Source organism: Macaca fascicularis, chromosome 4 (genome assembly GCF_037993035.2).
Source record: "Macaca fascicularis isolate 582-1 chromosome 4, T2T-MFA8v1.1".
NCBI lineage: Eukaryota > Metazoa > Chordata > Mammalia > Primates > Cercopithecidae > Macaca > Macaca fascicularis.
This window is the reverse complement of record NC_088378.1, coordinates 83,502,468-83,574,556: the sequence shown is the minus strand read 5'-3', so window position 1 is coordinate 83,574,556 and position 72,089 is coordinate 83,502,468. Positions and strand designations below refer to the sequence as shown.

Sequence of the window (72,089 nt, the reverse complement as noted above, 5' to 3'; positions counted from 1 at the left end):
CAGTCTCTAGAAATGAGAAACCAGTAAACAAAATAATAAAAGTCATTTTAATTATTAAATGACAGTGTTATAAATTATATGCTATTTATCAGTGCCAAAATGAAATACAGTAAATAGAAAAATATCCATATGGTCCATTCACTGTGATTTAATTTTGCATAATATATTATTTTAATGATTTGTAAAATGTGTCTAATTATCAAATTGATAATTTCCTTCAGCAACCAGTATCTATATTTTATTACAGATGCACCAATCTTTATTCACCAGTGTATTGTGTTGATTGAAGAACACTGAAAACACAGAAAAGTCTTCTTTACACAGTCCAAGTTATCAGTGCCTAATGGTGCTAAGTGATGAATTGCTCCCATTTTAATAGAACGATCAGGGCCTAGTGTTTCCATTATCCTTCTTTGTGCACTTCCCATCCACACTATTGTTGTGCTGATTAGCCAGCACTATTTGTAAAGACTTGGTAAATTGTAAGTCAGATATAACAGGTGATTCTTCCTTGTTATTTGAAAACCAAACATGTTTGATAATTTTTCAAGTTTGCAGAAATTATCGAAATGCCAATATCATTTTACTAGAAGCAATGAGCTGTTCTGCTCAGTGAAACTAAATACAAAAATGAACTCTTGTTTAGTATTTTCTAGAATTGGCAAAGTAAAAGTAATACCTGGAAATAGCTGTTTGTTGTTCAACCTGCTTATATTGAAAATTGTGTCTATTATCCATCTGTCTTATTAAGCTGTTGAAATAAGAGTTTATTAATATACACGTAACAACAGTGTACATTAATTTTCAGGAAGTAGGATGTTATTATTAGTGCAAAATGACCTATTAGTGTTTAATATTTGATATAATCTTGCTTTTTATGTCACACAGAAGACGGTCATTAATAACATAGCTCACATTTCTAAAGCTATAATATTTAACCAAAACACTCCTTAAAATAAATATGCCCTATTTTCCTTTTAATATTTTAGTAAATACATATTAAATCCCTACTACATGCCAGACTAAAGTCATTTCTACAAGAAGAAAATACTCAACTATTACCCACAGGTATATACCAAAGAAATCTTATTTTTCATTACAACTAGGTGATTCATTGTTCAAAGGAAAATAATTTTACTAAATATGTTCCAATACAATAGCATTTTATTAGACAATCTAGGAGATTAACTTAGTCCCTTATCACTGCAGTGTATTTTATAGGATGGACACTCAGTGAAAAGAAGATTGTCAAGTGGTAACTATGGCACACTCTTAAATCCCCCGAAAATATTACATTGCGTTGTCAACCTAAGACATCTATTTTTGGTGGGAATAATATTGCAGATCTGTTGCTTAGTGTTAACATTGTGACTGATAAGGAGATGGTTTTTTCCTTTTGTGTTTCTGTATCCTAAAAAGGCAGCTTATGATATTCCCCATCGTTTTGAAAACTCTCAAGGAAACAATGCTGAAAAAAACAGAATATAATTAACTACTGGCAAAATGTTGTTGGTAAAGGGATTAAAAAAAAAAACAGTGTTATTGTCCCATTATTTACAACATTCAAAGTATATTTTAGAGTTGTATCAATATATTTCTAATTAAAACAAAATGGAATTCACAAAATAAGGTCCATTTTGCTTTCCTTTTACACAAAGGAGGCGAAAACCTGTTATAGACTAGAGAAGCAATGCTTAAGATTATAGTTAGAGAAAAGAGATATATTTAAGTAAGAAAATATGGCAAGCAAAAGCCTTAATGTAGAAAGGGAAAGAAGAGGAAAGAAGATATGATTATTTCAGTTGTATATAAATTAAAACATATAACTTGAAAATCAAGACTTTAGAAAATGTGTACAAGTTAAGCACACTGGCCAGAAAAAAATGACAAAGACTACAAATGTTGACTTGCATTCGCTTATAATAAAGAATTTCATTTAGACTCTTTTACCTTTAGATTAAAATCTACTTTTCATTTAGATTATAATAAAGAATTTATTTATATTATTTTTGTATTTTATTTATATGTTATTTTATCTACATCATAGTTTAAATGACATTTATTTTTGCAATTCTGTCACTGAAATATGCACACAAATCATTTCAGATGATGGTAGAACTATTTTCTTTCTCTGTAACAATAACATTATCATTAGATTTTTCTTTTCCTGAGTAGTATGTAATGGAATTCATGAAAATTAGTTTTCAAATCATTATTCCAAGGATAACTTTAAATGTAGTATTGCCTAGTACTTTTTCTGTCTTTAGTTAATATCCAAACCATAAAACTTTAAAGTTATTTGCTGCATTTTGTATTTATCTAATTGTATGTAGTTGTATATGAGCACATGTCTATGGACATTTTTCTCAAGGTGGTGTTTTTTTTTTTTTTTCCTGATGAATAGCTTTCTTTTCCATAATTTCTTCTGCATTCTCCTTACAACATCTAGAATAATATTTATAGGCAGTGTGATATTTTAATTGCTTTAAGAACATATAACATTGGTGACAATAGAAAATGCTGAGTTAGTCCTTATTATATGATGCAATGTTCTACACACTATGTGTGAATTACCTAATAGTTAATTGCTGTAACTATACCCATTTTGCCAACACTGAAAGGTTGTATAACTTGCCTAGAGTCACATTACTGGTAACTAGGAAAGCAGATACTCTAATCCAGACAGTCCAGTTGTCTGAACTGTCTAAATTTAAAAATTCTTTTGTTTCCTTTTTTAAAAAAATACAATGAGATGAACATGTTTAAAAGGTACAATCTGATAAATTTTGACATATGTATACAACTGTGAGAATATTACCACCCTCAAGTTAATGCAGATATTCATCACTTCTAAAAGTTTCCTAGGGCCTGGTTGGAATCCCTTCCTTTCATTTCTCACCAATCCTTTCTCCCCTTTATGCTCAGGCAATCTCATTTGCTTTCCATAACAATAAATTTGTTGTCACCTTCTAGAATTTTAAATAAATGGAACTATACAGTATGTGCAATTTTGTCTTGCTTTTGTAACTTAGCATAATAATTTTGAGATTCATCCATGGTATGTTTATTAATAGCTATTTCTTTATATTGATAAGTAGTATTTCCTTGCACAAATTTTTCCACTATTTGTCCATTCACTTGATAATTGATATTTGGTATTTTCTAGATTTTCACTAATGCAAATAAATCTGCTACTGACATTTGCATAGAAGTATTTGTTATAGACCATGTTATTTCATTTTTCTTGAGCAAATAACTAGGAGTAAAGGGCTAAATGCTATTGCAGGTCTATATTGAACACTTTAAGAATCTCCCAAACTGTTTTCCAAAGTGGTTATATCATTTTACTTGAACACTTTAAGAATCTCCTAAACTGTTTCCCAAAGTGGTCGTATCATTTTACTTACCCACCAGCAGCATTGGTAAGTTGTAATTTCTTCACATTTTTGCCAACATTAAATGTGGTCAGTCTTTTTACTTTTAGCTATTCTAACATATTTAGTAATTTATAATTGTCTTTTTAACTTGCATTTCATATAGAAAAATGATGCTGAACTTTGTTTCACATGCTTTTCTGCCAATAGTATATCTTCTTTGGTGAAGCATCCAAATCGTTGCCCAATTTTTATTGATTTGTTTTCTTATTATTGTTTTAAGAGTTTATTATTCTTAGTAAAAATTCTTTATTAGATATATTATTTGCAAATATTTTCCCTCAATCTATAATGTTGATTTTCATTTTATTAACAGGATGTTTCAAAGAATAGACCTTTTTTCACTTTGATAAAACAAATTTATCAATTTATTCTTTTATGGGTTATACTTTCAGTGTTATATGTAAGAAATCTGGGCCTATCCCAAGGTCATAAGATTTTATTGTATGATTTTATTATAAAATTTTATAGTTTTAGGTTTTAAATTTTGTTCTAGTACACATTTGATTTTCTAGATTTTCTACATGACACATACGAATAGACATCTAATTCTTTTAGCACTGTGTTGAAAAATAATTCTTTAGCAGCTGAATTTCTTTTGTACCTCTGTCTGTATATATATTTCTGGATTATCATTTTCATTTATTTGTTTTTCTGTCTTTGCTTTGATGCCACACCATTTTGATTACTATACCTTTATATAAGTGTCTAAATCAAGTAGTGTTTATCTCTTTCAAAGTTGGTTTGTCTAGTCTAGGGCCTTTGCTTTTTTATATGAACTTTAGAATCAGTTTGGTACACACATGCAAAAAAAAATCCTCTTGTGAGTTTGACTGAGATTTCATTAAACCTGTAGATCACCCTAGGAAGAGCTAACATGTTGATAATATTGAGTCTTCTGAACCACAATCATAATACATCTGTCATTTTTTAGTTCCTTAGTTTATTTCTTTAGTATTTTGTTGTTTTCAGTGTGCAAGTTTTCTACATGTTAGATTTATCCCTAAGTATTTCATATTGTTTCAGATTATTGCTACGTTTTAAATTTTAGTTTTTGATATTTACTGTATTTAGAAATACAATTGATTTTTGTATGTTGATTATGTAACCTGAAACCTTCCTGAACTCGTAAATTAATTTTTGTAGATTTTTGTAGATATGTCACAATATCTACATGTACAAGTATGCCATCTACAAATAAAGACAGTTTTACTTCTTTCTGTCTAATCGACATGCTTTTTTTCTTTTTTCTTAACTTATTCCATTAGCTAGAACCTCCAGTACAATGTTAAACAGAAGTGTTGAGGGTAGTTATTATAATTTTGTTCTTGTTTCGATCTTATGGAAAAGTTATTCAGTCTTTCACTATTAAATATAATATTTGCTGCATATTTTCATAGAACCACTTGGTTGGATAAATTACCTTCTGTTCTTAGTTTTCTGAGAATTTTCCCTAGGAACAGGTTTTGGATTTTGTCTACACCATTTTCTCTATTAAGATGATCATATGGATTTTTAATAATTGTCTTCCAACGTGGCGAATTACTTTGATGAGTTTTCTAATGTTAAATCTTCATTCCTAGAATAAGCCCAGCTTGGTAATTATGTATTATATATTTTATTGTTGGCTTCAATTTGCTAAAATTTTGTAGAGAGCTTTTGCATCATATTTAGGAAAAGTATTGTTTTTTTCTTTCTGTTTTTCTTTTACTGTCAGAGTAATTCTGGGCTCTGATAGTGCCCTTCTTTTCATTTCTTCAGAAAAACTTGTGTAAAGTTGATATTACATATTCATTAAACATTTGGTGGAACTTAATAGTGAAGACACATGAGACTAGAATTTTCTCTCCCTCCCTTCCTTCCTTCCTTCCTTCTTTCTTCTTTTCTTTTCTCTTTTCTTTTCTTTTCTTTTCTTTTCTTTTCTTCTTTTCTTTTCTTTTCTTTTCTTTTCTTTTCTTTTCTTTTCTTTCTGTGATGGAGTCTCATTCTGTTGCCCAGTGCTGGAATGCAGTGCCATGATCTTGGCTCACTGTAACCTATGCCTCTCAGGTTCAAGGTATTCTCCTGCCTCAGCCTACCAAGTAGCTGGGACTATAGGCAAGTGCCACCATACCTAGATAATTTTTTTTGTATTTTTAGTTGGGCAGTATGGTCGAACTCCTGACCTCATGATTCGCCTGCCATGGCCTCCCAAAGTGCAGGGATTACAGACATGAGTCACCGAGCCCAGTCGAGCCTAGAATTTTCTTACTGGAAAGAATTTTAACTACAACCAGAAGTTTGTTAAAAATAGATACATGGCTATTCAAGTTTTATATTTCTTGTTGAATCAATATTGGTAGTTTGTATTTTTCAATCAATTGGTTGATTTCCTCTAAGTTGTCAAATTCACTGGCATAATGTTGTTCGCAGTATTCTTTATTATACTTTAAATATATGTAGAATCTGTAATGATATGACCTCTCTTATTCCTAATATTGGTGATTTGTGTCATCCCTCTCTTTTCCTTGGTAGTGTGGCATAAGATATATCAATTTTTTTTTCACATTATTAAAAACTATCTTATGATTTTATTGATTTCCTCTACTTACTGTTTTCTATTTTGATTTATATCAATCCTTATTTCCTTTCTTCTACTGTTTTAAGGTTCAATTTACTATTTTTCTCTAGTTTCTTAGGGTTGAAACTATAGTCATGAATTTGAGAACTGTTTTATTTTTCCTAATATGGATCTAGTGCTACAATTTACTTCTAAGTTCTGCTTTACTAGCATCCTATACATTTTGACATGTTGTGTTTTCACTTTCGCTCAGTTTAAAATACTTTCTAACATACTTTTTGATTTTTACCTTGACCTATAAGGTATTTAGAGTTGTATTGTTTCATTTCTCAATATTTGGGGATTTTCCAAACATTCTTCAGTGATTTATTTCCAATTTAAGTCCACCTTGGCCAGAGAATATTTTTTTCATGACTTGAATCCTTTTAAATTTTGGAGTTTGGAAGACTTATTTTATGGTCAAGAGTATGGCTTACTTTGGCAAAAGTTCCATGTATACTTAAAAAACTGTGAATTCTTCTGTTGCGTATAGTAGTTTATAAACATCAATTAGCTGGTTGATAGTATTTTTCAGGTCTTCTATATTGTAATCTACATTTTGTCTTTTTGTTGTACCAGGTAGAGTGTTGAAATCTTCAACTATAATTGTGGATCTATTTTCACCTTTCATTTCTACTATTTTTACTTTATATATTTTGATGCTCTATTTTTATTACATTCAATTTAAAATTTTTTATGTCATCTTAAAAAATTGATGACTTTTTAATCAAAGAATGACATTCTTTATTCCTGATAAAGCCTTTGCTTTGATATTCACTTTATCTGGTATTGATATAATCACTCCACCTATCTTTTGATTAGAGTTATCATGACTTTTTTTATTCTTTTACTTTTGATATAATCTGTCTTTATATTTAAACTGGGTTTCTTGTAGATAGTACATCATTGAGTCATTGTATCCATGTCATAAGTCAAAAATGTACACTGTAAGCCACAAAGCAGCATTAAAATCATAAAAACAAATAACCATAAAGTCCAAAAAGAAGATAAAAATGGAATCATAAACGATCCTCATTGGATTCAAAACAAGTCAAATAAAGAGAAAAAGGCTGCTGTTTAAAATGGTGTGTTTTGACTATTTTTATTTAATGTGATTGTTTAATTTAAATCTAACATTTTGTTTTCCATATCCATTTCCAGTTGTCCATTAACTTATATTGTTAAGTAATACATAATTTTGCATATCTTAGAATTGTAAAATACAATACTGCTGTCTTTCAATCTTTGTTTTCTTATTGTCACACACTTACTTTTACATATGTTAAAAACTGTAAACTATATTGATTTTAATTTTATTTAAATAGTTAACTAGTTTTAGGAGATGTAAATAACATTAAAATTTATCCATAGTTACAATTTCTATGATCTGCATTTCTTTGTGTAGATTCACATTTCATCTGGTATAATTGTTCCACGACCAGAAAGATTTATTTAAACATTTTATTTTCGTACTGTCTGTTGCTGATTCTTTGAGCTTTGGTGTGTCTGAAATGTCTTTTTTCTGCTGTCGTTTTTGAAAGATACGTGTGCTAGGAACAGAATTTTTGGCTGACAGTTGTTTTCTCTCAGTACTTTCAAAGATATTGCTCCACTATCTCCCCACTTCCATTCTTTTCAATGATAAATCTGCTGTTATCTCTCTCTCTCTTTTCTTCTTTATGGTATATGCCATGTGGTTTTCTTTTGTTGTTTTCACAATTTTTCTCTTATTTTTATCATTAATTTAGGGCAATTTGGTCTTATGTGCCCTGGTGTAGTTTCTTCTTTAACCTTTCTTTTTCTTTTATTTTCTTTCTTTTTCCTTTTTTGATAATTCGGATTTATTGATCCTTTGGATCTATAAGTTCACAGTCTACTTAAAATTTAGAAAAGATTCAGCCATTGTTTTTCACATATGTTTTGACACTACCATATCCTTTTCTCTGGTGACTGTAATTGCACACATATAAGGCTACTTATGATTGCCCGACAGCTCACTTATGCTTTGCTCATTATTTTTTGTGTGCTTTTTTCCTCTACATTTTATTATGAATAGTTACTCTTTTCATTATAGTTTTTGTTTCTAGTTGTTTAACTTGTTTTTATTTATACCCTTCATGTTTCTACTCATATTTTCGAATATATAGGAAAATGTAATTATATATATTTAATACCTGTGTGCCAATTCTAACCTCAATTCTGGGTGACTTTCATTGCTTTATTTTTATTCTCATTATGGGTCTAACTTTTCAGGTTTTTTTGCATGCATGCAATTTTTGATTGGATAGCAGATATTATATTATAATTTTTATCTTTCTGGTTACTGAATTTTTTTTATTTCTCTGTCTTCTTTAGTTTTTTTTTTTTTTTTTTTTTTTTTTTTTGAGACAGAGTCTCGCTCTGTCGCCCAGGCTGGAGTGCAGTGGCGCAATCTCGGCTCACTGCAAGCTCCGCCTCCCGGGTTCACGCCATTCTCCTGCCTCAGCCTCCCGAGTAGCTGGGACTACAGGCGCCCGCCCCTGCGCCCGGCTAATTTTTTCTGTTTTTAGTAGAGACGGGGTTTCACCATGGTCTCGATCTCCTGACCTTGTGATCCGCCCACCTCGGCCTCCCAAAGTGCTGGGATTACAGGCGTGAGCCACCACGCCCGGCCTTTTTTTTTTTTTTTCTAAGACACCATTAAGTCACTTGGAAACTGTCTGATCCCTAATTTGCTTTTAAGATTTGCTAGACTGGACCAGAATAATGCTCAGCAGACATCTGATTATTTCCCATTATTGAGATAAGGCCCTCCTGTGTACTCTATTCAATACCATGAACCATGAGGTTTTCTAATCTTTCTGACAGGATTAGGCACTATTGCAGACCTGTGTGAGTGCCAAACACTATTATCTTTGATCCTTTCAGGTGGCTCCTTTCCTGTCTTTTGGTAGTTTACTCACATGCATATACTGATTAGTTTTCTGTTCAATACTTGAGGGACACTCTCCGCAGATCTTTGGATTCCTTCTCCTGGGCAGCTCTTTTCTTTCTAGTGTGTTCACCTACATATTCTGGTCTCCTTAGCCTCCTTGAACTCTCAGCTCCGTCTCTTCAACTCAAGGGGTCCATCAGGTTCCCTTAGTCTCTCTTTCTTGTGAAGTGGTATTGAAACTCTCTCAAGGCAGTAAGCTGGGGGCAGTCATAATGCTTACCTGATTTGTTTCCTAACTCTCAGTGATAACTCATTTTCATTGCCTGATGTCTACTGATATTATCTTGTAATCCATTGTTTCATTTTGTTGCTGTTGTTACCTTGTCCTGTTACTCTGACTTAACTAGAAACAGAAATTGGCCATCATTCTACTCAAGATTCTCCAGAGAAACAGACTGTGTGTGTGTGTGTGTGTGTGGTGTGTGTGTGTGGTGTGTCTGTGTGTTTGTGTCTGTGTGTCTGTGTGTGTGAAGAAATGTATTATAAATAATTGGTTCATCTAATTACAGAGGCTAGCAAGTCCAAAATCTGTGGGTGGACTAACAGGCTGGAGATCCAGGAGAACTGAGAATGTAATTCCTGTCCAAAGACTAGTAGACTAGAGACCCAGGAGAGCCGATGTTCTGGTTCAAGCCCTAAAACATTTTACTGTAGAATCAGAAAGCTTAAATGTTGAAGGGGAAGTCCAAGGGAAGTCTCTGGATAAATTGCTGTTGCTCAAAAGCAATTATTTTATTGTATTAAGGCCTTCAACTGATGTGACCCACCCATGTAATAGAGGGCAATAAAGTTTACTCAAAGTCTACCAACTTAAATGTTATACTTCTACAAAAACAGCCTCAACGAAATACTCAGAACCCTGCCGTTCTGTTGTATTCTTTCCTCATGAAAACAAAATCCCTGCTATACAAACAACTAATTAAATAAGACAAATCTTGTACTCAAAGCCAGATGACGGGTTTTTAATTTTATTGTGCTACTTACCACCTCTGCGACGTTACTAGAACTCAACAGTAGACCATATTTAAGGCTTTTATGCTTACCCAGGTAATAGGATACTTGAAAATTATGTTTTCATTTAAGGAAAATCATGCTTTCAAAGTACATTTTATGTAATACCACTAAATAGGATCTCTTTTTCCTAACATAACATGACTCTATTATAGGTGAGCAAAGTCAAGTCACCACCACATGTCAGAAAATCCACAAATAATCAAAATATTTACAACACATATTCATTTTTAATAAAGTTATTTATTATATTGCTGCTTGATCATTTATTATTTACTAATATTACTAAAGGACAAATGATAGCAGAAAAGAAAATAAATATGAGAGAAAACATGAAATTGAGAAAACTCATACATTAGCTTTTTTTTCCCTTATACATCTGAAAAAGATTGCTACTATGTGAACTAGAGTGTGGTCTAAATCTATCTCAGCTCAGCTCAAGGACAACTTGGAACACGGATTGAGAAAAGTAGAAGAGATTATTTCTAAGATGTATTCTAGCTCTCTCTTGAACTAAGTGTTTTATAAGCTAAGACCTTATAAAAATGTGAAATAATTTTGCTTTTTTGTCTGTTATGAACACTCTTCCTGAAAAATGTGATTCCAATTAATATGCTGCAAAGGAGAGAACTTTTGCTTTTGCTTTGAATGTTTCATAAATGCTACATTAACTCTGGATTCACAAACATAAATATTTTATTTTCCGTTTACCAAATTTTAGAGACTGTTGGCAATTAAACCAAAATATTTAAGTTGAACTTGTACAGGTATGTGAATTAATTAAAATAATATTTTACTACCCTAAATTTTCATTGACCCTTAGTTCAATTCAAAGTATCTTTATTACTAGAAAAGACTCAATTTGAAGGCATAGATAAAAATGTACTTGATGTATTTAGTTAATTTGTTTGCCACCTGGTATTTATTTCAGGAGGAAATTTGATAATTTTTAAGTAAAAAACTGTCATCTTACTTACCCAGAACCCCTGGCAGCATCAGCTCCTATGCCAATATCACAGCCACAACCACTTAAATAATCCTTATACCTATCGTACTTCCAATTACACATAGTTCTATCATACTGTTTCCAACTGCCATATGTGACTAATGCTCATGGTATAGTCCTTTGTCTGAGCACAGAGAACACCATGTGGTTTCTCAGGATACTCTTTTCACTTATCCTTACAGGTCTTGGAACATGTGAATTCATCACTGAATGTAACCTTAGAATTACAACATTTATTCAGATCTTATTATAGCATCTGCTCTTCCTCTGAAAAATATTGGCCTTCAAGGAGATCTCACCATAACTCATCCATCATACCCATCATTTGGATGATTGTTTCTCCTGCTAATTTCACTTTTTCTTTCAAGGATAGATACCAACTACTTTTTTAATCAGAATAATAGGTAGCAAATATTATTTATTTATTTACTTATTTAATTTTTAATTTTTGTGGGTACCTATTAGGTGACATTATCTACTTTTATATGAGTTGTTTTAGTGTTTTGTTTGCAAGGATGTATCTTTTTTTTTTTTTTTTTTTTTGAGACGGAGTCTCGCTCTGTCACCCAGGCTGGAGTGCTGTGGCCGGATCTCAGCTCACTGCAAGCTCCGCCTCCCGGGTTCCCGCCATTCTCCTGCAAAAGGATGTATCTTTTTAAAGAGAAATTACTTAGCATTTTCTTTGAAAATTAGTTAAGAGAACATTTTTAAAAGATGATTAGTTCGTAATTAAAATATAGAAGTGAAGGTTCAGTTGTTGCAAATAAGTTCCTAATGGAGAAATAGATGTGGAAAAGTTTGCACTCAAGCGTCTCCCACAGATGATCTAAATTAACAGGCTTGCTGGCCGTTTTCATTCCTAAATCATTCTTTAAGAAACCCACAAATGGAGTCGTAGCATCTTCACAGAAGTCCAGCAGAGCCAGCATGCTGTCTGAAGTAATGTTCTCACCTCTAGAGGAGGGAGTGGGCTTTTTGAAATTAGCAAGGATGGCTTTGATATATTCTCCTGCCTGTCATGAAAGACTCCACTTCATCTGGCTTGCGTTCTTCCTGCCTGCCTCTGATTGATTTCATGTAATCCTGATGTGCTCTTTGTCATTGCCTTTCATGAAGCCAATTTCCTGCAGGTGGTAGTTCATTGCTTTATCATAATACAATGATATCTTGTAGTATCTTTTTTTCTACAGTCAAGCTGAGGTATTATCTGCAGAGATAATAAAAATATTTTCTCTCAGATAACATTTTAGATATGTCACCTCATTAAACCTTCCTAAGCTCTTTTGATAGGTTGCAAATGTTACCAGGTCTGCTTGAAAAATTGGGAAATTGAGACTTTGCAAGTTATACAATTTGCCTTTAGCTTGCAGAAAAAGTGTCAGGTATTGACGTATATTTCAACCTATTTCTCTTTTCTTATTAAGTCAAGTTTAAACTAATTTGTTCAGGAAATTAGCCAGTCCTAAATAACAGAAGATAGTGGATATGTCGTAAATTTCCTACTCATTCACTAATTCAACAAAACTTACAAAGTTCTGCCAACTTATGTAGATTGTTTCTAACACTACCATAATTTCAAGACACTACCATAATTTCAAGACACTATTTTTCACAGTAGTTTATTTGGGACTTTTGGTTACCAAAAATACAGGAGATCAGCCCAGACTTGTCATATTTATTTACACAAATTGCGATATAACTCAAATTATATCATCTTATACTTTAAAAAATGAATATAAATGGTGTACAATTACTAGACTTACTAGTCTAATGTATTTGAATAATACATGTCTTTAATAATACTTCTTCTTTTGGCAATATAGTCAGTAATTTGAAATTCTGTCTCCTGAAAATTTTTTAACACACGAAAGAAATGTTTCCAGTTCCATGAAATGTGCAATTGTATGTGTTAACTAGTATTTGTTAAACCAGCCCAATCACTAAGGAGGCAATTCGCTTTGCTTCGATGCTCCTTAGCTTTAGTTCTTCTGTTATAGCAATATGATTTTCTTCCCTCCACTTCTCCCACTAGTTCTACTGAGGAAACACTATTAGGAAAACAATATTTTTGCTATGCAAAGCAAACTAATTGTTAGGTTAGCTAGAACTTAAAAGACTTAAATAATTTTATGTTAATATATTCTGGATTTTTTTCCCCTAGAGTTCTAATTTTTATGTATAATGCCAATTCATTCATTTATCAATAGATATTTGGAAGCATATTTTGTGTAATTTGATGCAAAATCTTAATAAACAGTGACCAAGACAGAACACCCACTTATTCTACGTGATTTGTTTTACTAGTTTCCTTTGAGTAAATAAAATGTTATTTAATTATATACATTCTTTCCTCCAGCATTAATGAATCCATTATCACTTACCAAGCTAAATCTTCAGCTTTCATGGAAAATTTGCTTTGCCTCCAAAATATACTAGCTATCAATAAGTGCAAAGATAATACAAATTGGTATTGCTACTTTTTTCTTTGCCTGGGTTATTTGTTTAGTTGTTTATAAATTTTGTGTTGGATTCCATCTAATTTATCATTTCTTATAATTATGAAATCTCTTACATATTACCAGAGACCAATAAACCAATGAAATTATGTAACATCTCCTGATACAGTGGAGTTTTTAGATACATATAAATTAAAAAAGTGATTTATTAGGTTGTTATTATGGACTTATGAATTATTACAAAGTGCTAGTATGAAGTTGAGGAGCTTGTCATTTCATATGTTAATATTTATTAAGCTTATCATGTTTATTGTTCTATTGTTAGAAAATTTTTAGTTCTAGACAATTTGGAAATGTATCAATTTCCATTTTAAAAAAAATGTGAAGGTAAATTGAATTTCAGTTTAGATTATAAAATCGCATTTGTATAAAGAAAGATTTATGAAAGGAAGAAATCATGGATACAAAGAGAAAAAGATCAATGGAGGGAGGAAAAGGAGAAGGAAGATGTAGGTGAGAGAAAGCTCATTCAGAGGAGATGCCGCTTTCTGGGGAGAAGGAAGTAATTTATAAGATGAAGTAGCAGCAGCAATTAACAAAAAGGCCTGAGAGACTCTGACAGCCTGAAACAGGTGTGTATTATTCTTCTTAAATGAGAAAAGACTGTCCAAGGTCATTAAGAATTAGAAAAGAAGAAAGAATTAATTTTAACAAGACAGAGAAAGATATTTATTTCCCACATTTGAGACAACGTGAAGGAGATAGAACAGAGGTAGGAGGCATGGTGGAGAGAGAGTTGCAAAAGGTCAAATAGAAAATGCTTGGCATTTTTACAGTGTATTAATAATAACAAATATGACCTAGATTCTCAGTGGTGTGATTTTATAATAAGATAGAGGTGAAATATATATTACTTACTCCAAGTGATAAAATAGCAAAGGTTATAATAAAAAGAAATATGAGTAGACCAAAAATGAAGAATTTATTTTTGTTTTGTTTGTTTGTTTGGAATTTTTGTTATTGAGTAGCTATAATTAGACTCAGCAGCTGATATTCACCTGCAGACAGCCTCTCTGCTATTCTACTAGGATGTGGATCCAAAGATGAAGTAGAAGAGACAGAGCAGACATGAAATATTCCAGAAGGATAAATCTTTTCCATTCCCTCCTCCAGCCAAAATGTCTATAAATTTAAAAGCATCAAGATTGATTGCCCTTGATCTTCAGCCACTCTCCAACATAAAGATACCACATTGAATTTCAAAGCCTCTCAAAGCGTGTGGAGTCATAGTATTCCCCTTCCCACCATTTCAATGACTTGTATTTATGAGTGTCTATTATCAAAGGAAAGCATACCCCCAGACAAGCACAGAAAAAAGGCACCCAAGTGGCCAGGTAATTCCCTATCTTTCTTTTTCAGTGAACTATGCTAACCAAGAGCTTGAGCTAACTGATGTACCTTCTGAAAACACAACTTCTGCACGTAGCTTCATTTTTTTTCTACTCTAGTCTAAGAAGACCCACCACAAGCAACATAACCCACTAAGAAGAAACAAACTTTCCCTAGTTTTGCTATTTAAATGTTTTCACAAAAATCCAAAAAATTGTACATAGATTCTAAGCTGTTCACTTTCCCTGAGATTTTTGGTTAGCATGAATGTTAGATGTTAACTGTTTAAGTATGATTGGCAAGGCTTACATCTGTTTTTGCTGCTTGAAGAAAGAATAAATGAGCAGGAACGAGATGAAGAGGATCATAAGAGGCCGGTCCTTCAATCCACCCAGTGTGTCAGTGTCAGCAAACGGTCAGTAGCAGGGCCTGCTTGTCAATACTCGCTCCAAAGGTATCTCAAGTGTATTAATTGCAGCAAGGACCCATTATGAATTCTTCAATTTTTTTAAATCTCCAAATAATCTATTTCTAAACTATACCACTTCCTGGAGGTATTGAGTTACATTCATTTACAACTTAGCAGAAAAGTACTGTTTTAATTTTTCTTTATATTGTTCCTAAGTCTTTCCTATTTTTTAAATTCTATGCCCCCAGATTTCTTTCCAGCTTAAAGATACAGAACCTAAATCTAGTATTTTGGGATTGGACAGCTATGAGCTTATTTAGCTTTTCATATGTATTATTAAGTATATTTTCTTCTATGCCCTTGTGTCCTAGTCATTATTGTCTGTCTATCTACAATTATCTCCTCCATTCATCTCTTATTTAACTGAGTAGTTTAATTTAACATAATGGTATTTTATCAGTGTTATTATAATACTCTTAAGCAAAAAATTATAAAATCTGCACAGTTCCTAATGTTGAAGCATTAGTTTTGTATATAAAGACAGAATAATGTGTTCTGCTGGGTTTCTACTAAATCTTTTGTGGAATTCTGATATTTTGCAAAAAAAAAAATGCTACTGAAAATGACACATTCTATAATTAATTACTTTTGGTGAAATACCAATTTAAAAAAACCAACTGCATATCTACGTTAGCAATTTTCTGAGTTCGAGGTTATAAAATGTACTAATTTGGTCATCATGATTTCTATTGTGAAAAGTAGCATGTAATGGATTTATGTTAATTATAATGTCTGTAATTTCAAGGAACCAAATGGAAAACAGGAATATCTCTTTTTCTCTATAATAGTATTGATTTTCTTTCCCTGAGGTAAATAAGAGTCTTTCTTGGAAAAAAAAAATGTATTTTAAAGAAAAAGAGAAAAAGGTTTTCAACACTGCATGGAAGACATAAATTGATCTAAGAGAGACATAAGCTCAATAAATATTTTTCTATCATAAAAACGTTTCTTTCATAAGAAAAATTCTGTATTCTTAACTAGAAGAGCTATTGTCTCAGCTTTTTATGTCAAAAACTCAATCCATTATTTCTATCTCATAAGCTTTTTTTCATCTCATTTAGATGCAGACTGATTTAACAAGCCATCATTTAAGTGTGTGCGTTGTAATCTTTAAGAGTCTTATTTTATACATTAAGAATATGAAAAGCATATGGGAAAGATTTAAAGTATATTTCCTCTTAAAAATCTCTTTGAATTGCAAACTCAGCAAGACCTTAATTAAAATCAATAGGTAAATTAAAAATATGTTTAATGCAAACTATTACTTTTAGTCTATCTCCCAAAACATCTATTTCACACCCCTCTTTTGTTCAATAATCATTCATTGAAAGCGTGTACTGTATAACAGGTACAATATTAGCCAGCAATTTGCATATCGAACAAACAAGATATTAATCCAAAAGCAATATGAAACCAAGGCAAAAGTGACCTGCATTCTCCATGAAACTGCATAGCAAAGGGCCTGAGACTGGTGCTCCTCTTCCTGAGCTGGCTGACTTAAATCACAAGAGTTTGCCTGTGGCTTTAAGAGTTATTCTTTTAGTTACAAGTTTCCTTTCTCACATCTCCACATAGTTTTTCATCTGCAATAAAGCACTTATTTTATTACATCCACATTTGCTTCAAAAAAAGCAGATGTTTTTAATACCATTATTGGATAAATGTTGTCTAAATGCAGCCAAAACAAATCCTGCCATTGATCTCTTCTGAACTTTTGGGCAAGGGTCACAGTGCTCTGGGGTTTATCTTCCTGGTATGAGCTCATCGTTCAGAGTGTGTACCTCCTTTAGGGGCGCAGAATACCATATGGTGTGCAGAGGAAGTGCTGAAGGAGCAACATGTAGTCAGTCAGTGTTTCTCAACCTTGTCTGATTTTAGGAGTCACTTGGGGAGACTTAAAAACACAGATTCCTAGGTCTCCCTAAACTACCAAATCATAATCTCCAGGGGACACATCCACAAGTCAGATTTTTTGCAAGCTCCCCATATGATTCTTTCGATCAGACATGTTTGTGAAACACTATAGTACAAAGGAGACTGATAAATATTTTCTAGGGAAAACACAGTTTATAAATAAACTTTTAAAGCTGGGTAGAGCTGATGAACCTCAGACCTGAAGGATCAGGTAAAGACTTAATGATCCCAGTAGAATTTTAGCAGCTTAAAACTAAGGTAAAGTCTATATGTCTTTCATATTTTCTATAAAATAGGTAAATAACAATCATTATATTTTCACAAGAACCAGTATATGAAACCGTCTTTTTTCCTGTGACCACTAAATAGTGAATGGGTATGTGGTTGTGAGAGGAAATCCCCTATGTATTCAAAGAAACAGAAATTAATTCGAGTATGTTGAAATAAAACCTAAAATTCACCTCCTTTGCTCCTGTGGGCTGGATGAAATAAAGTCATGTCTGGCAAAGAGCGCACTACTTTATTTTAGTAAAACTCAAAAATAATTTATAGCTTTTAGAAACTGACTTCGTAAGATGCGTATGGAGGAAACCCCTTGTCACAGAGCCAAGTCCTGCCAAGAAACTACATTTATTGCAATAAATGTGGTTACAGTGAATCCCCTCTTAATGAAGGTATTTGGTCCTGTCTGGATGGAAGAATAAAACCAAAGTCCCAGTCCACTCTCTGGATAGAGAAATCAATAGGTTTGCTAATCTGGGTGTAGTTTGCTTATAAAATATGTATTTCTTAAAATGGAAAATATTACTTTTAATAATTCTTTTCTTTAAAAAGGCTAATACTTGTCTAGACATAATACTATCAGTTTAGAATTACATTCTCTCATAGTTGGTCATACCCAAATGCATCAGATACAATTATTCTTTTTTTTGTATATTTTGAAAAATTCTCATGATTTTCTAGATGCACTTTATATTTCCCACTGTATGGGATTTTATAAAGTTTAATAATTTTGTGTTTATTTCTATCATTGTCTATACTTTTATCCTCTTTAGCTTTCTATTATTTTCCTGAAACTATATTAAATCTACCAGGGTTTTCAATTCAATTCAAGAACTATTTATTGAAGTTGTGTTAAGTGTCACACACTGTACTAAGGCTGTAGGATACCGTGATGAGTAGAATAAATTCTTAAAATATTTTTCTTGATTATGCTTCAAAGTAAAATAAAGTATTCTGCATTCCGAAGTTTGTTTGTTTTTTTTAATTTTTTTTTTATTTTGTACAAGTGAAAAACCCTGGCGTGAGAGGATCTTAGTATTAAAAAGTCCAACATATAAAACTCTCACCTCTTACTTAACATTTATCTAGCCTAGGCTTGAAGAACTTCCCTCAATAGAAACTCCCTTCTTTAGAAAATCCTAACTGTTACAAAATTATTCCTTATCATGACCAAGTTTGATATCCCTAAATATTCTGACTGTTGGTAATAGTTGCTCATTTCAGGTAGCAGGAAACAACCCCATCACCTGGCTTTGATAACCTTTTTATGTCATAACCTTTATAGCCTAAACATCTCTTTATACCACTTCCCATGTTATGGAGACTTTAACCTGTTTGCAACTTATTGTAATTATTATATTTTGCTTCCTTCTGTTACTTTCTTTTGTTTTTACTGAATATAATCTTTTTCGCTTACTTATTTTCTAATGTTTATTGGAATAATCACATTTTTATTAATCATTTTTCTCTTTTTATTGGTTTGAAATTTTTATTTTTTTATTTTTATTCTTTTATTGGTTTTATCTCTAATTTTTTTGAGCTATATAAGAAACTTAGACTACATTATCTGAAAAATCCATGTTTGTTCTTATATTTCCATTAGTATTTTTCTTTTATCTTATTTTATTTTTGTATTTATTTATTTAAAAATGAATTTTCCATTTGACATTTCCAAATACACTTTACTTTTTAACAAGCAATACACTGTCTTTGGGGATAACAAATGTCAATACTAGGAAATTCAATTATAAAAAAATACAACATGTAGTCTGGGGTAGATATAGTCATTTTGGTAATATACATTAAGTGGCACTAATTACACAGTAACTCTAAGGTAACTAACATGAAACCACAGAACTGTAACTGTGCCACAGGTGTATGGCCTTGGGCCTTTCTTGTAGAATCCATTTTCAAAAAACCAGATACCCACGCCAGAGCTATGTCAATGAAACCTGTTAAAGAGTAAAGCACTGAAGTTGTGTCTCATGAGAGTACCTTGCTGTTGACAGATGATAGGCAGGGAAGGTTAGTTATAAAGTAGCTGCAGCCTAATTTGCAAAGTTACCAACTGTTCCTCTTTCTAGACAGAAGCAAGAAGTTAAGAAATTCTTTGAATTTGCCATGGTGTGTCAGGCAGAAGTGTAGAGGAGGGTTGTTAGAGTAGTGGCAAAAGGATCCTGGTAGGCCTGACAGGTTTAACATCATTAAGAATCAGGGTTGGTTTCTAAATACTGGTAACAAGATGACGTGCCTTAAATTTGTAATCTTAGGTAAACTGCATATAAATGAAAAAAGCCAGTGTTCATCCACTAAGATTAATCAACAGCACTTCAAAATTCACCTCTTAAGCGCTGTGCCTGCAGCAAGGTTTCACAAGACAAGTCACCCAGAGTTTTTCTTCCCACGTCTGGCTTGCAGAGCAGCTTTCCCAGCCACTTCAAAAACCTCTCTCACTCCATCTTGGTCTTTGCTGAACACTCCATGTACCCCAAAGCGCCAGTCCCCTTGACCATATCTCTGCCCTCTTCGCGTCTCACCCCCTTCTGCTTCATCTTGGCTAGCTCCTATCTTGTGTGCACATCATTCCTAAGATGGTTCTTGGTCCCCACCAGGATGATGGGCACATTGGGACAGAAATGCTTGACTTTTGGTGTCCATTTCTCTGGGATGTTTTCTAAACTATCAGGGTTGCCAATGAAGAAACATGTAAGTATAACACCAGTGTCTGACTGAAAGAGGGACCTCAGGTGATCATCATCTTTCTGCCTGGCTGTGTCCCACAAAGTCAGCTCTACCCGTTTCCCATCCACCTCGATACGGGACACATAGTCCTGAAACCCTGAGGGTGCGTACCCCTCTGGGAACTGCTCCTTGCTGAAGACAATGAGCAAGCACGTCTTGCCACAGACTCCGTCACCGACAATTACCAGCTTCTTCTGGATGGGAGCCATTGCTGGAGGACACTGGCCTGGGTGGCTGACATTGTGCAAAGTACCTTGAACTTCTCAGAGGACAGGCTCAGGCGACGAATCGGAGTCCAGTCTCTTCGTGCCCAGGACGCGAGTCGCAAGCTGGGAAAGCAAGGCTGGTAACTGAACAGGAGACCACGGACTCACGAGAGAACCGATGGAGGACGCAGGAAGGGAGCGCGAGCCACCCAGGGCGGGCGGCCTCTACCTGATTTGAAAACTCTTACAGGTGGTGATTCTTTCTCTTTTTATCTTTGGTAGTCCTATTGAAAAACACGTTTATCTGTGTGTTTGTTCATCTGTGTCTTTGTTCAAGTGTGTTTCTTGTACTCTTTTCTTCTGGTTTCAGTTTTACTCGTGCTCGTTTCTTCATCCTCCCTTACTAGTTCTTTCAGGTAGGGTCTGTGAGTGGTAACATATCATTTTGTTTTTTTAATGTTTGGAAATGAATTTGTTTTATCTTTATTTTAGAACGCTAGTTTATCTGGATTTAAGATTTTAGTTGACCTTTAATGCTTCAACATATTAAAGGTATTTTCATTGTCTTCTGGCATTTATTATTGATGTTGAAAAGTGTAACGTTCTAATTCTCTTGCCTATCTAGCACATCTGACTTGTTTCCTCTGAGATATTTTTTTTTTCTTTCTTTGGTGTTCTGCAACTTCACAAGTATTTGTGAATTTGTTTCTAGTTATCCTCTTCAGATTGTTTTTCACCTTTCATCTTTGATCTTGTTTTTAAATGTTCACCTCTAGAAAACTATCAGAAATTTTCTCATCAAATATCTTTCTGCCGTCTTTCTCTCTTACACTTATACCTTATTTTTTAAATCTATGATACATTTATCTTGAATCACTTTTCATATTTTCTATAACTTTATATTTATGATGCTTTATTCTAAGTGATTTTCTAAGAACTCTTTCCCAATTTATTAATCAGCTTGATATTTATCTACTTCACTATTTTGCAATGGCTATAGTTTTATTCATTTTTGAAAGAATATTTATAATATATCTTCAGTATTTATCATATCTCGGAAACATTTTAGTTACAAAGTTCTACAATACATCTCTGACAACTATTTCACATGATTAATAAATGTTGTAACATTCAAGAGAGGAACAGACATTGACCTAGATAACATTGAAGGTTTCATTACACTCTATATATGCTTGTGAAGTTTTTGAAATAATTATGAAAGCATATTTATTTGGGGTTAATGGCCAGATGTATTTTCCCTGCCAGTCATTAACCCTCAAGCCGTGTCTCACTCCTAGGTCATTACTGTAATTATAAGCAAACATTTAAAAGGCAGCATAGGTATACTAGTGTGTGTATATATGTGTGTGTATATATATGTGTGTGTGTATATATAGATATATATTTGCACATAGGTGGTGTTATCATATTTGGTATGTATAGGGGACATCTGAAACTGTGTGTTCAATTCATTAATCACAAAAATTGGTTGATTAGATTATCTTTCGTTTTTAATTCACATTGTAATTAACTTGTAAGTTCAGTTGGAGTGATGTAATAGTATCAGAAGCCACTTTTAATTATAAACATTATATTGTAGTTAAGTAGATTGAAAGTTTACTATTAAATTGAAAACAGGTCTTATTAGGAACATTTAATTCTGGCAAAGAAAATGACAATGTGGCATTTATGCTAATCATGTGGAGGTACAGATGTTAAAGAGAAAAGGGCTTGTTCCTTGTAGAGTATTTCGTACCATGTGTCCCAGTAAGAATATCTTCTCTTGGACTTCCTTTAGATATTGTAACAGCTGCTGAGTCTCTGATTGGGTATGAAGCCCTAACTCTGACTCCCACTACGCTAGTTCAAACAGAATTAAGTCAGCATAGCCACCACACAAACTCTCCTTTTAAATTGAGCTACAAGGGTAAGAGCTGAGTGATTATTGTATCTAAGATCTATTTTTTCTTCCCACCAAATTAACCCCCCACAACCCACTTTCTACCATTCAGTCTGTACTTCTGTTACCTTCTGTTGGAAAATATTTAGCTTTTTTTTGGCATTGAGCCTAGTGTTTTTCTGTGGGTATACTTGTACATATGTTTGTACTCAGAATTTATCTTATATTTTCTTTAATACTACTAACAATACATTTTAGTTGAATATATTCTAATTCAAAATAATTACTCAATGTTTGTTTTTTACTCAAATGTCATTCATATTATAAACAGTATGGGTCTTGGTGGCCAACCTGACCATGAAACGCATAGAACTTGCAGATACCCTGAAAATAAACCAGGCATTTAGATGGTGACCTGTTCAGCTTTTATTTGTACTTTATCTATTTTTCAGACTCCACAATCATAAAGTAGCCAAGAAAACCAGGAATTTTGAAGAAAGTCAAGAAAATTACTGAAGGCCAAGAAATTAAGCCTAGTGGACAATTCACCTAGCACAAGAAGCATGGTGGACTATAAAGACATTGATCACTGAAGTTATGTACACATGCAGAAAAGAGAGTCAGAAAGCATATATTAAATAAAAGAGAAAACCAAAATTGTTTTGAAATTATCTCTCTTGCAGAAGATTTGGGGAGCTTTGCCACTTAAATTTTCTGATTCTGTTTTGATGCATTTATTTTTTAAATTAACGGCCCATGGGGACCTCCATTTTTGGCAAATTAAGTTACTACCTTCCAATTTTAAATAACCCCAAATCCAGGAATCAATGAAGTCAAGCTGTAAATTGTGTTCATGTCCATAGAGAAGCAGAATAAGTTTACAATAGTGGAGAACACCAGATTTAAAATCAGATGGCCTCAACTGGAATTCTGGCTTTGCCCCTTACTCTCTATGGGATCATGGGAAAAGCATTCAAATTTTCATTTTTTTCTTATATAACATGGGAATAATATAATTTGTAGGATTATATTTTACAAGTTAATAAGTTATTATTTCTTATAAACTATAAAATAAATTTACAGTTACAAATTTTGCATAATGGAAGGACAATATATGGAATAAAATTTTTAGTCTTCTACAAAGATAATAAACACAAAGATCACATTATACAAGCTAACCTTCAGAAGCTTTGGAATCCCTTTCTTTGGAGGTCACCAAACATATTATAAATCACCATCTGTTTGAGATGGTTCAATGCAGAAAATCTAGACGCAACAGCAAAAACAAGCTAAGTTTAGAGACTCCTTTCCAGCTTTATATCTTTTATATGTTGAGTAGCATAAAAGTATTTATATTTTTTCTCTTTGAAGATAGTTATCATTAAAGGCTATGAATTAGCAGGATTTTCTTGGTGGAAATAATTTATAAAGTTATATATTTTTATTTTAAGTTGTTTTCAATATCTAAATTTCACATAAACACGAACACTGGTAGTATTCCCAAAATACTAAACTCTTTAGATTACTAGATAAAATGCATAATGAATTAAATATATCTTTGCTTCCAAAAACTTAGGATGGACAAAGTTAGTCCCTTTGTGATTAAAAGCCAGAGTTGTGAATTAGTCAAAGGGTTTCCCTGGCCATCATTCTGGATATAGATCTTCAGTGAAATTTTGGTAATACAACAATAGAAACAAATCTGACCAAGTATCCAACAGAGTAACATTAGAACCCACAACTGCCCAGGTTGCAAACTGTAACTCCACATAGCTCTGTTTTCCAGAATACTAAACTTACGTATTTGGTGTCGTGGTAGAGAAACAGACACCCCTACCTTATCCATCATTATTATTTATCAGAATGGATACAAATATGTCCAAATGTCTTAGCTTGAGACAATGTCCCAGTAATCCCAGTTATCTCATAGGCATTATTTTATTATTTCTTTTCCCTTAAAGGTTTCCACATCTCAACTGTCCTGATGCCACTGAACCATTTGTGCTATCATACTGCTGCTTTTATTGACACCTTTATTTGTGTGTCAATTCCCAAACTGGTGTGGCACCATGAGCCCTGGTTAGACATACACCTTACCTCTCCTTAACAGGATGGCAAAGGTGCTCTATCCAACTGTCTCAGGACCCCATGCTATGGCTGTGTCTTTCCTGGGCTCTGGGTATCTTTCTGTTTGGGACAGCTAATGAAACTCTCTAGTAAAGCTACTGTCTCATACTTTTGCATAACTTTGTGTCCTAGCAAGGTAAACATTTTTGGGAAAACAACTCACAAATTTTAAATTCCTTTTTCATACTTCATCATCCGAGGGATAATGGTGGGATTCAGTTGATTTTAGTCTCCAACATGGATTGAGGTACATTGTCAAGACTTAACTCTCTCATCCCAAACCCTTCCTGTGTCTCCTTTCTAACCAGTGTAATTCTCTTTACATATGTATCTATTTGCCCTAAACACATACAGTTTGGAATTCTACATTTGTACTATTCCTTCTTGTCTGCCACCAACATATAATATCTAATCTACCAGGCTCCCAGTTTCTTCTCAGGAAAATTTCTGCACAACCCCTCAGGAAGGAATGTACTTAATGAATTATGAGTTATTATTTTCTGTACTAGTTTATAAATTACTTTAAAATAATATGAATAAACATTATATAATTTCATTAGTCTATTTATTAAGTCGATAGATAATTAATTTAATACTTATAAAGTACCTATTACTAATACAGAAATATAAAACTAAAAATGGATTTTTTTCATAATATTATTTTATAAAATAAATGAGCCTATCGTCCTGAATAAAATTTCCAGTTGGTGGGATGATAGTTCACAGTGGACGCTCTCTCCCATCCCTACCCCACAGCACTTCTATCTAGCAGGAGACATGCTATGACTGATATTTCCAGGTCTCAACTGACACTGCCAGTGGTTAGAAGCTCCTTATCTGTCGTTTACAGTCACAATGTGATAAAGTCTTGGAGTTTCACCAAATCTTTTACAAAACTTTTGAACAAAGGATTAATTGACTAAATCCCTTCCAATGTGTTTCTCCTGCCCCAGGATGGTACCAAGTAGTGAAATGGGGTAAGAGGCAGAAAAAAGTTAAGTGTCTGAGTAATCCACTGTTGGACAATCAGTCTCCATATTGTATCAGATGGGGATGTGGTAATGCACTTTTTCTGATTTCCCAGTTCTGTAGCTCCACTTATTGAAAGAATAGCTTCTATTATTGGATTTGACAATCCTCCTTTTCTCTTTTCTTGCCAAAATATTCATGCAATTTCAAAATGGGAAAGTCTTGAGTAACATTCACTTCAAAATAGAAGACTCATTTAGTTTTTGTTTTTGTTTTTTTGATAGCTTTAACAAGTAACAATTATCTCCTGTGTCTATTCTACATTATTTCTTTAACATTTCTCGTTATGGTCTAAAATGTTTGGCCTTGTCTTGATAGTGATGGCTATACCAAATAGTCTCATTCATTTAGGATTATAGCACTATAAATAAAGTGCATGGCTTTCTTTTTCTGACTATAATAAATATTTATTAATCTAATTAGTACATAACAGTTGAGAATTTTGGAAATTAGATGCTGCAAAATATATTTTTTAGCAGTATGCCCTTTCTATCCTCATGGTCTCTGGTATAGGAAATCATGCCTGTTTCAATATGTTTGCTTCTGATATCATGTTTCAATGTCATTTCCAATGAACAAAGGAATCGCTGTACTAGGAAAACTGGTTACATTATTTAAGGAATTATACAATTGACTTTTCCACAAAAGTATAAAATTAAGTTTCTGTTAACAATTTATGAACAAGTATACACACACAGAGACACACACATACATACACACAGACACGCACACAAAAGCCACCAAAGTTTTTACTTGAACACAGAAATTAATCTAGATCTTTGAGAGCAAGGAGCTCATGGTGAACTTCATTACAAAAGTCACATTATTCTGACATAAAATAGAACCTGACATTTGGCCTAATTATACTTTTCAAGTCTTTAATATTCTGCTTATCATTATGGATATTTAAATAAAGAAAACTCTTCTGATACCTTTTGCCCTTTTTCTGTTTCATAGTCTTCTTTGAATTAAAAAGGAAATTAAGGTTTTCTCAACTAGAAGTTTTAATAGATAAATGAATAATATATTTAAAAATAATGCTAAAACTTACCCCTAATAATTTAAAACAAGGGTATATTTTTATATTAAGTAAAGCATCTATTGCTTTCTCAAATATCTTCTGAAAAGAATAGAGTCAGAAATCCTTTATTATGATTCTAGGCAACTTTGAACTTTGACTTATTCAATCTGAGTCATCTCTAAAACTTTTAGGGTTTTTGTCATCATTTTGCTATATATCCTTTAATATTACTTTAATGGATTGGCACAAATCAAAGAGTAGACTGCCTTCCAGTGATTCATCTCATTGGACTTAGTTAAGTCCAGAGGGACATGCTACATTTCAGACTGTCAGGTTGATTTATATGAAAGAACATAGTCATTTACTTAGGTGTTACATTAACTAGACAGCCAAACCAGATCAATGATTTTGGCATTGTAGAATTCTACAATACTCCTAAATTTGAAAAAAAAATAGAATTATTGAAATGAAATTTATTTTTCTTTCTCTTTTTCAGATTTCATTTCTTTAATTTTAAATTCAGGGATACGTGTTGAGGTTTGTTACATAGTTTCAGGGGGATTTGTTGTACAGATTATTTCATCACCCAGGTATCAAACCTAGTACCCATTAGTTATTTTTATATTTCCTACCATATGCTTTTATTATATACCAGGGCAATATTCTATAATATTTGCAATCTTCATACATTTTTATGCAAACATCAATAATTCATATATAGAAAGATTAATTAATGAGACTACTTAGGTAATTGAATCACAGCATATTTTCTTTAAACAAGATGAAATTATTAAGGTGAATAGAAAGTTGTTAAATATTTATGGGATCAACTAAAGTAAGAAAAAGGAGTAGTTTTACTTCAGGAGTATAAACTAAATATAACTACTTATATTTGTCTACATTCTCTATAATTGAGCATGTATTCATTTTAATATGTAAAAACAATAGATTAGGTTTGGTATATGCTTTGTTTCATTCTACTTTAAGGTAAAAATGTAATTCTTGCAATGGGTAATTCGCCAATTTTTATAGTTTAACTATTTGGTTCTCTATTCCATGTGTGCACATCAATCATTAATTATTGGTTATATTTTTATTATGTATAACTTAAACTTTCTTATAAAAATTGGACCTTAAACTCATCATATGCAAAGTCATAATAGTACCCTCTCCTACATCGGAAGCAATTTCTCCTACTTTCATTGTTTGTTTCATACACCCTTGTGCTCTCATTTTCTAAGACCTGAAAGCTGAAAATCATTGGCCTTCTCTCCCTCAGAACATCTAAATGTTTCTAGGATTTACCAAATTCATCTCTAATGCATCTCTCCAAGCATTTCCTCCACCAAGTACTCTCTATTTTAATTGTTTCTTCTCCTTTGTTTTAGTTTCTCTTATTTTTGACTACATAATTATTTCTCCAAATTAGCATCCACAACATTGGTTTCTCTTTGCTTAATCAATTTTATGTTATGCTGTCAGATTAATATTTCTGGATCATAATTCTGATCAATAAATACTCAATTCAATTGGGTTTTTCTTAACAGTTCTAAATTTATATATCTTAATATATCTTATCCAAAACTTTGTACTTGCACATAGTAGACTAATCAATAAATATAACCAAAATGAATTAATGGTGAATTAAAATATTTTCCATGATAGTAAATTACACCCTTGTATAGAAATAAACATAGTAAAGATAAAATTATATAAATGTCGATATTATATAACTCCCCGATGCCTTATTTTTTTGGCTTTTGTTTTCTGTTACATGTGCCCACATCAAACATTGATCATTCAGTTATTCATGTCCTTCAAATTTCAGATTAAATGTTATGTTCTCCTTGATGTCTTCCTGATTGCTGCAGGCAAAGCCACATTTTGCATTCTTGTGTCTTTTTTACCAGGCATGTTACCACAGTCCTCCTTGAATAATTGATTATGTAACCTAAGTGTCCTATTTCCACTACTTCTATATATAGTCCTGACCACAATAATCCCTGAATTCTATTTCTGAACATTTACACTATCACATAGGTGAGATCATTCCTGCCAAACCACTCTTCCTCCATATATATTTCTAGATATCCCCAAAGGTGTGTGTCTCAGACCTTCTGAATGTAGTTCATTTTTATTCTCAGACAATAATCACCGTGATCTTCCTTTTCGGCTTCAGCTTATACATGTTACACTTGAAGAATTCCCACGGTGTATGACCATTTTAAGAATGGTACTGCTTCTGCTCAGCAAAAGAAACTATCATCAGGGTGAACCGGCAACCTACAGAATGGGAGAAAATTTTTGCAATCTATCCATCTGACAAAGGGCTAATATCCAGAATCTACAAGGAACTTACACAAATTTACAAGAAAAAATCAAACAACCTCATCAAAAAGTGGCTGAAGAATATGAACAGACATTTCTCAAAAGAGGACATTTATGTGGTCAGGAAATAGATGAAAAAAAGCTCATCATCATTGGTCATTAGAGAAATGCAAATCAAAACCACAATGAGATACCATCTCATGCCAGTTAGAATGGCAATCATTAAAAAGTCTGGAAACAACAGATCCTGGTGAGGATGTGGAGAAATAGAAGTGCTTTTACACTGTTGGTGGGAGTGTAAATTAGTTCACCCATTGTGGAAGACAGTGTGGCGATTCCTGAAGAATCTAGAACCAGAAATACCATTTGACCCAGCAATCTCATTACTGTTTACATACCCAATGGATTATAAATCATTCTACTATAAAAACACGTTGAAGCACTATTCACAATAGCAAAGACTTGGAACCAACCCAAATACCCATCAGTGATAGACTGGATAAAGAAAATGTGGCGCATACACACCATGGAATACTATGCAGCCATAGTATTCATAGAACTCATGAATGAATAAGTTCATGTGCTTTGCCGGGACATGGATGAAGCTGGAAACGATCATCCTCAGGAACTAACACAGGAACAGAAAACCAAACTCCACATGTTCTCACTCATAAGTGGGAGTTGAACAGTGAGAACACATGGACACAGGAAGGGGAACATCACACACCAGGGCCTGTCAGGGGTTGGAGGAAAGGGGAGAGATAGCATTAGGATAAATACTTTTTTATTTTTATTTATTTTTATTTTTTTTTAAATTTATTTATTATTATTATACTTTAAGTTGTAGGGTACATGTGCATAACGTGCAGGTTTGTTACATATGTATACTTGTGCCATGTTGGTGTGCTGCACCCATCAACTCATCATTTACATCAGGTATAACTCCCAATGCAATCCCTCCCCCCTCCCCTCTCCCCCCTTCCCATGATAGGCCCCGGTGTGTGATGTTCCCCTTCCTGAGTCCAAGTGATCTCATTGTTCAGTTCCCACCTATGAGTGAGAACATGCGGTATTTGGTTTTCTGTTCTTGTGATAGTTTGCTAAGAATGATGGTTTCCAGCTGCATCCATGTCCCTACAAAGGACACAAACTCATCCTTTTTGATGGCTGCATAGTATTCCATGGTGTATATGTGCCACATTTTCTTAATCCAATCTGTCATTGATGGACATTTGGGTTGATTCCAAGTCTTTGCTATTGTGAATAGTGCCGCAATAAACATACGTGTGCATGTGTCTTTATAGCAGCATAATTTATAATCCTTTGGGTATATACCCAGTAATGGGATGGCTGGGTCATATGGTACATCTAGTTCTAGATCCTTGAGGAATCGCCATACTGTTTTCCATAATGGTTGAACTAGTTTACAATCCCACCAATAGTGTGAAAGTGTTCCTATTTCTCCACATCCTCTCCAGCACCTGTTGTTTCCTGACTTTTTAATGATCGCCATTCTAACTGGTGTGAGATGGTATCTCATTGTGGTTTTGATTTGCATTTCTCTGATGGCCAGTGATGATGAGCATTTTTTCATGTGTCTGTTGGCTGTATGAATGTCTTCTTTTGAGAAATGTCTGTTCATATCCTTTGCCCACTTTTTGATGGGGTTGTTTGTTTTTTTCTTGTAAATTTGTTTGAGTTCTTTGTAGGTTCTGGATATTAGCCCTTTGTCAGAGGAGTAGACTGCAAAAATTTTCTCCCATTCTGTAGGTTGCCTGTTCACTCTGATGGTAGTTTCTTTTGCTGTGCAGAAGCTCTTTAGTTTAATGAGATCCCATTTGTCAATTTTGGCTTTTGCTGCCGTTGCTTTTGGTGTTTTAGACATGAAGTCTTTGCCCATGCCTATGTCCTGAATGGTACTACCTAGGTTTTCCTCTAGGATTTTTATGGTATTAGGTCTAACATTTAAGTCTCTAATCCATCTTGAATTAATTTTTGTATAAGGAGTAAGGAAAGGATCCAGTTTCAGCTTTCTACTTATGGCTAGCCAATTTTCCCAGCACCATTTATTAAATAGGGATAGGATAAATACTTCATGCATGCAGGACTTAAAACCTAGATGATGGGTTGATAGGTACAGCAAACCACCATGGCACATGTATACTTATGTAACAAAGCTGCATGTTCAGTACGTGTATCCCAGAACATAAAGTAAAATAAAATAAAAGACAACGAATAAAAAAGAATGACACTGTGGCTTCTCAAGCCTCTTAGAGTTCCTGATCCTCAGAGATTAAGTGAATGAAGGATCTGGAACAATAATGGCAAGAATTATCTAGCCCTAATTTTGAGTCTTGCTTGCATCTGAGCTCTACTAATGCATTTCTGCCCAGGTGCAAAGCCTCTTGTGCAAATCACACATTTATCTTCCAGCTCTAACTCACTGACACCAACAGAACACTTAACTGATAGAAGTGAGATCAGCCCATCTTTTCCTAGACCAGATTATTTTCCAGGGCAAATATCCAGCAGTCTGCAACCTGTTAGGGTATGTGCTATCTTCCAGGGAAACTCAGAGCTTCCTAAAGCCTGACATGTGGTCCACAGAAACTTAGTTGCTCTTATTTTCTCTCCAGAAGATGGGGCCCTCATCTCTGCCTTCCTCAATGTCAGTTTCCTTCAGGATATTTTTCACATTTGCTTCACCACTCAGTTATAAGTAAAGAGTGTAATTAATTAATCTGTCTTCCATTTCTTATCTCAATCAATTCTTTCACAAAAGGCTGTGTGAGAGTGGATGATTAATATTTCTAATAGCAGTTTGATTTTATACTTTCTTCATTTCACACTCTTTCTGCATCATTCATTCTGCCCAGCCCTAGACCCTCCCATTTTCTTCATAATTTTACCAATAGGTTTTGTGTCTCCTATTATTCCCCAATAGACGATGTCTTCACCATGGATAGTCTTATCATTACTCAATACCTAAAAGGTGAACATCTCTTTCTTCTCTCCCTGACTCCTCAAAGCTTTTGTGAATGTTTTCTCTTGCCAGAAACACCCTTCCTCCTTCATCCTTCCTCCACTTAACTAAGAACCTGTTAACCCTTGGCCTTCATCAAGTCCCATCTTCTCTCCGTTCTCTGTATAAAAGTTTCTAGGTGATTTCAATTTCTTACCAATATGACTGTAATCTTATTCAATATTAAAAAGAAAGCAACTCTGTGGCAAGGTTCATGTTTTATGCTTCTTTCATATTGATTGTGACTTACTAAGTGATGGTAAGTACTCAATCACCTGAATTTGCTCAATCTTTTATTAACTGACACGTAAGGTAGTATGATCCCTGATCCTGTTGCAAAACAACAACTCTGTTTCCAAATAAAGTCACACTCTGAGGTACTAAAGGTAGGAACTTTAACATATCTCTTTGGGGAGACACAATTCAATTTAGGTCACTTATAAGGCAATTGAGCTGATTTTCCAATGGAGTATATAAAGCTCTAAAGTTAAAACCAATAAAGGAGCTCTAAGATATTAAGCTCTTTCCTCAGTAGATATAAAGGCTGTCACCCTGCAAATGGGTTACTGTGATAGAAACAGGATTTTTGGGGGGATGAACAAGTTCACATTTTATAGAAACTTTTTGAGACATAGAAAATTTGTTCTATACTTTATTTGTCTCCGTGCTTTAGAAAGAATACACATACAGTAAATGATTATTTAAATAATATGTCTTTCAGGGCTTGAGATGGAATCATATTGAAACTGTGAAGCCTTCTGCCAGAAATAACTTCATGTAAAGTGTAGGAGACACCACACAAGAGGTTACTGTGGGGAGACAGGCTCAAATGGTAAGATCCTCATACTAAGAATAAATGAATAATGTCTATGCTGCTTTCATTACGTTTGTTCCCTGTGACAAAGATAAAGTTAATTATTTGGAGATAGCAAAGAAGTCTGTTTATTGAATGTGACATGCTAGATGCAATTCTGGATTGCAGCATATTATAATATTAAAGATCAAGGAACTTTTAATAGGAATCAAATACAATTTTTAATTGAGCCCATTTCTTGCACACGTGAGCTGTATTGAAAATTCTCCCAAATCAAAAACACGCAGCAATCGTAATTGCAATTAAAAAGTGAATCTTATGAGCTGAATCTTTTTTGCTTAGATTCTCTTTAAATCAAACAATTCTATATTACTTTTACTGAAAGCTCAAAATTGATTTAATGTTAACTATATCCTTTATTCGTAAATTTATCCTCTGTCTTTTTGACCCCTGGCTGATTTCACACACTCCCTCTTCACTAAAAAGAGTTTATTGATACGCTGTGTCTACATGAATCCATGACATCTGAATGAAAGATTTGAGATTTGCTATCCAGATGCTCTGCCTTCTAGACTCCATCTGGATATTTGGCCTTGTACTTACAAACCATCTGGGTTTGTTACTATACTTTCCACTTTTCAACCAGATGTTTTGGCATTGTGTGGACAAAGCATGTGGCATTGTCTATAAAATGTAATTATATAAAAATAAATAACACTATCTAAGCAATTAAAGGAAAAACATTTTCCCATCTAAAAATCTCAACAATATTTTCTTAGTAATACTATCATGGCAGGATATATTCTTCTTTCTCTGTTTTAACACATTAAATTTCATATGTAAACAAAAAAGGAAAATTATATAAATGATATATGACTTGTATACTATGCGTACAAATATGTGTAAAATGATTTATTAAATTCAAAGGAAATTTCCAATATTTTAATATTTCATATTAAATTTTTTAAATAATTTGTAATAGAAAAATATCTGTAATTTAAGAAATTTTTAAATTTATAGTTACAATTAACCTACCAACTGTAATTATAATAACCTATGAAAATCTCAGTTTAGAAGTAATATTTTCAAAGTCTTTTAAATTAAACTCAGAATAAGAAAAGTTAAATCATATTTTCAACAAAAATCTGTTTTAAAATCATTCGAATACCAGTATGTATTTTTAATAATCACCTGATCAGCTCTTCAACATAGATATTTATCTTCATGATTTTAGTACACATATACATGTACATCCGGTATTATTGTTCTGGAAAAAAGACAAACAAGAAATATACTACTCCAGACGACTATGGGAACTAATAGCTTTAATTAAATTTGCTTCAAAAGTCTTCATGCTGTTCATTATATGGAGATTATATGCCATATAATAAGTAAACATTCCCCCAAAAAAGGGGAAGACTAAAGGCAGCTGATCAAAATGTAATAAATATTCCCCAGAAGGTCCTGTGGCTACTTTTAAATTCTGTGTAAGTAAAATGAGAGTAAAATTCTGTGTAAGTAAAGTAATCTGAGTTTATGGTAGATTTTGACCAAAACCTCTCAAATATGTCACATGAGAATCTCACTCAACTGGCTCAGTTTACCTCAGTTGTAATGGGTTTAGCTCTGGGCCCAAAATTCAGGGCAAGAATGATGAGAAACTGTAAGAGAGACATTGTTCAAGATAGGAATAGACCAGAAATACTAACACATAAAATATTTCTGGCAGAATATATTTTTCTTAAAAATGACAAGATTTTGGGGTCAAATGGAGAGGAGGAGAAATAATAAAAGTTCTTCAAATATTTTAGGATTATAAGAATGTAAAGGAATTTACAAGTATTTATGTTTCTAAGGGCAAAATTAGAATGATAATCCAAAAAAAAGTTTTGCTTCAATTCAATGGAAGTGTCACATTCCTTGTGGAAGTGACTTTCCTATCACTAGAAAATTCATACGAGGTATTCAAGTATAAGTTAGGAACTTGATTAGATGGCTGTTAGGTTCTTGTCAACAAATGTTTAATGTCTCAATGTTCAGAACACTGCCTGATACATAATAGATGGTTAACACATGAGTAACTACACAAATTCTAAAATTGTATTTCAGATATCACCTCCCCTAATTAAGACAAGCAGATTTATCATGTTCTTTGTACAGCCATCTGCACCCTCCAGGCCACTTCATTTCATTGAACATAATGTGAAACATACCTTCTGGACTATACAAGCAGTAGGTCTTGTGAGAACCTAATTATCTAAAAATGTCCAGGTGGTATGATTTTTATGTGGTGGTAAAATCTTGAAGTTAGTGTATAAAACAAAAGTAAGTAGATTCACAACTAGCTAAGAAAATCTACCAGATTAAAGACCAAAGTATTGTGTCTTAAAATCTCCAACAAAGAGAGTTTTCCCCTGACACTGAAACAATTGGTTCAGTTGAGTAAGAGATGAAGTAGCTGACTTTCATATAGTGGATATTTTGAAATCAAGATGCACATATTTTCAACTTTATATACTACTCAGTTCAGCAAAATGTTCACAGTCTAGGAGGGCCATGAAAATAGAGACTGGAAAGATACAGTTAAACACCGTACATCCTACACTACCTTAAACATTCAGAACAGATTCACTTCAAGTGGGAATTCTATCAATGTGAATAGCTATTTCTCTATCTCCTGAGCATAAATAGTTGATTTTGTGGAAGTTAAGTATATAAAACTTGGCTCTATTTGATCAGCTTTCAAAAATGCAGTCACCTCAAAGCTGCTTTCAACAATTATGCATGTTGCTCCAGTCCCAAGCTTCAATAACTCCATACTCCCATAGTCATATTCCTTCCCTAGAGTCAACAGGATATCACAATAAAAACAGAGAGATCGGATTTGCGAAAGTTTTATAGACCTTATTGACCATTGATGCATGCCAATCTCAATGATAACATTTTTCCAGGTCTCAATCATAACAATTAACTATTTCAAAATATATTTCCCAAACTCCCGTTCCATTGAAACATTACTTATGATTTCTTCAACTTTACACACTCCTTTCTCATAATTATAAGAACTCACGTCCCATCATAAGCAGTAAGGCTATTATAGAAGGAGGTGCATAGGGTGAGCTTTCCCTGTTTATCCATGAGGTCGCATCCAGAGTGCTTCCTTTTATTTTATTGATGTGCTAAAATATTTGGCACTAGCAATCATCTCTTAAAAGGTCACCATCTGGAAGAACATCCTCCCTACATTTTGTCCTGGGATATAATCCTAAAAGCAATGTGAGTCCTTCCTACACACAACATCAAAACATCAAAGGAATGGCAAGCAGTAAACTTACATAGATTTTACATTGCCTAAAGAAGGTAAAGATTTCAGTACTAAGTAACTATTTTCCATCTGAAAGAGAGGAGTACAAAATATTCTAAGATAAAAGCAAATATACTGGGCAGTGCTACAAATAAGAAAAGGCTCTATCCAGATGGGCAAATTTCCCTATACAGAGAGAAAGAATGCAATTGATTCACTGAGACAGAAGTGAGATTTTCATGGCATAGCTTTACTCTTCAAACAGGAAGGCAGATAGTAAAACACCCCACTGTCTTTTGAGTACTTATTAAACTTGAACATTAATTTAGTTATTCAACTAATATTTATTAAATCCCTAATATATGCCAGATCCTGTGCAAGCACTGAAAACCCAGCAGCAGATAAGATAGACTTGGTGGTAATTTACAATGGTCTAGAATGGTTCTAAGACCTGATGGACTACATGCATTGGACCAGCTAGCGGCGCACCCAGGAGACAGAGTCTACATTTTGCTTAGGTACCAAGACTTAATTTATAAGACATTACTTCTGTTGCTTTTGGACAAACACTTTGTCTTGCTCTAGAGAAATCCCAAGAAAAGTGTGGATAATGAAAGTGAGCATCCCAAGAACAGGCTCAGGTTGACATGCAAACATGGTTACTGGTGATGGATCTAATATAGATTCTGCCTGAGTTTATTAGATTTAGTGCTGTTGTTTACCATTTTCTCGTCTGAAGTATACACATTCAGTTTACATACAATTCTCAAAATAACCATTCCCGCCACTCATGAGGAGAAAATTATCAAATATTTTTATCACTGTGTATTAAATGGTATCAATTTTAACTGAAACTTACTGTGCTTTTTTGATACAAGAGTTACAGTTTATGCTAATAAGTTTGCTACATGAGGTAAGACATGATGGCCTTAATGGAGGCAGCAGTGATGATGTTAGCAGAACCAATGGGACAAATACAATTTGCTTTTCCTGAGGCCATCCAAATTACTGCTTGGTTTGTACAGAATTCTTCTTTCATGCTGTATGTTCTAGCTTTAAACTGAGTTTCCTGTCAATTCAAAGTAGGGGGAGATCTTAGGTTGTTCAGATATCGCAGAAGCTTATAGCTTAACTGGAAGCTGAGCATTTGGATATTGTATATTGAGAGAAGTCGTGCCCTTCTGACATGAGAAACTATGATAGAATGTTCAACACCAAAGCAATGATGGGAAAAGTAGAAAGTATGCTTAGTCATCTCCACGATGACACTAGTCTACAACTGGGAAGAAATAAATGTTACTAGAATTGTCGTGACTTTCTGAAAAATGTAACTTTATCACAATACTGAAGACTTAAAGAAGAAAAGAATAATGCTTATAGAAAGCTCTTCTACACTGCTGCAAGGATTGTTGAAATTTATGGCTTTTTGTCTTCCAAACAGTTTTCTGGGAGAGGAAATAATAAAATTATTGGCTTCAAAATAAAAGGTAACTACCACAAGAAATTTGCACCCCTATTCTGGTTTCCCTTCCCTTGACACTTCTTTTAGATACTTTTGAAAGTTCTGAAATGGTGTCTGATCTGTGCAATCCTCCTCAGTTGTTCATTTAATAAATATATATTTTTAAATATAATATGTGTCTACACAATGTCAGGCACACAGGTTTTAAGGAAACAATAAAGCTGAGCCCTGTGCAGTAATTGTCCCAAACCTACTTGTGGATTGAATGCTGTTTGGGTCTCATACTGCTTTCTGTAACTGGGTGACATTAATAGTCACCTAACAGTGTTGCTTTTTAAATTGTTTCCTCCCGTTGTTCAAGTTCTAAGGTAATAGCGAGTGCTTGTGTAATTATCTTATGCTACAGTAGCAATTCTGGGTGAGATGATTTTGATTTTTGAAGTCTATTTTATTTAATTTTAAGTTGTGTTTTTCCCATAAAGAGGACCATAAGTACATGCAAGATGAAAATAAAGAGAAGGAAGGAACCAAATAAAAAAGCTTTTCTTCAATGTCATATTTAAAGCAGTTTATTTTAAATTTAAGTACAAATTAATGTTTTCATCTGTAAAATGAGGGTGATAATACTTATCACAGCTACCTACGATGAAAGTAGTTATGAGGGAACATTATGGTAATATATCCAGGGGTACTAGGAAAGCCATAAAACAGTATAGAAAACTATAGAATTACTCTTCCTCATTTGAAGTGCCATAGGAACAGTCAAATGCATGTCAAAAGGTGACAGGAATCACCAGACTCTTTTAACCTCTTTCCTTTTGTTTCTGACTCTTCCTGCTTTGCCTGTCTCCCATTCCTATCTTGTAATTCTCTATATAGTAATTCCATCTTCAACCCTTAGATCTCAGTTGAGGTGTCCTCTTCCCTCCGAAGCCCCTCTCCGACCACCTGACTTTGATATAGGAAGCACATTGTCATGCATTCCAAGGCTCCCTAGGCCAGTGCTGTCATAGTATGTGATGGTGATTTCATTACCACTTACTGTTCCTGGTCTCCAGCTAGAATAAAGTCGAATCTCATAGTCTAGTTCATCTTTACCCTCCTGGTGCGTTGTACATGCTCACAATTGGTACTCAGTACTTGTTCTATTATGTTGTTCTTATAGTTTCCAAAAAGCGTTTATTCAGTAGTCATGAAAAGTTTACTTCTGAATTTGCATTAAAAAGAGTTTAAAGGGTATGTGGGAATAAAAATAGTGGAGGCTCTTACTTTTAAAGAACTTCTCATTTGAAGAAACCATCATTCTCCCCATATCCTCCTCCTCTTCCTCCTTCTTGTCATTATCATCATTGATAACGAGCACATTTAGTAAGCACTGAATGTAATATTTGAGAAAAATGCCTAAGTTCAATACATTTCATATTTTCACGTTTGCTACAGAGAAACCTATCCAAAACAAAATAAGGTTTTTGGTTAATCCTAAGCTGTTTACTATCTCCTGAAAGTCCTTGCAAATGCTGAGTAAAAAACAAAACTCATGTAAATTATTGAGGAAAAATTATAATACACTATTTTACATACTGTATGCATATTTTATTCTACATTGTGTTACTTTAAAGCCATTTCATGGAAATAGAAACATAGCTTTATTGTGTAGATTATTAACCTACATAAAATGTACTTTATTAATTTTATAATTACACTTACTCTGTGATTATTTGTAACATAATTTCTTTATATGGAAAACAAACTGCTCAAAATTGCATTGGTCGTCCCTAAGTAAAGATGAGCTTTACTTCAAATGTATGCAGCTTTCCTTGGAAGGCACTGTATCAGGAAATAAGCCCCATAATTGTTGGTATCTTCCTTGAATCATTTTTGTCATTCTAGCTAATTAAAGGCAATTAGTAGTAATTTAAAGGATGGTCTAAAAATGAAGTGTGCTAGGATTGGATTTTATTTTATTTTTTAATTGTTTTTGAGATGCGGTCTTCCTCTATTGCCCAGGCTGGAGTACAGTGGCATGATTATGGCTTACTGCAACCTCTGCCTTCCAGGTTCCAGTAATCCTCCCATTTCAGCTTCCTGAGTAGCTCGGACTACAGGTGTGCATCACTACACCCAGATACACACACACAGACACATACACACACACACACACACACACATATATATGATATGGAGGAGAACGATGTTTTCTTCAAATGGCAAGCTCTTTAAAAGAAAGAGAGCCTCCACTATTTTTATTCCCACCTATCCTTTAAACTCTTTTTAATGCAAATTCAGAAGTAAACTTTTTCATGACTAATAAACAAAGGATTTTTGGAAATTATAAGAGTAACATAATAGAACAAGTACTGAGTACCAATTGTGAGCATGTACATATACACACACACACACACACACACACACACACACTTGGCTCAAGCAATCCTCCCAGCTTGGCCTCCCAAAGTCCTGGGATTATAGCTGTGTGCCACTGTGTTCAACCACATTAGATTTTTTTAGGGGATTTTATGCCATTTGTAGTCGGTTGAATAGTATTTCCCCAAATCATGTCCACCAGAGCCTCAGAATGTGACCTTATTTGGAAATAAGAGTTTTGCAGAAGTAAATAGTTAAGATGAAATCCTTCTGCAATGGAGTAAGTCCTAACCAGAAAGAAAATGGCCAAAGGAGAAGCAGGCAGAGATAGGAGTTGAGTTGTCACAGACCAAGGAATGCCTGGGGCCACCAGAAGCTGAAAGAGGCAAGGAATGATTCTTTCGTAGACCCTTCCAAGGGATCATGACCTTGTCAGCATTTTAATTTCAGACTCCTGGGCTCTAGAACTGTGAGAGAGTATATTTATTTTAAGCCACTCAACTTGTGGTACTTTGTTATGGCAGCCCCCGGAAAACAAAACATACCATGTTAAAGAGTTGTATAGACATTGGTTATTGTCTGAAACAGTTATGAATATTTTTGGCTGAGCAAAAACACAAAAATTTTTAAAGTTTGTTTAGAGAAAGACTTAATCACCTAACAGCTAACAGAATGGCAGAAGTTAGAAAAGGGAAAATATGGTTCCTTACTTAAAAAAAAAGTATGTCATGAAAGGGGTTGTGCAATAAAGATGTACAGCAGAACTCAGTAGCTCCACGCCTCAGTTACTTCATAGATTAATTCAAAGTTTCTGTTTAGGCACTTGACTAAGGCATTAAGTTTTGTAATCTGATTTTATGCTGATAAATGAAAGATAGGAAACCTAGTAATTTCATATCCACAAAGAAAACTCCTCAGAAAGAAAAAAGGTGAATTAAATAGAATGAACCAAAATTATTTGACATGGGCAAGCATCATCTACTTTTGTTAATCTTTCAATCAACCTATTTTTTGGGCTTCCTATAAAGCATATAATACAGTAAACATGGGGATACAAAGCCTCTGGGACTTGCTGCTAAAGGAGGTGTGATGTGTGACAGAATTGTGAACAGCAAATTATAGCAGTGTGATCATTCATTCATGCATTCATGCATGTATTCCACAAATGCTCATTAACACCTTCTGTGGGTCAGGCATTTGTACTAGGTTTTGAGAATACAGGGCTGAAAAATGCATGGTCCATGCCCTCATGGAATTTATAGACATTAAACAAATAATTGCAAGTGTTCTATACAACTAAAAGGAAATGCTGCATGCTGTGGAAGTATTTAACATGTGAAGCAACCTCATCATGGTGCCTGGGTGAAGTTACTTGGGAAATGGACTGCCTATATTGAGACAGAAGAATAAATAGGAGTAAAAATTCTGAAAGAGTATTCCACTCTTTACACATCATGTAAAAGACCTGAGTTAAAAGAGTACACACTCGTAGAACTGAAAGATATTCTATTTGGCTTCAATATATTTTTAAAAGGAGAAGTTTGAGAAAGGAAGCTAAATAGGTGAGCAGGTGTCCAACTGCACAAAATCTTGAGAACTTGTTAAGAATATAGGTCTTAATCCTTAAATCCTTAATCCTTAAAACCTTAATCTGTATAAGCAGTGGGAAGCCATTGAACCAATGAGGAGTAAAATGACCAGATGTGCACTTCTAAAATATCCTTCAAGGAACAGTGTAGAGTATGAGTCAGAGGGAGCCTAGAGAATCTGGGCAAACAATAATGAGGGTACTGCAGTCCCCAGGAGAGAGATAATGGCTTGGACAAAAGTAGTGGGAATGAGGGTAGCAACATGTGGTTTCAAGAGACAAGTAAGAATTAGAGTTTAGAAGACTGGTGACCCATTATATGTGGCAGATGAAACGGAGGGAACCTTTAGAATAATTCTCAAATATTTGGCATGAACAAGGGGTACCGTTTTACCACTTACTAAAAATGGCATGTCGAAGGAGAGGAGCATACGGCATGTTAGAGTGCCTGTAAAACATCAGAGTCATGATCTGAACAAGCTGCTCTAGGCCATTTAATGCAGCAGTGATCTAAACTGCCTGTAGGGACAGAAGTAAATTCTATTTTCTGCTTTTTGTGGAAGCAGAGCCCTTTATTGTTTAGCTTCTATCCCATTCTTCTTATGTGAAAGCATCTTTCTTTTATTTAGAAAATGTTTCCCCTTCAGTCCAAAATATACTATATTTTTACAAACTTCACTTCTCTGGTCTAATAAAAAACATTTGCTGGGATTTTTGTGTGTGTGTAGAATGAAGTAGAAGGTAAGTCAAGCTCAGGTAGAAGTGGTCATTTAAGTGTGAACCTGCAACAGTCGGTTGCCATTTCCCTTGTGCTGGAAGGAAGAAGAAAGTTTCTGTGACAGAGAGGAAGAAAGATGGGTAAATTACTATTCTCCGTACAGAGTAGTAATTTACCCAGGCACTCACAAAACTTAAAGGAGTTAATGAGAGTTATATATGGATTAGTTACAAAGAAAAGCTAAACAAAGAAATTGCTAATGCTCTTAAATGAGAGATATGCTAAGATTTCTGTACTATGTTTCAAAAAAAAACCGAAAAACAAAATTGAAGCTGCTGATGACAGAATAATGCTACACTGATAGGCACTAAGTATTGTATACTCTCTGCTTCTTTATGTATACACCAAGAAAATGGGGATCCCCTGTTCCTGTTCTCTGCCAGTCAATGGAATTTTTCTTGCCTCCCAAAGCATTATTTCTTATAGATCCTTGTTTTGTTGGCAACCTGACACATACCTTTTGATTATAGGAATGAGTATATTCAGTACAGTTTTGGGGGTCATTCTACACTGGAAAGACCTAACGTCTACTCCAATCTAAACAATACTGGAGAAAGTTAAACCTGCCTGAAAGTAGCCAAATGGGAGAAAGAGCTACAGGTTTACATTACTGCATTTAAGTCCTGACAAATACACAAACAAGGCCCCACATCTAACAATCCAAACTGGCCATCTTATTATGAGTTTCAGCAAGTTCCAGGAAAAGTGGTACACTTTTTTCTTCTTACACATACAATTATACAACATCATCTCCAGATACCCATAAAACTTTGTATTAATTTATTGCCACTTTTAGTAGGGAGAATAATAAGGTGATATAATCCTCCCTACTTTGCATCAACCTCTGTCTCTAACCTCCAGAAAAATTACTGACACCTTATTTAGAACAAAGGATACCCCAGAGCTGTCAGTTTTGCTGGGAATCCTTTGTCTTGAAAATATTGCTGTTGTTGAACCCAGCCTGAATTTTAGCTGTCCTATTCAACACTTGTAACAGAATCACTAGCTCTGTGTACTACTAGTATTTATTTAGGTAGCAATATGACTAATTGAAAGTTAGTGTAAACTACTCCAGCATTCAGAGATTTATTAAGAACAAAAGTGATAAAATAAACCATTAATAAGTCTTCAATATTGACTAAATAGTAAAATAAAATATTTTGATATGTTTGGTTAAATAAAATATATTACTAAAACTAATTACACTTTTTTTTTTTTTTACTTTTAATGTAATCGCTAGAAAGTTTAAAATTACAGTGTGTCTTAAACATATGTGTCTTATTTTACCTCTATTGTACAGTGTATCCTAGTGGCTTCCAACGTGAGATTATGCAGAATCGTGCACAGACATTAAGTATGTATTTTGATGAGGGGGACATGATAAGATCTGTGTTATTGACATATGGTCATAGTTAGAAACCCAAATTGGATTATGGAGAGAACAGAAACAAGAAGTCAATTACTTGAGTTTTGCAAGTGTCCAAACAAAAGATGACAAGAAAACAAACTGTATCTGTGGCTTGGAAGAAAGATAATAGATTCAGGACATAGCTTAGATTTAGGATTAGAAACGAGTTACATATTTGGGTTGAGAAAATTGTGTGAACTAAACATAGTACCTCAAGTATCGGAATAGATGTAATATAGTAATGTCTTTAATTGAGGGGCAAAAGACAAAGAACACATTTCTTATATTCTCAAAGGGAACACAGGAACTGACTTGGGATGATTACTAGAAATTAGTCAGCTAAAATCCAACTGTTTTGCAATAGCTTTCAATAGTTCACTGCAATTTAGATTCTTAAATGGAGTGAAAAAATTTAGCAATCCATCTAATGAGTTTCTTCTTCCCAAAACAAGCTTCTGGGGAGAAATTTGTAAAGCAGAGAATTTTCCCCAAAGCAAAAAGTGTTTCTTCCTTTTATAGAATAAATAAGAGTCATATATAAGCTAACCAAATTCAATTATATTGTTAGAGTTGCAGCATTGTAACTGAGGCACGCAGTCCTGTAATATAAATAATTTTAACTAACATGATTGGCATTTGAAGAGAGAAAAAAGTATTCAAAAATGGCTACTTCTGTAAGTCAAAAGTCTAAATAATTGCAATTTGCTTCTATAGAATTATTAATTTTATAATTTATGATTTCTCACATTAATATATTGATTGATTGGCGCAAGTGCCATGTTGGAAACCAAGCTAACTCAAAGTGCAATGCTGAAAGAAATAATATTTATTGTCTTTTATTTATTCAACCAATATTTGTTGAGTACCTACCATAAGTGCTAAGCTTTTGGATTACCATAGTCAATTGGACAGCCTTATTCTGTCTCATGCAGTTGATAGTTTAAGCTTGAGAAGAAAACCAACCTTTTACATTTTATTTTTTATAGATTCGGGGATATATGTACAGATTTGTAATGTGGACATGGTACATAATAATGGTGAGATTTGGGCTTCTAATATGCCCATCACCCAAACAGTGAACATTGTACCCAATAGGTTTTAGTTTTTAACTCTTATCACCCTCCCAATCCTCACCACTTTTGAAGTCCTCAGTGTCTATTGTTTCATTCTGTATGTCCATGTATACCCATGGTTTAACTCCCACTTATAAGTGAGAACATGTAGTATTTGACTGTTTCCGAGTTATTTAACTTACAATAGTGCCCTCCAGCTCCATTCATGTTGCTGCAAAAGTCATGATTTTATTCTTTTATATGACTGTGTAGTATTCCACAGTATACATATACCACATTCGCTTTACCCAGTCATCCTTTGATGAACATTAAGTTGATTCCATGACTTGGCTATTATGACTAGTGCTGTGATAAACATACAAGTGCAGGTGTCCTTTTGACATAATGATTCATTTTCCTTTGGGTAGATACCCAGTAGTGGGATTGCTGGATCAAATGGTAGTTCTAGTTTTAGTTCTTTGAGAAATCTCTGTACGAACTCTTTTCTATAGAGGTTGTATTATTAACATTTCCACCAAAAGTGTATAAATGTTTTCTTTTCTTTACAACCTCATCAACATACGTTGTTTTTTAACTTTTTAATCATAGCTATTCTGACTGCTGTGAAATGGTGTCTCACTGTGGCTTTCATTTGCATTTCCTTGATGATTAGTGATGTTGGACATTTTTTCATATGTTCGTTTGGCCAATTGTATGGTATGTCTTCCTTTCTTAAACATTTATTTTCTTTTCTTTTCCTTTTTTCTTTTGACAGGCTTTTTTTCTGATGCCTTCAGCTTCTTTCTGTCACGCAGGCTGGAGTGCAGTGGTGTGGTCTCAGCTCACTACAACCTCCACCTCCCAGGTCAAGTGATTCTCCTGCCTCAGATTCCCAAGTAGCTGGAGTTACCGAGGTGCATCACTATCCTTGGTTAATTTTTGTATTTTTAGTAGAGATGGGATTTCACCCTGTTCACCAGTCTGGTCTCAAACTCCTGACCTCAAGTGATCCACCCATCTCAGCCTCCCAAAATGCTGAGGTTACTAGTGTGAGCAACTGTACCTGGCTGTGTGTCTTCTTTTGAGAACTATCAGTTCATGTCCCTTGCTTATTTTACTTTTTTTTTTTTTTTTTTTTTGGATAGAGTCTCTCTCTCTGTTGCCCAAGTAAGTTGAAGTGCAGTGGCATGATCTTAGTTTATGCTTACTTTTTAATTGGATTGTTTGATTTTTTTTTTTCATGTTGAGTTGAGTTTCTTATAGATTCTGGATATTAGCCATTTGTTGTATGCATAGTTTGCAAATATTTTCTCCCATTCTGTAGACTGTCTGTTTACTTTATCTATTATTTCTTTTGCTGTGCAGAAACTTTTAAGTTTAATTAAGTCCCATTTGGATATTTTTGGTTTTGTTGCATTTTCTTTTCAGTTCTTAGTCATAAATTCTTTGCCTATGCCAATGTCAGAAGAAATGTCTCTAAATTTTCTTCTAGGATTTTTATAGATTCAAGTCTTACGTTTATGTATTTAACCTATCTTGAGCTAATTGTATATGGTGAGCAATAAGGGTTCAGCTTCATTCTTTTGCATACAGTTATCCAGTTTCCACAGCACCATTTATTGAATAGGTTGTCCTTTCACCCATTATATATTTTTGTTGACTTTGTTGACAATCAGCTGGTCATAGGTGTGCGGCTTTATTTCTGGGTTCTCTATTCTGTTCCATTAATCTATGTGTCTATTTTTGTACCAGTACCATAATGTTTTGTTTGTTATAGCCTTGTAGTATATTTTATATTCAGGGAATGTGATGCCTCCAGCTTTGTTCTTTTTCTCCAGATTGCTGTGGTTAGTCAGGCTCTTTTTTGTTTTTGTATGAATTTTAGGAAATTTTTGTAATGCTGTGAAAAATATGTTGGTAATTTGGTAGGAATTGAATCTGCAGATTGCTTTGGGAAATATGGTTATTTATTGACATTGATTGTTCCAATCCACGAGCATGGGATATTTTTCTATTTGTTTGTGTTATGGATGATTTATTTCATCAGTGTTTTATACTTCTCTGTGTATATATATTTCATCTCCTTGGTTAAATATATTCCTAGGTATTTTTTATGGCTATTGTAAATGGAATTGAGCTCTTGATTTTGTTCCGAACTTGAATGTTATTCACATATAGAAATGTTACTAATGTTTGCATGTTGATTTTGTATCCTGAAGTTTTGCTAAACTTGTTTACCAAGTCTAGATGTCTTTTGGAAGAGATTTTATGCTTTTCTTGGTATAATATCATATCATCAGCAAATAGAGATAATTTGACTTCCTCTTTTCAAATTTGGGTGCCTTTTATTTCTTTCTCTTGCCTGATTTCTCCAGATAGGACTTCCAATACTATGTTAAATAGGAGTGGTGACAGTGGGCATTTTTGTCTTAAAATCATTATTTTAATATGCTTTTAAGTGTCACAATGAAATTCAAGTTTCTATGTGTGGACTTAGAAGGAGCATCAAATCCAGATTTGGAGAGTATCTAGAAAGGCAGAAATGTATCTCTAGAGAAAATAACATCTGCCCTGACAATTAAAGGAAGATCAAGATTAAGCTAGTTAAATTAGGCTCATTAGAGCTGGAGTAGAGTGAGGACAATGTGCAAAGTTTATGAGGTGAAAGAGATTGGGACATGTCCTGGATCTATGAAATGGGTGACTTGACTGGATCATAGAGTTATAATGATGGATTGTCATTCACTTAGGTTAGACAAACAAACAAAAGCCACATTATAAAGGACTTTCTTAATGTTAATAAGAATGTGCCTTTTTGTTGTAGCCTTCAATTATCATTTTATTCTGTGATACTGGTTGATTAGTTTGTAAGTATATATCTTACTTTAAAATAATACAAAAATCTAGTAAGAATAAATTATGGAACTCCCAAACCATGAACTATTATGTAGCAGTTTAAGAAAAGAATAAGATAACTCTCTATTAACTATGACAGATGTCTGGATTTATTTTTCTAAAGAAAACAGCTGGCTGCATAACAGTATGTTTTATATAATTCAATTTGTATAAAACAATGTATGTTTATATGTGCATAGAAAGTTTCAGGAAGAATTTCCACAAACTGTTAACAATGACCACTTCTGTGGAGTATAATGGAAGTGATTGTGGTGAAGGAAATATACATATTAAATAATGACTGAGAAAAAAATAAAAGGGATAAAGAAAACTTTTTTAATCCAACAGAAAGCAAAAAATGATAAAAATGAAGAAAGCAAAAATATACACAAATATACAAAATATAACAAATGTTCTAAATATTGCTATTCCTAATAAAAATATTAATAATTGGATAAGTCTATTAAAGGTTAAATTCCAAAAAATCAGAATAGATTTGATATCTCCATCTAGCTGTAGTCTGTTGATGATACATATATAAAACAAAAACAAAAATAAAATGAGAGAATGCAAACATAGAAATCCTGAATAAAATATTAATATATTAAAAAAAGATTGAATTTGTATCTTACAAAACTTTCTCCAAAAAAAAAAAAAAAAACTTCATGGATGAATTTACAAGCATTTATAGAAGATTTAATATCAAATCTTTATAAATCCTTCCAAAAAGATAGAACTTTTCAACTTATTCAGTGAGACCAGCATTATTCTTATATCAAAACCAAGTAAAGACATCATATGAAAAGGAAACTAAAAAACAGTATTTCTTTAAATATATATATATATATATATATATGCAAAATGTCTCAACAAAATACTAGCAACATATACAAAGAATTACACACTAAGTAGGATCTATCTTGAGGATGTAAGGTTTATTTAACATACAAAAATTAATCACCATAATATGCCACATCAATAAAATAAAAAGCAAAATCTTCCCAATAGACACAAAAGATATATTTTCTATAATGAAATCAAACACCTTTTCTTGATAAAAAAGATTTTAAAAATCTAGGAATGTAGGAAAAGTTCCTGAATCTGATAAAAGGTATTCATGAAAAATCTACAGCTAACATCATGCTCAATAACTAAAGAAAGAATGCTTTCCTCCTACAATCAGGAAAACAGAAAGCATCTTCTCACTCACCACTTCTATTCAAAATGCTACTGGAGGTTTTAACCTCTTTTTCTATTGATTCCCTCTTTTTCTATTGATTAAGTTTCAGAAGGAATGGTACCAGCTCTTCTGTGTACCTCCAGTAGAATTCAGCTGTGAATCCGTCTGGTCCTGGACTTTTTTTGGTTGGTAGGCTATTAATTATTGCCTCAATTTCAGAGCCTACTATTGGTCTATTCAGCGATTCAACTTCTTCCTGGTTTAGTCTTGGGAAAGTATAAGTGTCCAGGAAATTATCCATTTCTTCCAGGTTTTCTAGTTTATTTGCATAGTGGTGTTTACAGTATTCTCTAATGGTAGTTTGTATTTCTGTGGGGTCGGTGGTGATATCCCCTTTATCATTTTTTATTGCATCTATTTGATTCTTCTCTCTTTTCTTCTTTATTAGTCTTGCTAGCAGTCTATCAATTTTGTTGATCTTTTCAAAAAAACAGCTCCTGGATTCATTGATATTTTGGAGGGTATTTGTGTCTCTATCTCCTTCAGTTCTGCTCTGATCTTAGTTATTTCTTGCCTTCTGCTAGCTTTTGAATGTGTTTGCTCTTGCTTCTCTAGTTCTTTTAATTGTGATGTTAGAGTGTCAATTTTAGATCTTTCCAGCTTTCTCTTGTGGGCATTTAGTGCTATAAATTTCCCTCTGCACACTGCTTTAAATGTGTCCCAGAGATTCTGGTCTGTTGTATCTTTGTTCTCATTGGTTTCAAAGAATATCTTTATTTCTGCCTTCATTTCGTTATGTACCCAGTAGTCATTCAGGAGCAGGTTGTTCAGTTTCCATGTAGTTGAGCGGTTTTGATTGAGTTTCTTAGTCCTGAGTTCTAGTTTGATTGCACTGTGGTCTGAGAGACAGTTTATTATAATTTCTGTTCTTGTACATTTGCTGAGGAGTGCTTTACTTCCAACTATGTGGTCAATTTTCGAATAAGTGCGATGTGATGCTGAGAAGAATGTATATTCTGTTGATTTGGGGTGGAGAGTTCTGTAGATGTCTATTAGGCCCACTTGGTGCAGAGTTGAGTTCAATTCCTGGATATCCTTGTTAACTTTCTGTCTTGTTGATCTGTCTAATGTTGACAATGGGATGTTGAAGTCTCCCATTATTATTGTATGGAAGTCTAAGTCTCTTTGTAAGTCTCTAAGGACTTGCTTTATGAATCTGGGTGCTCATGTATTGGGTGCATATATATTTAGGATAGTTAGCTCTTCCTCTTGAGTTGATCCCATTACCATTATGTAATGGCCTTCTTTGTCTCTTTTGATCTTTGATGGTTTAAAATCTGTTTTATCAGACATTAGGGTTGCAACCCCTGCTTTTTTTTGTTCTCCATTTGCTTGGTAGATCTTCCTCCATCCCTTTATTTTGAGTTTATGTATGTCTCTGCATGTGAGATGGGTCTCCTGAATACAGCAAACTGATGGGTCTTGATTCTTTATCCAATTTGCCAGTCTGTGTCTGTTAATTGGATCATTTAGTCCATTTACATTTAAGGTTAATATTGTTATGTGTGAAGTTGATCCTGTCATTGTGATATTAACTGGTTATTTTGCTCGTTAGTTGATGCAGTTTCCTCCTCGCCTCGATGGTCTTTACATTTTGGTATGTTTTTGCAATATCTGGTACCAGTTGTTCCTTTCCATGTTTAGTGTTTCCTTCAGCATCTCTTGTAGGGCAGGCCTGGTGGTGACAAAATCTTTAGGCATTTGCTTGTCTGTAAAGAAATGTTATTTCTCCTTCACTGATGAAACTTAGTTTGGCTTGATATGAAATTCTGGGTTGAAAATTCTTTTCTTTAAGAATGTTGAATATTGGCCCCCACTCTCTTCTGGCTTGGAGAGTTTCTGCCGAGAGATCTGCTGTTAGTCTGAGGGGCTTCCCTTTGTGGATAACCCGACCTTTCTCTCTGGCTGCCCTTAACATTTTTTCCTTCATTTCAACTTTGGTGAATCGGACAATTATGTGTCTTGGAGTTGCTCTTCTCAAGGAGTATCTTTGTGGCATTCTCTGTATTTCCTGAATTTGAATGTTGGCCTGCCTTACTAGGTTGGGGAATATCTCCGGGATGATATCCTGCAGAGTGTTTTCCAACTTGGTTTCATTTTCCCCCTCACTTTCAGGCACACCAATCAGATGTAGATTTGATCTTTTCACATAATCCCTTATTTCTTTGAAGGCTTTGTTCTTTTCTTTTTCCTTTTTTTCTCTAGACTTTTCTTCTCACTTCATTTCATTCATTTGATCTTCAATCATTGATACTCTTTCTTCCAGTTGATCGAGTTGGTTACTGAAGCTTGTGTATTTGTCACGTATTTCTCGTGTCATGGTTTTTATCTCTGCCAGTTTGTTTATGGCCTTCTCTGCATTGATTTTTCTAGTTATACATTCTTCCATTCTTTTTTCAAGATTTTTAGTTTCTTTGCGCTGGGTACATAATTCCTCCTTTAGCTCTGAGAAGTTTGATTGACTGAAGCCTTCTTCTCTCAACTTGTCAAAGTCATTCTCCGCCTAGCTTTGATCCATTCCTGGCGATGAGCTGCGTTCCTTTGCCGGGGGAGTTGTGCTCTAATTTTTTGAATTTTTTTGAATTTCCAGCTTTTCTGCCCTGCTTTTTCCCCATCTTTGTGGTTTTATCTGCCTTTGGTCTTTGATGCTGGTGACATAGTGATAGGGTTTTGGTGTGGGTGTCCTTTCTGTTTGTTAGTTTTCCTTCTAATAGTCAGGACCCTCTGCTGTAGGTCTGCTGGAGATTGCTTGAGGTCCACTCTAGACCCTGTTTCGCTGAGTATCAGCAGCGGAGGCTGCAGAAGATAGAATATTGCTGAACAGTGAGTGCTGCTTTCTGATTCTTGCTCTGGAAGCTTCGTCTCAGTGGTGTACCCCACCGTGTGAGGTGTGAGGTGTTGGTCTGTACCTAGTGGGGGATGTCCCCCAGTTAGGCTACTCAGGGGTCAGGGACCCACTTAACAGGCAGACTGTCCGTTCTCAGATCTCACCCTCCGTGTTGGGAGATCCACTGCTCTCTTCAAAGCTGTCAGACAGGGTCATTAACATCTGCAGAGGTTTCTGCTGTCTTTTTTTTTTTTTTTTTTTTTTTTGCTCTGCCCTGTCCCCAGAGGTGGAGTCTACAGAGACAGGCAGGCCTCCTTGAGCTGCGGTACGCTCCACCCAGTTCGAGCTTCCTGGAGGCTTTGTTTACCTACTTAAGTCTCAGCAATGGCGGGCGCCTCGCCCCTAGCCTTGCTGCTGCCTTGCAGTTATATCTCAGACAGCTGTGCTAGCAATGAGGGAGGCTCCGTGGGCATGGGACCCTCCTGGCCAGGTGTGGGATATAGTCTCCTGGTGTGCCGTTTGCTAAGACCCTTGGTAAAGCTCAGTATTAGGGTGGGAGTTACCCGATTTTCCAGGTGTTGTATGTCTCAGTTTCTAAAGGGATTCCCTTCGCCCTTGTGCTTCCCAGGTGAGGCAATGCCTCGCCCTGCTTCAGCTCTCACTGGTCCGGCTGCACTAGCTTACCAGCACTGATTGTCCAGCACTTCCCAGTGAGATGAACCCGGTACCTCAGTTGAAAATGCAGAAATCACATGTCTTCCGTCTCGCTCGCACTGGGAGATGGAGCCTGGAGCTGTTCCTATTCGGCCATCTTGCTTGCACCCAATGACCAGTATTCGAATTTTTGGAAGGACAAAGAGGGCAGTTACAGAGCCAGACTGGTAAAACATAGCTGGAGAGGGGACTGGACAAAAAATTAAAGACATTCAGAGCAAAAATGAAAGAAATTAGTAGGAGTTAATTTCAGGATGTGAGTGATGCAATAGAAAATTCCAACATTTTTGATTTTTCAATATTCTAGTCAATATGTGCATTGGAAAAATAATTTTTAAGTGGCTAAGAGGGTTAAACACCCGACTCTTAATTGAAAGAAAAAAGTGCACCTTGATTACAATCTCTGGCAAAGTTTCCAATGGAGAGGGGGCAAAAGTTAAGAAAAATAATAATAATAAGGGTTTTCAGTTGGTATGGGAGTGGAATGGATGTAGGGCTGGTATGATGATTGTCAGGTAGAAAAACCATCATATATTAATTCCAGCGAATGCTCAGAATTGGACTCCCCTACAAATTATCAAAGTGCCTGGCAGATAGTGGGTCCATGTAGAAGGCCGACAGTATTCCTTGTCTCTTTTTCTAGCCTTCAACCAACTGGCTGTGACCTCAACAGCTGCACTAGAAGCTGGAACTCTGCTGCCAATACACTAATCTTTGACAATTTTTGTTCTGCCTAGTCTTGTATATTATGGCTACTGAGAACATTGGTTCTTAACCATTTTTAAATTCATGGGTACATTTGCAACTCTGATAAAAAGTTATGAATAATTTCCTTAGGGAAGCATAATGCTTATTAACATACATATTTATATTATTTTTAAAGAGACCTCATGAATAGAATTCCTAAAATGCTTTCGTGTTGTCAAAATAATAAATTATATACGTGTGTGTGTGTGTGTGTGTGTGTGTGTGTGTGTTTGTGTATAGCACTAATCTGTGAGGGCTACTGTTCTAAATGTTTTCCATATATAAAATAATTTATTATTTTTGACAAACCTAAAGGGGAGTACTACAGTTATCCAAATTACCTATCAGAAAAAGAAAGCATAGAGTTGTTACATAACCTGGCCAATGTCTCACTGAATTTAAGCCAAGTCTATGTAATTAGAGAAACCATAGTCTTAAATAATATGATTTAGTCTTTAAGTATACTAAATGTTGCAATAAATACCCAGATGATCCAAATTTGGCCTAAAACTCCCAGGGGCTTGCTCGTTATCTACTGGAGAAGGTAGAATTTATGAAAAGGTCTATATTGAAATGAAGAATGTGAAATGTGGTAAAAGAGAGTTAGGAAATACTAAGGATGAACAAAGCAGTGATTAAACTTTTGCCATTAGGGGAAAAATTTCAATGTTTTAAAGAGTTATTGGGTGTCCATTACTGGCTTAGAGATAACAACCTGACAACTGCAGAAAATTGAGGCCCTCAGAGGATTGTTTTGACAAGAGTACAGTAAGAGTAAGGACAGCTTTCTAGGAGTAAGCACATCCTAGCAAAAAGAGTCAAGATGGAGAGGTGAAATAGACCTTGCAATAGTGCTCTGGGCATTAGAAGTTAGCCTTCTTATCATCAGCTGGCCAAATGCATTGGGAGTCAGCTTCCTTATCTCTGAGGTGGGAATGATGCATAACTGATGACCTTAAGGACCTGAATGTATAGGTTTATTGAGTTACTCTTAATTAAGAATTTAATGAAAGGAAATTACATGCATAAAAATTGGCTAAATACTGAGAAGAATGGAGAGAAGAATGAACATGGTTACTCTTTTTCAGGAGTTTAAAATCATATTGGAAGAGAAAGTACCTTAAAATGAACTGAAAAGATAAACATCATATGTGTATATGAAATGAACAGTATATATAGCTCCAGTGAAAAAGAAAATAATTGTCTCAAATCATCAATACTATAACATCTATTGTTGCTGTTATGATTGCTAAGAATGGTGAATTTAAATTAAAATATATTTCCTGGTTGAAGGAGTTGTTATAAAAGAAAAAAAATACAATTTCTGGAAAGGAGTTCACTCGTGGCAACATGGAAGAATGCAAAGCATTTTATTATTAAATTATTTAACATTTTCTACCTAATTGTAGAAATCTATAGAAGCCGGGAACACACATTTAAAAGGTGTGCAAGGGACACCATTCATTACACACCAGGAAAAAGTAGTTGGAACTTTATTAAAAATTGACTAATAGGCACTCTAGATAATTGAAATGACAGCGTATTTTGACAGCTGCAAGCAAAAATGTACTTGTTCAAAATAGTGAATGTAAATCTTTTTAATTTCCAGAAAGAAAAATGATGTACAGGTTTAACTTAATTCAGTCAGCTTATAAAGTGTAATAATAAAAGGTAACTAATTCTTCACTTGACTGGTGAAACCTCTGTTAATTGGAGGTCCTGCCAATCACTGCATATTAGGACTGGATGTGAAGGCCTCTGAAGGTCCTCAATTGGAAGAGATGACTTCCTCGAGGGTCCTGGAGGAAATGAAAATCACCACAGAAATTACCAAATATCCACAAAATAACCTTTATGAATACCTCTTAGTGTCAAATTTGGAGCTCACAAAATACACAAAACACTTAAAATCTCCAAACAAGTAGATTGAAATACAAACACATTCATCATCCACATGCAATGACACCCATAGGTATACTGTAAAGCTTAGAAGTGGGATCTTCAAAATAAAGAAAGAAATCACAGAAGTAAATTTCCTAATCGACAAAACGAGTTGAATCCCAGGTTAAGAATAATCCACATAACTTAAAAATGTACCAGTGTCCACTTGCTAGGACATGACTGCTTAATTTTATTACATTTAGTCCCATACAGGAAATCAAAAGGACAAACAAAAGCAGATGATGATCCACATCATGGCTTTTCAAACTGACATTGTATTTAGATTAAGGAAAGAGAAAGTAAAATGTAGGTGCCAGCCTCAGGATCCGAGCTTTGTTTTCTCCTATTTTATTTTATTTTATTTTAGATATGAGTTTTATTGGAGATTTTATTAGAGACACAACCAGCTGTGCATTTAAATATCACTTTCATAAGTTTTGACTATCCTTTCAGTAAGAGAGCACAACAACTGAACCTACCCAAAAAGTGAAAGCAGTCCAAGAATGGGATGTGATTATACATTCTTAGATTTATCTTCAGTCTTTGTGGGAAAGTTTGCTATAAAATGCATTTGTTTAAAATGTTACAGAACATAGAATTCTCAGGAACAATTTAAGCGCCATAAATGTTTCCTTCAAATTGAATCAAAACAGGCTGAGAATCATATTACATTGGGTGGGAATCCAATGTTTAGTTTTAGAAAAAAAGAATTTCAGAAATTCGAGCACTGCCATTATTTACAGCAGCCAGGATCTCTGCCACACAATAAAACCTTGATTTTTCTTTACTCCGAACTCATTGACAGTGAACTTTTCACTTGCCAACCACACAGTGAGGTAGAAGGCTAAAAAGGTACATGCTTTAGATCGTCTGAATAGTTTTGTTTGTTTGTTTGCAGGCAAATCTATCCCTTTACTTAAGCCATAATCTTGACCTTAATGATGAAACTCTTCCATTAGTCAAATTTCTCAGGTCTATTTTAATCACAAGATAATCATTTTTTTGTTCGTAGTTAAAAGTCTACATTGCATATGTCTAATATCTTATGTATAAACAAGAACCATAAATTATTGACTGGTTAATATGGTCCATGAATGAATTCATTGTTCTCAAAGCAGACAGATTTTATTTTTAAGAGAAAGAGAACCAATTTAAATCCTTAATGTCTGTGAGGTTTTATACAGAAAAAATGCTTTTAAATGTTAATAACAACTAATAGGAATGTGTATTAAGTTAACTTTGCCCTGGTGAAAGTGCACTCCATTCAGAATTTTTTAATAACACAAATAATTATGTTAATATACTGAATAATATTAAAATATTTAGCCATATATATTTATTTAGCTACATATATATTAAATGAATATTTATCTGTTATATTTAATAATATAACTTACTTCTAAAAAATTCAAAAGCTAATATTGGTTTACAATATAATAATGCAAATTATAAACATTCGGGAAACTAGGATCAAAGATTAGATGTAGATATGCATAAATATGATACATAAAGATGAGCTAAGGAATTTAATTGATTCAGAAGTCAATATGAAAATCCCAGCACAAAAAAAAAAAAATGAGTGCTGCTTCCAATTCAAGATGGTAGTAAAGATTTACAAGACAAATTAATGCCTGGAATGGGGGAAACAGTGGTATTACTTAATTTGATAGTGTGTTTAATATGTAGAATGAGAAAAGTAGATGGATTTGCATTGATTGCTCGACATAAAATATAACACAATTTGAGAATTTTAGCAAAAGTGGGAGACATTCTTCTAGCACAATCCGTAGAAATACTCAAAGTTCAGAATAGGTGAACTCAAACTCTGAACCCAAAGTTCAGAGTGAGTGAATGACAATTATCTTGATTATTGGGAATAATGTTGGCTCTTCATAATTATTATCTCTACTAAAATAAACCGCTGGATGAGCCATTCTTTGTTCTTTCTATTCTCTTACTCACTTTTCACAACCAATACATAGAAACAGATCACAGTGGTATTTAAAGCTAGACCTAGAAAACAAATCTTTGGAAATAATAGCAGATCTGCCTACAGAGGTTTAGAATTAGGGTGCCTTAAAGAGAACCTGTAAAAGATTGATGTAGTTTTAGAACTCTGCAACAAAGAAAAACAAAACAAACCAAAAGTAATTGTCCCCAAGGAAAAAAAAAATACTAGCATAAAGTTCTTTGTTATGCTTTTATTTTTAAGCAAATAATTATTGAGTGTTTTCTATATGCCAGATATTGGTCTAAATGTTGTATATGTAACTTGTAACAATCCTGTATGGAAGGGTCTATTATTTGTGTTTAACACATAATTGACACCAAAAGATCAAGTAACTTTCACCAAGTCCTATAACTTACCAGTGACAGAGTCAGAATTTGAACCAGACAGACTTGGTTCCGGAACAGAAACACTTAACTCCTGCTCTGTGTTGCTTACCATTTGTGAGACTGGAGGAGAGACAAGTCCAAGCCTGCCAGTCTGCCTTTCACTCTCACTGACTGCATTTTCTAAAACTGAATTATGCAGACAATACCCCCTTAACAAACTGCAAATCACTTTTAATCTTTTTTTATAGGGAAGAAAATTATTAGCAAATCAACCTTAAACTTTTCAGGACCACCTAGCCTAGTCTTTTTTTCAGATATAAATGACTAAGTAAGAATCATTAGCTATTAAGTGGGGGGAAAAAAACACACAGACACGAAAGATAAAAATGAAAAGAAATAGATCCAATGAATGATCCCACAGAGAAATGATTATTTAATGTAAGAAGAACAAAATGAAAATAAAATTTTCCTGAATTATCAGAAAAATTCAAGAGAATGTTTTATCCATAGAATGAATAGATGTGTCTATGGAAAAGGAACAAACTGCAGAACAGATAAGGAGATGGTGACAGAAATTTAAAATGTGACTGCTAAAATTTTTTAAGTCAGTAGGAGGCTGAAAAATATAACAGAATTTCAGAAGAATAAATATGTAATCTGGAAGAAAAAATTGTAGAGATTATCTTAGAATAGAGAAAAAGACAAATTTATAATTTCGTAAGTGATAAAAAAATGAAAGGAAATGGATCAGGGAAGAAACAATTATAAATATGCAACATCCACTTATTATGGAATCCAGGAAAATTAATTGACCCCATCCCTACAAAAATGTTTATTACTAGAATGAAAAGCTCAACACTTACAGAGTGAGATGAATGAATATAAAGTTCACACTTAGTCATTAAGTTGTTAAAATTTAACAATTGTAAAAATCTAGTTAAAAATTTGCCAGAGGTGGAAAACAAAAATAAACTAAAGAATATACACTCAAACAGGTCATCCCCAAAATAAAGATAACTATGAGCTTTAAGTTGGCTTTAGGAATGCAAGATATCAAAACAGGTTGAAGCAAGGCATTCAAAGGCTTGGAGAAAATGATTGTGAAGATAGATTTGTAGACCTATTTAACCCATTAATGAATAATGAGAACAAAATAATACATTTTTATATACACAGAAAATAAATGTTGGCATCTATATACTATTTAAGGAAAACATACTCCAATATATACTACAGCATATTGAACAAATAGCCTAAGAGAAAAAGATATGAAGTATTTGAAACAACAATCTTAACTCATTATTTCAATGAAGAGACATCTGAAGAGGACAGCTGTGCATGGTCTGAGAATATAATCTTGTTTAAACTACAACAGGAAGTTGGAAGTTTCCATGAATAATAAATACCTTTAATGAGAAAATGAAGTAAAATCAGGAGTCCAGCTCTTGCATCATTTCCTTCAACAATGAAAAAGGACAAAATTGCAAATTAAATCTAAGAAAAATAAAACAATAACAAAACCAGCTATGATCTTAGTAGAAAACAAAATATTTTGAAAAATCAAAAGGATCATGCATCTGACATTGATGCTCTGAAAATTCCCCTTTGAAGAGCAAAGTTTAAGGATATAGATTATAGTTTCCTGAGGCCTCCCTAGGCATGTGGAACTGTGAGTCAATTAAACGTTTCTTTATAAATTACCCAGTCTCTGGTATGTCCTTATAGCAGCATGAGAATGGACTAATACAGTAAATCAGTACTTCAGACAGTGTGGTGCTGCTACAAAGATACCTGAAAATGTGGAAGCCACTTTGGAACTGGGCAACAGGCAGAAATTTGAACAGTTTGGAGGGCTCAGAAGAAGACAGGATGATGTGGGAAAGTTTGGAACTTCCCAGAGACTTATTGAATGACTTTGACCAAATTGCTGATTGTGACAATGGACAATGAAGTCCAGGCAGAGGTGGTCAGATGGAGCTGTGGAATTTGTTGGAAACTGAAGAAAAGGTCACTCTTGCTATGCAAAGAGACTGGCAATGTTTTAGCAAAGAGACTGGCAGCATTTTGCTCTTGCCCTAGAGATCTGTGGAACTTTGAACTTCAGAGGGATGATTTAAAGTATCTGGCAGAAAAAAGTGTCTAAGTAGTGAAGCATTCAAGAGGAAGCAGAGCATAGCACTTTGGAAAATGTGTAGCCTGATGATGCAATAGAAAAGAAAAACCCATTTTCTGAGGAGAAACAGGAGAAATTAAAGCCTACTGCAAAAATTTGCGTAAGTAACAAGGAGCCAAATGTTTATCATCAAGAAAATGCAGAAAATGTCTCCAGAGTTTGTCAGAGACCTTCATGGCAGCCCCTTCCATCACAGGCCTGGAGGGCTAGGAAGGAAAAATGGGTCCCTGGGTTGGGTAGAGAACTTCTGCTATGGGCAGGGACTTTCTCCTTTGCTCAGAACTCATTCTCTCTCCTGCCTCATTCTCTCTCCTGCCACCCTGTAAAGAGGTGCCTTGATCACAATGACTGTAAGTTTCCTGAGGCCTCCCAGCCATGTGGAACTGTGAGTCAATTAAACCTCTTTCTTTATATATTACCCAGTCTCTGGTATGTCCTTATAGCAGAGTGAACATGGACTAATACACTGACTCAGCTTATCTTAGTATACATTTTTATTCTCAAGCAGGATGTGTCCTTATGGTGGCAAAATGGTCAACAACTTCAAACTTTTGTTCAACCACTAAGCAGCCCTAAATTCCAGTAGTTCCTTAATAATCCAGTAGTTCTATAAATATTCTCAACACTGCCTCTTCTTGACTTGGTAGAAATAACAGCTAACATGTATTAATTATTTACTATTTGCTTGATATAGTTCTATGTCTTAGGGACCATAATACAGGCCTGTATTGCTAGTGAGTGTTGGTGCTGAGATTTGAACACATGCTTAAATTTACTCTAAATTTAGTGATTTTAACCAATATTCCATATACTTATGTTTCAAACAATTACTGTAATCTGTTGACCAGACTTGGTTCAAATGTCCACCTCAGTGGTGAGGTCAGCACTATTGAACCATATGGACTAAGAGTGGAGCAGGATGGTTTTTCCAAAATTGCTAGGCTGATTAAAAAGTACTTCACACTAGCTTCGAAGAAAGATAGAAGAAAGAAATAGAGGAAAAGTATGATGCTATAAAAAGAGACTAATAAATAAGAGATACCAAAACAGAGAGAGAGAGAGAGAGAGAGAGAGAGAGAGAGAGAGAGGAGAGAAAAACAGGTAGATAAGTCTGGTTTTCAAAAGGCCTTTGGCTTTTTGATTCCAGACCTGATGGACAGGGATCCCCTTCTGACTTTATTTCGGTAAAATAATAGATCCCCTTGTTATCTAGTATTATTTTTCTTTAGCTTATGCTAGTTGAATGAGTTTCTGGGTTTTACAGCCAGAGTGTTGATTACGTTATTATAAAATGTTCCTGGCCTTTATAAATTTGTAAGTCATATGCCTTTTTTGCATAGTATATAAGATCTGATATTTGCATATGTGTTTCGAGACTTCAGTAATAAAAATTTAAAAATGAAAGGAAACAATAAAATAGGCTATCCCTATGTAATAAGACAAAAGTTATTCTTAATTCTTTATTTTCTAAAGCAATTTTTTGATTTATCATTTTCTAAATCATTTTGTGTCTTTTATGCTCTGAAAAAAAAATAACAAAATGTTTTGCTAATGACTTTGCATATTTATAAGAGCCTAGTACCATTGGTAATGCTCATTTACCATACCGTGGGCCAGGGCGATGTGTGCCGGCAAAGTCCCCCAAGAAAATATTGCAAATATATGCCATCATAAAATGAACAAGGCAAGAGAATGTGGGTGACTCTTTATAAGCCGATACCAATACAAGGAAAAAATGGGCACATCATGCCTATCCGTAAGTAAAAAACAAAACATGTCACTTTGATATATAAAATAACAGTGTATGACAATAAGCTGTCTTGCGTTTTTCAGCATTTGAACTGGAGAGCTATATACAACTATCCTGAAATCCAACTCTCACTTATTTGCTAAGAGATCTTGTACAAGTTGCTTTGGGTTTTTTTTTTTACATCTTACTTCTTTCCATCCATGAAAGTAGATCTTTAGGATTGTCATGAAGATTAAGGAAGATAAAACATATAGGATATACATCCTTCGTTTAGGATAAGCTCTTAGACATTTTGTTGTTCTAATTTTCATGAGATGGAGTAAAAGGATAAGTGCAACTTATTCATATTCAATCCTTAATAGAAAAATTTTCCAACATTAACCTATGTCAGGTAATTTTGCAACATATATGATTTTATATACCAAACAAAAGACAAAAATAATGTTTTGTGTTATGTGTCACTTTCATTGTGAACTCCAGGTTTAAAATTACACCAAGATATAGACAGAGGCATGAGATGTGAAGATGGAAGTCAGTCAAGAACCTAAAGGAAAAAAGACAGGGAGATTCTGAATAAGTTCATGTGAAGATGCCCTCCTTTAGAAGAAAAGTGCCGTGCTTTTAGTTACATGGCAAATTTGACCTTTAAATTTGCTAATGCAAAGGGAAACTCTAAATATTTATCTTATAGATGCATTTTATTTGCTATCTTCTTTGACTATGTTTGTGCAATCTACCATACTTTATCACTTGGATTATCTTATTATCTCCTTAACAAATTCCTCCATACCCATTCTTAGTCCTTCTAAGTCCTTCTCTATATCTGCAGTGATCTCAAAATGGAAATATGTCATTTCCCCAGCTTAAAATGCATTTCTTTAAGAGTACAAAACACTCACTAACATAAAGTCTCTGTATTATTTGGTCCCTACTCCACTGCTTCTGTTTTCTTTCTTTATATAATATGTTCCTTCACCTTAAAGGATATGTACTCTATGCCTCTCAGTCCCAAGGGTTTTGTGCACCAAATGAACATTGCTTATTTCTGAGCCCACGTTTAATTAGAACAACTTAATCATATTTCCAATAGATCTTCATTCCCAAGAAGTCAGGCACGGTCTCTGAGGACACTCAGATCATCTTTGGTTTTCTTTTTTTTTTTTTCTCTCTGTGACATTGAGGCCTCTTAGACAAATTAAATATACAAGATAGAACTACAAAGATCTAAAAAGCTTGATCAAGGATTCAGCGTTACCCACATAATTATTTAATATTGAATCATCCCCATTTCTAGATATAAAATGAAAATGAGAAAACTTTCAGAAAAAATAAAATAGTGAAATATTTATTTTTAAAGTGCCTAATATAATATATCCAGGGATGTAAGTAGAAAATTAAACTCTAATACTGGTAGCATGAAGGCAAGTACAAAGCACAGTAGAACATCTATAAGGAAAACGAATTAAAGTGAGTGGCAATCTGACTACACATCTGGTGAAGGTGGAATTTTGAAAGAAGTGGAGTTTACACAGCATTGGCTCATTATATAGCTCAGAGTGTAATATCTGAAATGCAAATTTTGAATAACTCAGATATGTGGCCAAAATTAAAATAAGCATATTTCTCCTTTGAAAGGCACAGCTGTGGTATTTAAAGATGAGTTATAGATCTTGTGTTCCAAAGTATATGAGAATTACAGCCAACACAGCTTCAAAACATAAACTGGATATAAATAAAAGGAAAAAATCAAGCACTTATTCTGCTTTTCTTATATGATCTGTAGAATTGGGTGACCAAAGAGTAGATGAAGGAATGTGGCTTCTTACAGAGATATTTCAATGAACAGATAAGAAAAGAATGACAGACAGAATATAGTATCAACATTTTGCAAATCCTAAGGAATCAAAAAGATCCAAGTACTGAACTTTAAGGTCTTCTAAGTTTATCAAAAGTGACAATTTGTTATTGAATCCCTCCTATGACTTGTCATGAGGGGCACACATCAAGTAGGAAGTAAATTTACCTAAAAAATAACATAAATAGAAAATAAAGCTAGCCTGGGTTTGATTAAGTCTCTAGATATAACTCCTAATTATCATAAAATGCTGAGGTACGTGTTAAGCTGTATAGGAACGCAATCAGCAAGATTCAGCCTGCGAAAAATGACAGGACAAATGACTCTGGCTCTTTCACAAACAGATTTCAGAAAAGACAGGTGATACAGAGGGATCTTATAAATTTAAATATACTTTTAAAAATAACAAGCAAAACTAAACATCAGTGTCTATGGAAGCACATTTGGACAATAAAATAAGGAGGTAGTTAAAAGTCAGGAGAGCACCTCTTAGTGGAAAGAAAAGAACTGATTGAAGAAGCAGACAGCACTCTCCTGAGGAAGCTGGAGAGGTTTACTTCCTGACATAAGTGAGACTTACAAGAATGTATACTTTTTGGTAATTTAGTAACCTACACATTTGTTTTATGAAGCTTTCTATATTATTTAACAGTAAGAATTATTAAAAAGCAAATCAAACAAAACAAAACAAATTTTGGAGCCAAAGATAGATAGAGGAAACAGGTTAAATTACTTTAATAAATTCTGGAATTTGAGATCAAATCATAGAGTAAGATAATCCTTTTATTAGCAAATTCCTGAGTAAGTTCTCCTTAATAATCTATTTTGTTCTAAGAATCTAAGTTGGTTTGAGAGATATAGCATGACCCTAATACTTGTGTTAATGTTGAATTACTTTGTACTTTCAATTTTGTTTATTCCTTTAATTGAAATGATTATTCATTAATTTAATTTTTAAAATTTGGGAAAGCTCACTGGGATAGCTGCTGGTAAAAGAGATTAAAATGAAATATAGATAGATAAGCTATTAAGATTTTTAAAAATATATTTAACCTATCTTCACTGAATGTTATGAGAATTATCTCCAGATTTAATAAAGTATCTTAAGCTCTTTATAGGAAATCATAATAGAAATGCCTTGTGAGCCATAACACTAACAACCTTAATATATCCTGTTACTCAAATAAAACCATAGCCAGGTAACCAAAACTGCTGGATTTGTTTACATCAGGAAAACTGAGATAAATACAAATCCAAGGGAAACAGTAGAAAAGAATCAGAGGATGAAAATGTACCCCTTTAAATGTCATAGTAGTGCAGAAAAGCTGAGGGTGATTATGTGTGTTAAATAGCACTAATATTCATCTAAATGTTTTCCACCTACTTGCATCGCTTAAGACACAAATGATCCCAAACATAGCTCCTCCATTCAGTAAAATGTTTATATAACAACTTCCAACTTAATATTTTATATCAAAATTAAAAATAAAATATGCTATCTTTTGAACAGTTTTAATGAACAAAAACTGCCTTCATGTAGAAAATACTACATATTTAAAAATCATTCTGCCAGGCGCAGTGGGTCATGCCTGCAATCCTAGCACTTCAGAAGCTGAAGTGGGCAGATCACTTGAGCCCAAGAGTTCAAGGTCAGCCTGGGAAAAATGGAGAAATCTCAACTCTGCAAAAAAAATAAAGAAATAAATACAAGAATTAGCCAGGCATGGGGCCGCACACAGGTAGTCCCAGCTGCTTGAGAGGCTGAAGTGGAGGCTGCAGTGAGCCATGATTGCACCACCACACTAAAAAAAATAATAATAATTCTGTGAAATCTAATAAATACTTATTTTTCTAGTTTCATCCTGAAAATTATTTTAACTGGTTAACTCTTAAAAATATGCTATAGCCATACTTGGACAAAACACTCCATAAACACGTATTTGTTAAACATAAGCCCAATGACTCCTAAGCCAGAAAAATGTATTTTCTAAGAGGAGTTTCTCAAAACAAGCTTAGAGAAAGAGAGAAGGAAGTTGGATTATAATATCCCTGGGTCCCCAGTTCAGAGAGCTGTATCTTTCGGAATATGGCAGCTCGTATCACACATCAGATGGTGAAGGACTTCATAGACCTTTCAGGCCAAGTACTGCTATGGGCATGTAGGCTGCAGTTTTATAAACAGAGGTCCTCCATGACCCTCAGTCTCACTGAGACCTTCAGAAAACAGGCTAGTTTTTTTTTTTTTTTTCTTTTTTTTTTTTTTTCTTTTTAAATTTGGTTCTTGGAAGGAAGGACCTGCAACAGCCAACATTTCAGAGGAAGCATTCCGAGTTCCTTGGCAGTTCCCTGCCCTTTCTCAGCCTTCCTCCATCTGGAGAACTCCTTTCTCCCTTAGCTCCTGCATTTAAGAAACTGACATGTTGTAGGATGATAAAATTTCTCAGACTAGAGAAAAACACATTGGTGAACTACATCAAATGAATCACCGCATATCTTGAAAAATTGTCCTTGAAATCATGGTATTAAAAACTAGATCATAGCTGACAAGTCTTAAGAGAGAAGAATGTACTAAAGAGAAAAATCAAGACACTGGTTGTGAAGCACTTTGTAGTTTCTCCTCATCATTTTACTTAAAATAAAAAGTAATTATTATTTATATTAATAAAAATATTATCATTAATATTGATACAAAAGTAGATGAATATTGTATCCTAGAAAATGATTTTGAGATAAAGTTGTAGAGGCCTTACTTATTAGAGCCATTCATTAACTGTATTTATAGCTGACGGCAGGTGAAGGCATTTAATAGCTTTGGATTTTGGGGGACAAGTATGCCTTTCATTTGCTCATTGCTTCATTTCCCACCTTTCACTCTGCTAAGTATTTTAGGAGAATATTTTTTTCAAGCTTCTTTGCCATCTGGGTTTTGACTAGTTTTGAAGTGGGAGCACTGCAGGAATACTGGAGTGTGGGAAGTATTTTTCTTTCTTGTTCTGCCTCACAGTATATCGAAGAGGATGTACCTCCCATATGGTTCCAGATCCTACCAGGCAGCCCAGCCATATGTCCTGGCTTCCAAATTCTGTCCATTCTATTTCCTTCCACTCTTCCTTTAACCCTTGGGTTTTCCTAGCTTCCTACTGTTGCTAATCTGGGTTGTCTAATTGCTTCAAATTGTCTAACTGAATTCTCAGTTCTTTCTTCACCTGTGTATCAAATTTAGACAAATTTACCCGTATGAAATTATCTTTACTTGGAAAATCTAGCGTGCTTTCCGTTTTCTGAGCAGAACCAAAGGGATTCAGGACGTGTTGAAAGAACATGTGCTGTCTGCATTTAATGAGAAGAGGTCCAAACTTGCACAGCTGTCAGACTGCTTTTGAATCATTCAGCTTATTTCCTCTTCCAGTCCTCACAGTCCTGATGCAGATCTGTGTCAGCATGACCACAGCACTTTGCTTGGGGAGAAGGAAACAATGAAGGGTGCATATCCCAAGGGAATGCTACTGTCCATGGCAGCTGTGCATTGTTTGCACTCACACATAAACCATGATGGAAGACAGAATCCAGGCACAGAAAAAAGTTTGATGGAGGAAGGTCAAAGCCCTATAAATATTCCATGATGAAAAGAAAAAAGAACAATACATATATTTAATTGCAAAAGAATTCCATATATGATGAAATTGTATGATGGTAATGTATTACTAAAAATAGAGGCACTCCACAGAGCACCAGAAACATGCAGCAATATAGAGTTGCCCAGATTCAAGTCCTGGTTTTGTTCTTCCCTTCTTGTATGAACACTGGCAGCCAGAAAATAGCATTGGACCTCAATCTCCTCATATGTGGACCAGGAATAATAGTAATTCCTTACAAGGATGCCCTGTTAGTTAATAGTCACATCAACTCGACAGGTGTGCAGTGTTACTTTTGTTTTAAAAACAAGGCAGTGATGGCTGGGCACGGTGGCTCACGTCTGTAATCCCAGCACCCTGGGAGGCCAAGGTGGGTGGATTGCTTGAGGCCAGAAGTTTGATACCAGCCTGGGCAACATAGCAAAACTGCATCTTTACAAAAAATACAAAAATTAGCTAGGAGTAGTGGCTGGAGCTTGTGATGCCTGCTACTTAAGAGGCTGAGGGGGGAAGACGGCTTGAGCCTAGGAGTTGGAGGCTGCAGCAAGCTGAGATCTTGCCACTGTACTCCAAACTGGGTGACAGAGCAAGAAGCTGTCTGCCTGTCTGTCTGTCTCTCTCTCTCTCTCTCTCTCTCTCCCACACACACACACACACACACACACAAACACAGCACGCAGTAAATTTTCTCAGTGGACAAATAATCACGTTTATTGCCTCTGCCAGCCTTTCTGTGAGAACAGAGTAGGTATCCGAGCAAGTTAATGAGATTTGGAATATACAAAAGTAGCCTCGGAGCCACTGGGGTTATCAAGCTAAATAAGATGACAGGAGGGTGTTGAAGGACCCCAGGAGATCAGCAACATGGGAGAAAGCTGTGGCAGAGAAATGACTGAAAGAAAAACCAGTGGTGAAGTAGCGGGAGACTTCAGAGGAGGGAAATCCATCTGATTTAAGATTTTTTGCTTTGCCCTTGTCATTCCGGTCCCTTTTAACTTCTATAGGGATGGCACCAGGTTCAAGAGGCCAAAGAAGAGAAGTGGAGCCAGCAAAAGAGACATATGGCTTTACTGGGGGTTTCATACAGGGAAGAGAGTCCAGTGGCAGGGGGCTGGGCAGAAGAACCTGAATCGCTTGCAAAAATCATGCAGTTTATATAGCATTTTCACTTACCATCCTCCCCCGAAGAACCTCCACCTGGCAACCTTCATTTAATCCACAACGAAGGGACTCAGTATGTTCAGTATGCTGTATGCTCTGTATTCCAGGAGCCAGGGGTTCAGGCTTCAGATGTTCCACATAGATAAGGAATGAGTCTCCGGGTTGGCCACTGCTGGATTCTTTAGCTCAGAATTCCGAACACATATTTGTCTGCCACACAGGGTCATTCTCAGGATATGATTTAAGTTATTGTTGTCAGGTGCATTTACCATACAGCTCCCCACCCCAGCAAACCTACAAACAAAGGCTCAATGTGGGTAGTTTGAGAAAAAGTTAAGGAAGGAGAACTGGCACTTAGAACAAGAAATGACCAAGAAAACTTAAGGTCTTTCCTCTCCCTAGGAAATTTGCAGAGATATTGGTGAGGACCTCAGGCTGCCCTGAATGGGGTTGATTCCAACTTATTTAACTCTCAAAGGATCATGAATCTCAGTGCATATACAGAGCAAATAATATATGGGAGAGCACATGACAAACTATGAAGCATGAGACAAATCTCATTTATTGCTTGCATGTTCTTCTCAAGTAACACGTAATGGTGATTCTGACAGCTTTCATTTATTCAAACCTTGCATTATGGAAGTGTTTCAATTTTTGAGTAATCATCAGGCTCTTGTCCTGTATTCCTGTATAACTACTTTAACACATAGGAAATAATAAGTCTGTACACTTCCCACGTTCTTAGTTCTTAAAATACTAATCAAATAAAAACACATGTAGGACACAGATGGTGCCAGTCGAGGCTTCAGTCACAGTTTCTACCATGATAGTTAATTGTGTTCCGAGTTTGACTAAGAGCCACTCAATAAGCATTGTTCAAATGTCATTTTCAAAGCAGATCCTGTTTTCATTTCCTGGCCTTCCGTATTGGTTAGAAGTTCTTCTGCAAGCAGTGTGCTTTACTCTACACCCCAGTTAAATCCTGTCCCAGTAATTGCTTCATTAATGGCAGATTGCTTAATATTGAATATATTCATGTAGCTTTAAAAGGCTCCTAAAAGCAGTAAGTTCTTCACTGATATCAAATTTTACCATTATTGCACCTATAATAGAAAACACTTTTTAAAAATAGTGCTGGTGCTATCTCTATATTGGAAATGCTTGTGTTAATTAACATGCATTATTTTGAAGAAATGCACTGGTTAATATATAGTTAGTTAAAATAAATGTGCATTTCATTTAGATAAGTGCAACTCCATGAAAATGACGTTTTGAATGCAGTGAGGACCCTGGAATTTAAAAGAGTGAGAAAATATTCTCAATGTGTTTTTTTCTTAAATACTGGCAAATATACAATGTAATATCGTATGTTTCCCAAATAACTTTCTCTGGTAACATTTATTTGAGGAACTTCAAAAAGCAATACACAGATTGTCATTATTGCATTTCCTATATTTCGAGTATTCTTCTTTGAATCATGGTTAATGTGACAACATGATGATATTCCCTGTTTCATTAAAAGATATATCTTCTGTATATACTGATATTTGGCATTTTGATATGTTTTCATTAGTAATGTCATATAACCAAGTAAACCTACTTAAGTTTAAAACCGTTTTATGTTTAGAATGAGCAGATTGTGTTATTTAGTCTTTTATTCATTTCATAATGACTGCGATGATAGGCATCCTTTGAGTAAAGGAGTGAACGTGTCCAGTAATGTTAACTCTTTATCATGAATCTTGTCTGTGAACTTTCATTTAAAAAATAAAAATAATTTCCATGAAAGGAAACTTCCTGTAATAGATTACAATATATTTATACATGATTTTGGAAGAGATTAAGGCATTTGTATGCTTGGGACAGTAGTATAGAAGAAACAATGTATTTGATGTACTTAATTGGAATTACACTCCATGTCTTGTTAGCAATTTTCTACCTCTCTTCACCACCATCAACGCCTACTCATTCTTCATGCCAGAACTTACTTTTCACCCTCCTCTGAGGTTATATCATTTGAGATAAGTAAATATTTGTACTTCTCTTATAATTGTCAAAGTATACAACACATGTTTGTGGAGCAGTAATTAGCAAGGTACATGAATGTCTGTTGAGGAACACTGAGATATCTTGAAAAATAAATTAAAGCAGCAATATCATACCTCTGCAATGGTAGTTACCTTCTGGAGAACTGCTCTCTGAACTAACATTACTTTGAAATATAAAATTGGAATGTAAAGCCATTCTCTCTTTTTTTTTTTTTTTTTGCAGAAGAGAAAACTGAGATTTGTAATTTAAGAGACGTACCAAAAGTCGTAGAGTAAGGACTCTAAAAAGGCTGGACATTGATAGTCTCTGGGATTATCAATACACACATTTTTGCACTGCTGTTTCATCTCTTTAAATCTCTATTTAAAAGAATATTCTACACTAAATGCATATTGTCTCTTCATATATCTAAGATGTCTTACATATACAGCAAAATATTTTTATCAGGAAGAAAATTATAAATTATATCTTATAATATCTTATATATTATCTTATTCTTATCTTATGTATTATAATATATGATACATATCTAATAAATTATATCTTTAGTTCCTATTGGTACAATCATTTAAATATTGTTTCAGTACATCCACACATGTGGTCAGGGTGCTTACATTCCAAGCTTGTCTGACTTCCTTCTAGTTATTAGAATGACTAATCGTACAGGTTTATGAGGTATACAGGTATGCAATTGTGCATGCCCTGCCGTTCATTACAAAACTCATCTCACCGTAAAGGATCAAGGACATCTCAATTATTTATGGCATACTTAAACATTCATTTTTTTCCTAAGTACTAACCTCACATTAGTTACTTAGCTAGGTGAATTTCCACTTAAGTCTTGAGTAAAATGTTTCCAGAATTTTACATTTCCATCTAGCTGCGTAAAGGTTTAAGTAGTAGCTGAAGGCTGAAATTACAATTTTGCTTTTTTAAAATTAATTTATTTAAAGCATTTACTATAAAAACTGAGTGTCCACAGTCCTTACAGTTAAAGTTACATAGATACATAGAGAAAAACAGAATAGCAGAAGCAAAAAGAATCCAAGAAGCACAGGGAATGAGAAATAGAATGTTTTTGCTTGACATTTGAAATGGGAGAGAGAGCCAATGAGGCAGAGATATTCAGAAAGATGCTTCCAGAAGTAGTGAAAGTTTCCCCAGTGACAGTAGTAAGATTGTGTCAAAGGACCAACAGAAAGCTAATGCCATTTGTCAAAGGAGAACTGGCTGCACAATCTGTAGAGAAGATTGAGGCCGTGGTACATGCTCAGGCAAGAGTCTGGAATACTTTTAAACTAACAGCAGCAATTGTAAAAAGAACCTGACACCATTCACACATGTATGGAAAGGAGGGTCCTTTGCTTGATGACTAGGATTATGCTACTTGCCATGGATACGAGAGAGTTAAAAAAGACAGAGAGAGAGAAGGCTTTCCTCTTGGACCTGAGGTATTTTTGGAAAGCAAAATAAAGCCAATTTGTGTGGTTTACTCACTGTATATATGTAGCTAAGCTGGGTACGGTTTTCTTGGCATAGCGTTTACATATCAGAAAAAGCTCATTGGAAGGCCATGTGTTTCTATTCCACAAGCCTCTCCTGCTGTATTGAAGAGTAGAGTGGGTCCGTCTTCACAAGCAGACTCCTCGAGCATGACTAAGCTCTCATGTGTCACAGGCGTGAGAACCAATCTGTTTCCTCACAGGAAGAAACAGGTACTTGAAATTAGCCCTGAAATGGAATTGGAGTTTATGCCTTTAATGAAGTGAAAACATGGCTGACAAATGCTTTCAAGCTTCCAGAACACTGGTGAATAGGGCTAAGTTAAGATATTATAACTTATAGTGTAATTGATCCTCCTTGTTCTCAGGTGTCTTCCTATTTTTATATTTACAGATATAGTATGATTAAAAGATCATCTCTCCTGGGTTGAATTCTTTCAATGTAACGTGTTTTGAAATATTCAGTAGTCCCTTGTTTTAAAGATTATGCATTGATGTATCATGATTTTGTCTAATAAATAAGCAGCATAGACAATAAAGAACCTCCCAGTTTCACATTCATTTTTGAATTTGTAACTTCCTTT

At 34.3% G+C, this 72,089-nt stretch overlaps 1 protein-coding gene and 1 long non-coding RNA gene across 2 annotated transcripts; both read right to left on the bottom strand.

Annotated features, from left to right (window-relative positions):
* Positions 1 to 20,091: 20,091 nt before the first annotated feature.
* LOC102138485 (ras-like GTP-binding protein O-RHO) lies at positions 20,092 to 20,485 on the bottom strand. The gene is made up of 2 exons (XM_074038967.1): positions 20,330 to 20,485; positions 20,092 to 20,208 (listed from the first exon to the last, which is right to left on the bottom strand). Exons 1-2 carry the CDS (start codon positions 20,483 to 20,485, stop codon positions 20,092 to 20,094), a joined length of 273 nt encoding a protein of 90 aa, XP_073895068.1.
* Positions 20,486 to 54,457: 33,972 nt separating this feature from the next.
* On the bottom strand, positions 54,458 to 68,105 carry LOC141410216 (uncharacterized). Its single transcript, XR_012434430.1, has 2 exons — positions 67,967 to 68,105; positions 54,458 to 54,901 (listed from the first exon to the last, which is right to left on the bottom strand). It is a non-coding gene; the product is annotated as an uncharacterized lncRNA (long non-coding RNA).
* Between the last annotated feature and the right edge of the window lie 3,984 nt (positions 68,106 to 72,089).

What these genes read in the sequence shown, in the direction of transcription:
- LOC102138485 (XM_074038967.1), bottom strand. Translation starts at nt 20,485, where the DNA reads ATGGCTCCCATCCAGAAGAAGCTGGTAATTGTCGGTGACGGAGTCTGT. An exon ending in TCGAGGTGGATGGGAAACGG is followed by an intron (nt 20,209 to 20,329) that starts GTAGAGCTGACT and finishes CTGATAGTTTAG; the next exon opens with AAAACATCCCAGAGAAATGG.